This window comes from Amphiura filiformis, chromosome 11 (assembly GCF_039555335.1).
Source record: "Amphiura filiformis chromosome 11, Afil_fr2py, whole genome shotgun sequence".
Classification (NCBI taxonomy): domain Eukaryota; kingdom Metazoa; phylum Echinodermata; class Ophiuroidea; order Amphilepidida; family Amphiuridae; genus Amphiura; species Amphiura filiformis.
The window spans coordinates 51,383,666-51,455,754 of record NC_092638.1 but is presented as its reverse complement, the minus strand read 5'-3'; the positions used below and the strand labels follow the sequence as shown (position 1 = coordinate 51,455,754).

At 36.5% G+C, this 72,089-nt stretch overlaps 2 long non-coding RNA genes across 2 annotated transcripts; one reads left to right on the top strand and one right to left on the bottom strand.

The window, feature by feature from the left end:
• Nucleotides 1–21,553: 21,553 nt before the first annotated feature.
• Nucleotides 21,554–33,640, bottom strand: LOC140164971 (uncharacterized). Its single transcript, XR_011860614.1, has 3 exons — nucleotides 33,532–33,640; nucleotides 25,804–26,109; nucleotides 21,554–24,484 (listed from the first exon to the last, which is right to left on the bottom strand). It is a non-coding gene; the product is annotated as an uncharacterized lncRNA (long non-coding RNA).
• A 6,246-nt stretch (nucleotides 33,641–39,886) lies between these two features.
• Nucleotides 39,887–47,006, top strand: LOC140164970 (uncharacterized). The gene is made up of 3 exons (XR_011860613.1): nucleotides 39,887–39,989; nucleotides 43,831–44,110; nucleotides 45,264–47,006. It is a non-coding gene; the product is annotated as an uncharacterized lncRNA (long non-coding RNA).
• The last annotated feature ends 25,083 nt before the right edge of the window (nucleotides 47,007–72,089 follow it).

Below are 72,089 nucleotides of genomic sequence, written 5' to 3'. Positions count from 1 at the left end.
GCTAGAGCAAATGTAATGGTTGACAGAAAGAAGAAAGAACTAGACTTAGCTGTGGTCTAAGACCACGAACACAGCCGTGTTGTGACCTCTTAATGACCTTTGACCCCAAAATATATGAAAACCCCAAAGGCATTGGCTAATGTCAATGTATGCGTGCACGTGGCATTATTTTGCCATGTTATTTATGGCAGAAGGGGCATTTTGAAAGTTTTTCGTCTCAGACCGGAAGTGGCCCTTAATGACCTTTGACCCCAAATCTGTGTACACCCCATAAACACTGGGTAATAACATTGCATGTGTGTAAGTGGCATCACTGTCCTGAGTAATTTGTGGGAGAAGATGCATTTTGCAGGTATTTCGTTTTATACCGGAAATGACCCCTTAATGACCTTTGACCCCAAATAAAAAAATATCATATATACATTGGTTAAACACAATTCATGTGTGAACATACCATTACTCTCCTATGTTTTTCTTAGCTAATAATTTTTTTGAAGATATTTCAATTTATACCGGAAGTGGCCCTTAATGACCTTTGACCCCAAATCTGTGTACACCCCATAGACACTGGGTAATAACAATGCATGTGTGCAAGTGGCATCTCTGTCCCACATAATTTGTGGAAGAAGATGCATTTTAAAGGTATTTCTTTTTATACCGGAAGTGACCCTTAATGAGCTTTGACCCCAATTAAAAAAAATACCACATATACATTGGGTAACTGCAGATCATATGTGAACATACCGTTACTGCGCTATGTTTTACTTAGCTAATAAAAATTTGTGAAGGTTTTTCGTTTTATACCGGAAGTGACCCCTTAATGACCTTTGACCCCAAATCTGTGTACACCATATAGACACTGGTTAATAACAATGCATGTGTGCAAGTGGTGTCACTCTCGTACGTAATCTGTAGGAGAAGATGCATTTTTAGTTGAAATCACGTTTTTGACCCCTATGACCCCTGCGTGACCTTTGACCCCACAAGTTTCATGTGACGTGTAGGGGCACGGTCAATGATCATTGTGACCAAGTTAGGTCAAAATCGATGTAAGCATGTGAATGCTAGAGCAAATGTAATGGTTGACAGAAAGAAGAAACAAGAGCTATATAGAAATTGTCATGCGAGACATGACACACAAGCCGACCTGTTGATGGGTCATGTTTGAGCAATTTAGAAATTTGACCTTTGACCCCTAAACTTTGACCTTTGGGGTCATAAATATTTTTAACATGTTTAGAATGTCGTAAGAATAATTCCTGTTGAATTTGAGCTCGATTGGACCAATTTCGAAATTTGACCTTTGACCCCTATAACTTGACCCTTGGGTCACGGATGGGGTCAACTGCTCTTGCATTGTGCTTAGGATGTCATAAGAAAGATTCCTGGTGAATTTCAGCTGAATCGGAACTTATACATGGATTTTGATTTTTTTAAATTTTTTATTGACCTTTTGACCCCTTAATGACCTTTGACCTCAATGAAAAAAAACCCTTATGTACACCGACAAAATGCATTGTTGTAATTTTAATTAAAAATTTCTGACATATTTAGTTCTCGAGATAAAAATTCTTGAAGTTATTCAGCTAAAAACAGGAAGTGACCTCTTAATGACCTTTGACCCCCAAAATAAAAATACCATGCATACATCAGGGAACACTGATTCATGTATGATAGTTATATTATTCTGGTCTGTTTATCTTTTGAGATAAAAATTTTTTGAACATTTTTGATCATTTTGGTTTTTGACCGGAAGTAACCCCTTAATGACCTTTGACCCCAAAACTGTAGGCATCCTAAAGACCCCGTCTAGTAGCAATGCATGTGTGCTAATGGCGACACTCTGCTATGTAATTTGTAAAGACAGTGATTTTTTGAATATTATTTACAAGTTTTTCAGACTGTAACCGGAAATGACCCCTTAATGACCTTTGACCCCTTATCAATGAACACCCTATATACACCGACCATAGACGAGTCATGTGACCAAACCGTGTCATCATCGCATGTTGTTTGTAGGAGAAGATACATTTTGAAGAAAAATCACATTGTTGACCTCTTTATCTAGGTCAAAGGTCACACGTAGTTCAAAGTCATATGACATGTGCGGGCAATGCCAACGGTCCTTCTGACAACATTTAGTTAAAATACGTCAACCCGTGACTGAGTTATACGTACGAATGTGGTCGACAGAAGAAAGAAGAAGAAGAAGAAGAAGAACGCCAAGAAGACAATACAAGCCGACGTTCGTCGTCGGCTTGTAAGAAGAAAGAATTAGCTGTGGTCTAAGACCACGAACACAGCCGTGTGGTGACCCCTTAATCACCTTTGACCCCAAAATATATGAAAACCCCATAGACATTGGCTAATGTCAATGCACGTGGCATCACTTTGCTATGCTTTTTGTGGCAGAAGGGGCATTTTGAAGGCATATCGTTTTATACCGGAAGTGACCCCTTACTGACCATTGACCCCAAATGTGTGTACACCATATAGACACTGTGTTATAACAATGCATGTGTGCAAGTGGCGTCACTGTCCTACGTAATTTGTGGACGAAGATGCATTTTAAAGGTTTTTCGTTTTATACCGGAAGTGACCCCTTAATGAGATTTGACCCCAAATAAAAAAAAAATACCACATATACATTGGGTGACTGCAGATCATGTGTGAACATACCGTTACTGTCCCATGTTTTACTTAGCTAATAAAAATTTTTGAAGGTATTTCGTTTTATACCGGAAGTGACCCCTTAATGACCTTTGACCCCAAATCTGTGTACACCCCATAGACACTGGGTAATAACGATGCATGTGTGCAAGTGGCGTCTCTGTCCCACATAATTTGTGGAAGAAGATGCATTTTAAAGGTATTTCTTTTTATACCGGAAGTGATCCCTTAATGAGCATTGACCCCAAATAAAAAAAATACCACATATACATTGGGTGACTGCAGATCATATGTGAACATACCGTTACTGTCCCATGTTTTACTGAGCTAATAAAAATTTTTGAAGGTATTTCGTTTTATACCGGAAGTGACCCCTTAATGACCTTTGACCCCAAATCTGTGTACACCTTAAAGACACTGGGTAATTACAATGCATGTGTCCAAGTGGCGTTTCTGTCCTACGTAATTTGTAGGAGAAGATGCATTTTGAGCTGAAATCACGTTTTTGACCCCTGTGACCCCTGCGTGACCTTTGACCCAACAAGTTTCATGTGACATGTAGGGGCACGGTCAATGATTATTGTGACCAAGTTAGGTCAAAATCGATGTAAACATGTGAGTGCTAGAGCAAATGTAATGGTTGACAGAAGAAAGAAGAAAGACTAGACTTAGCTGTGGTCTAACCCACGAACACAGCCGTGTTGTGAACCTTTAATAGCTTTTAATGACCTTTGACCCCAAAATATATGAAAACCCCATATACATTGGCTAATGTCAATGTATGTGTGCACGTAGCATCACTTTGCCATGTTATTTGTGGCAGAAGGGGCATGTTGGTTACCAAATATGTGTTTGTGGGCAAGGAAAGGAAATAAGTAGGGTCACGGGCATAGATGTTCGTGTTTTGTCGAACACAACTCTGATGAAGCCACGTGGTTCAGCTATGCAAATGATGATATTCCTAAACAATTTGAAGCAGCAAGAGATTTGCGGATTCGTCCTCAGTGCCCAGGACCCGCACGACTGTACTTTGTCAAATCAAGAGAAGACAAAGTAGGAGACTAAGACTCGTTTCTGACTAGTGCAATTTTTGTTGTAGATAGAAAGGGGTCCAGAACAGTGTACTTTGTCTGCAGAGAAGACAAAGTTGCCCCATTCTAACTTACGCACAAATTGCCTAACCTGGGCATACGAGTCTTAACTAAGACTCAATTATAATTATTGGTTAGCATATAGTATATACAATAATTGCAAATAATTTATTATGATTCATGACAAATTATTTTAAGTAGGCTATACAGAGTGACATTAATACATTATTAAAAAATACACAGAATATTTTATTGATATTGCACAAAGTTAAGGTATATATATAATTGACAAAAAGTGAATAAAAGCGACTATTCAATATTATTTGATATAATGATGTCATGTATAATAGGCTGGACAATGTGAAAGCATAAATAGAATTACAACATAATTATCGAGGTTTATATGTCACAGAAATACGCAGGCTTATAATCTTTATTGTACGTTGCATTTTCTAAAAAGTAATACTAAGATAGAGGCATCTACGTGTACCAATTCTCTGAACTATGAAAATGCATTTTTACACTTTGAATATGAACATGTTGAAAAATAGTTCAATGGAATGACGATGTTCGTTATATTATATAAGTTATAGTATGATGAAAATCGGTAATTGATTGACATGATTAATGTATGTTATTTTTGATAAATGAGGTATTGAAACTGTTGAAGACGAGTATAAAATATGCAGGAAAAACACAATATTTAAATAATCCGATTCATGAAACATTCACAGATCATTGTACAATTAAACAATGTTATATAGATATTAATTAACATCTGCTATGTCACAATTATTGCGTATAACAAAATAAACACAGCCAAAAAAGTAAGTCTCCAGTAGTTCCATCCCCATTTAATCAGATTCTGATGAGTTTATGGCAAAACAATTTATATAATAATTTTATATACACTCTCCTTCGAAGATTGATACCAAATTTGATATCAAAAGTTTAATCATCGTGAGCATAGAAACATTTGTTTGGAAATTCGTGCAATTTTAAAAATGACATAGGGAATTGTATTACGTAGCAGAGCTAGCGTGAGTGCCAAGAATTACGTCGCCTGAATAGGCCGGCAGGTTAAAGGTTTACCCATGCATGTCAAAATGCAAATCAAATACCCCGCTCTTTCAATTGTGCGCAGGTAAGTGTACAATGATTCCTGTACGGGCATGCTTCAGGCCACATAATAAGCTGATACCATGCATTGAATTTTGCTAGATACAGACTTTAAGGTACATATTTCGAGGTGCATAACAGACACAAAATTTGTGTCATAACAAACACCAAATTGGTGTCGATGACCTGACATGCATGCATTCTTTTGTGATGGTCTTTCAATTTGTGCCGAGTGTCCTTGGCAGACTTGACTATGCTTCAGTGGTCATGAAAGGATTCAATAGATAACCTCTGCCCCACTAATCCCCAGCTATTGTCTGAAATTGCACCTCGGAAGATATATTATAACAACTCAGTCCCTCAAATGATAGTCATATAACGACCAAAAGATAAATGACTGACTATCATTGAGGACTGAGTTCCGCAGTCTAGAATTTTGCGTGGTCAATTCGTAATTTGTCATTTTTAAAATTGCACGAATTTCCAAACAACGGCTCCTTTGCTCATGATGATTAAACTTTTGATATCAAATTTGGTATCAATCTTCGCAGGAAAGTGTATAGAAAAATATTATATAAATTATTTTGCCATAAACTCATCCGAATCTGATTAAATGGGGATGGAACTACTGGAGACTTTCTTTTTTGGTTGTGTTTACTTGGATTAACACAAAGATGTTTCACTGAGCTCAATTATTTTTAAAAAAGATATAAATTTAGATTCTCATGCAAGACATTACTAAGTGCATGGTTTATATTAATTTTGACATAAGTTAACAGTTATCCTGCTCTTAAACTTGCTTTTGCCTATAATCAAACATTATTTTTACCTTTATTGTTTTGTTTCAGTACAAGGGAATCGTCTTTGTTTGTAAATCTAAATGGTTTAACTGAAAAGAATTGCTAATACGTTATGGCAATAAATGTTGGCTGATGGTAGCTGTAATATGTTGTCATTACAGATGCTTGGTATTGCTTGGGCTTGGGCTTGACATAAATGTGATCTAGCAGAGTTCCTTTAGCGGTGGTAGAATTGGAGATGACCTGATGGTATTGTCTGAAAGCGGGTAGAATGGTTGCTTTGAACAAGTTGCGATTGAAATCTCCGACGAGTACTTTGTAATCTGTATCTAGTACTTCCATTTGGGCTGTGATATTGTTCATTTCTGTGCTAAACGTGCTTGTACTTGTTGCCATAGGCTTGTATATTGTCGCAACCAGCAAGTTTGTTTTTCCACTTGTTCTTATGGCAAGTATATCACATTCATTACTGAAAAGTGGTACTACTGTATAACGGATGCCGTTCTGAATATACATAGCGACACCTCTACCATTTCCAGAGTTAACTACTTCCAATGTGTATCCTTCAATTGAAACAGAGTCGAGGTTACTGTCGTCGGTAAGCCATGTTTCAGACAAACAGATCACATGGGCCTTTCTTATTTCTGGGTTCTTTTTGAGATCATCTATGTGTCGATGTAAACTCTGTATGTTGTGATGAGCGATTACAGAATTTGTGTTGTGGTCGATTTCTGTCAAAGGGTTTGCTTTGGAAAGATCACATGTAGGCATTTTGGCGACGTTTGCTTCGATATCTTCATTACAAAAGATGCGGGATTCATCATAATCCATCAAATACATTCCTTCAAGATGAGTGACTCGACTGAGTGCCACGTAAGCCATCGATTTTCTTAGACCTTTCATAGAAATCACTGCCTGATCTGTCGTTTGGCCCTGCACTTTATGAACAGTAACAGCCCATGCAAGTTTCAATGGCATCTGTTCTCTTGTCGTAGTGAATGTTCTACCTTTGACCTGGAATGATTCTTTACGTGGCTTTATTGGTATACATCCTGCATAGTGTGGTGGAATAAACTGGGTAGTTCGTGTTTTTGCTCCAACTCGATCACTGTCAAATTTGACATATACAACAATTGGCATATTTTGAGAATTGCAGAACTCGATTCCTTTCACTATGCCAGGAACTCCGTTACATAGTCCATCTGAAACATCTACATTTGCTATGAGCATAACTCGAGCATCTACTGCTAATTTCAGGTAAGATGCTAAAGAAGTATCATCTGCACGTGTTGTTCTATGTGGCGTTTCATGCACTTGGATAATTCGTCCACCTCTTTGGTCAACGTCATTAGCTTTAATGGTGAACATTTCAGTGTTCAGTGACGCAAGTTTTCTTTCATTGTGGCTATCGACATCTTTGTTAAGGTAAAACAAATGCAATGCATCAGGAGGCGTTGTTAGATTATTTTCCTCAACTCTTCGTGATTCGAGCAATTCTTTGTCTGTCTTTTGCAGTGGTTGTTTCTTTTTCCGTTCACGTAGCCGATTAAGCATTTGAGCAAAGATAGCATCATCTTTTTGGCGCATGATTTCTTTGAGCTCAACTATTTGAAAGAGTGGGTTCCATATATCTTTCAAAATTTCGTCGTGCGGAAAGCATAATGGTGTAGGTGGGCTAATTGGTGGCAATTGATAGAAATCTCCCACTGCTAGGATTGACACATTGCCAAAGTCAGTATATGTTCCTTTAATCTGCTGCAACCGTCCGAATATATATGTCAGCTGAGTTGTACTAACCATTGAAATTTCGTCTATAATTACTAATTGCAAATGCCGATATTTGACTCGTAAAGTGTTTAGTGATTCTTCACCAAGTGGTTTGTATTCTTTTTGAGATTTAGGATTAATTTTTAATCCGGAGCAGATTGTTTGACCACAAATATTGAATGCAGCTGTTCCAAGGTGAGCAAGTGACAAGACTGTCATATCTTCGGCGGATTCTGTCATGCGTGCAAATACTTTTTTGCATAGTACTGAATGCATTTGATAACATGCGACTTTCCGGTTCCTGCACCTCCAGTAACAAACATTTGAAATGGGTCGACACTCTGATCTCTTACTTTATCGTCACACCATTTTGAAACATGATTAAATACCTGACGTTGCTTTTCGTTCAGTTGGCGCATCATGTGTTGTGCTTGTTCTTCGGTTATTACAGGATCGCATGTTTCAATCGCACATCTAGGTTGATCTGCCTGATGTATATTTTGTCGTGACTGCAGTTCAGGAACTTCAATTTCGGCAAATTCATCATCTGAATCTTGAACTAAATTGCGGTCTAATTGGTCATCCAGACGTTGTTGTTCACCTTGTGGATTGATTGCTGCCCATGCATCTTGAAGGTCTGCAACATGTTGAATCGCATCCCATGCTTCATCTAGTTGGTCAGTTGCTGGTTCAAACTCTTGCATATTTTCTTTAACTATATCTTTGACTTGTGCTCTTTTGCCATTGATATTCACATTACCCTTCATATGATAATCTTCATATTTGGTAAAGGCATTTGGCTTGATTTGTTCATTTCTGTGTGGCAAATATAAGCGTAGCATGTTCATATGATAACGCTCACTATCTTTCTTAACTGATACTCTTGGGTAACGAATAACAGCTGGCTTTCCTCTTGTACGTTCTTTCATCTTGATGGAGCAATTTTGCAGTTCGATTGGTTTATTTCGTTGGCAAGATTTTGCTTGTTTCTCATTACTTGCTTCATCACCTACATCTTGTTCATTCTCTGATTCAGTTTGCTCAACATCTGTTTCGTTATCTGCTTCATTGTTTGTTTCGTCATTACGTACATCTTGTTTATTCTCGTGTTCAGTTTGCTCAATATCTCCAGCATCTGTTTCGTTATCTTCTTCATTGTCTGTTTCGTCATCAATTAATTCATCTGGACTGGCATTGATATTATCTGATTTGCCTGATACTTGATAATGACTGGAGAAAAATTTAGCCATGCACATGTTATTATACTTTGAGGTTCTTGGTCTACCTATATACTTTTCAATTTGGGATGTTTTCCAAACTTGTTCAGATTTCCCTGCGTTTGCTTGTACCTCTTTCAATGGCAATGATATTTTGTGTCCGTCCAAATCAGTTTGAACAAAGATGACCTTTCTGGTACTATTTCGTAGAGGCATGCTACAGATTAGGTAGATGGCGCCCATGACACTGATTTCTCTATGTTGCAAATAAACACTTCCAAGTTTTCTCAATTGCGAAACAGCATCATCATTTCCCAATTCCCTTGCTTCTCTCTGTGCATTTCTTAACAAATCACCCATTTCTCTTTCAGATTTGGTAATGTAGGAAAGCATGTACATGGCGGCACCAAATGGATCTAACACGAACTGTATGTCCATATTTCCATTCCAGCATCGAATCAAGTGTGGGTTGTAATTGTTGATCCATTGATCTTGGATACGTCGTTTCAGGTTTATTGTGTTTTTCTTGTAACCAATGCTAAGTACTCTTCAAATTCAGATTGTGTAACTTGTGCGGTACGGAGTATTTGTTCAAAATCTGCGTCAGTGTTACCTTCGACAAGTTCCCAAATCTTCTTTAAAGTTTCCTTTGCCTTTGTCTCATCTTCTTTTCTATGTTCAAGAGCTTCTTGATATTCGAGATCTTCTTCATTTCCTTCTATCCCTTCAACTGGTCTGGAGATAAATGTTCTGTTGGATGGTGGTTTTGGAAAATTAAACCGACATACTTTTCCAGTTTTCCGACATGATTTCGAATGACTTTTACTGTGTAGTTGCACATTGGTCACTAGTTCATGTAATTCTTCATCAGTCTCAGGGGGCAGTTCACAAGATATATACTTGTCAACAAACTCTGTAATATCTTCATCAGAATCTTCATCAAACTTCGGTGCATCTTTAACCCATACCATCATGTGAATGTGTGGCCAACCTCTTTGTTGGAACTCTGTCCTGTAGTAATAGTCCTCAACTTTACCAATTGGGTTAGCTGATGAGCACATTACATCTTTAATTAAAGTGTGCACTCTTCTTTCAAACATTCTGGCTGCTGCTGCAGGATTAGACATGATGATAGTACAGTGATCTTCCCATGTCATGTTCTTATGTTGCTCTTCAGTCATTGGTGGTTTGCCTTGTGATATTAGGATACCATTGGTTATTTCGATCCAGCGTCTGTCTGCAGCACTAAATGACATGAAAAATGTTGGGATTCCTAATTGACGTATCATTGCAAACAGATCTCGCTTTGATCTTTCCCAATAAGCAGGTGTTCCTCTTATTTGTGTCAGGAATCTATATCCTTCGTCCCTTTTGATTAGGTTTTTACTTGTTCCTTGTCTCGCAACATAGATGCAGTTATCTTTCTACCTCCTGCTGTCTTAGTGTTACCTACTCTAATTGCGATAGAAATACCGGAGTGAATTTGGTGAACCTCTGTTGCATACAAAGCAAAAAATATGTATTCCGGATTCCTGACAAATCTGTTGTCCATTGAAAATAAGCGAGCATTAAAGTATCGTGAAGGAGATATCTTTTTCTCTCTCTTTTCTATGTAGGTATTTTTGCCATCAGGAAATTCAGTTGGAAAACTCTTTGATTCCATTTCCAAAACCTTTTCAGGTATATTTCCTTCGCCAGGAGCAAGACACATTATTGATTCATCATGTTTGTCTGCAACATATTGAGCAAAATCTACTGGATGTAGAAACGAAAAAAGTGGTGCTGAGGTATTTGTAACATAGTCAGTTTCCGCTTGTACATTATTTTCTGATGCATCTGGAGGGTTATATTGGGAAGGCTCATCTATCATAGGATCCAGATCAGAATTGTCTTTAGTAGCTTGGCTATCTTTATTTGCAATATCATCTTTGTGTTCATCTTCAACATTACTCATATTGTCACTGGCCAGATGACTGGAACATTCTGATTCATTTTGGTTGACATCGGTAGACCTAATGTTTGTTGTTTCACTCACAGATATATATGTATCGACTTCTATGGCTAGTGGTTGAATGACAAACGTTTTGTATCTTAGATGCAATTCCTCAGACAAGAGAAGCAGATAGTCGTGAAGGTTTTCAAAGTTTTCAAAATATAATGCAACTGCAGTTCCTTCTGATGTTGGAAAACCGAATTCATCTCGTGAATGAGAATCAAAAAATACATATTGTCCTGATGTAATGTCCTTATAAATCGCCATCATGTAAGGTTCAAATATCAAAATGTTAAAATTTGATACATGGAATGCGTCCTGTAATTCAACATCAAGTGGTCTTAACGCACTGTCTGGAGTAGCGTCTAATCTTCCACATCTTTGAATCAGATATCGAATCGGGAAAGATGAATTGCCAAAGGTACAAGTCGTCGGCAATTGTTCACTATCTAGATACTTGCTACGATCGAGTTGGCCATTTGCATTTAGTTCCTGAGATGTTGTCTTGTACAATTCATCGCCATATATCAGAATTTGGTCTAAATCATCGGATGTCAATTTGTGGGAAATATTCGGTATATAGCATAACATTACTAATGCATTACACGAACATTGTACAGCTCTTGATTCTTCGCTGAATTGGACATCTCCTTGATGAAAATTTGCCAAAATTCTGTTTGCATAGGTTAATCTAATGGCCAGATCATCATCATGGAAGTCATGATCACTGTTCTCAATAATAACGTGGTCATCGTAACATTCACTAGAGCTTCCGTCATAGTTGGTATTTTGTATGAATGGATCATCATCATTCTCCGAGGTTTCATGGAAAGGTTCATCAGAAGCATCAGTGTGGTGACTTGATTCCGACATTGTTTCTTCCAACGCATCGTTTTGTGCCTGTTGTTCTTCATTGCGAAGTAATTGATCGTCTAACATAGTGTCAAACTCGTCGAAATTTATATCAATACTTTCATACTCTGGATTGTTTTGTTTTAACCAGACAAGAGCTTGTTTTACTTTTGTTGGATTTACGTCCTGACACATGTGATGTCCTTTGTACTCTAATTTCTTTTTCAGTTTCACTCTAATTAGACTTTGTTCCGTTGGCAGTCTTGGTAAACATCGAGCAGTATTATCGACATTAGCTTTGACGCATACAACCTGTCCATTGATTCCTTTTTGAGCACCCTTTATAAGTGAAATCATCTTCATGAATAGTATGGCGGGCGAAATGAGATGTCTTTCCAGCATATTTAACTGAGACAGTTCAGGTGGCTGCTCATGTAAGCTAAGCTTATTTACTGTTGCTAATCTAGGAACAGAATTTGATAACATATTTCTATGACAGGCTTCACAAATCCATTTGTTTTGCTTATCATTATCTGTTGTAAGAGGTAATTCTGTAATTACAACACTTGCTGGTATACTCTTGAGTAGGATGCGTTCATTATATTTGTCTCGATATAATGCTCTAACCTGTTGCTTGAAAAGGACTCGCTGGCATATGTGACATATGTATATCAGTTGTTGGTCTTCTTTGCACGATCTTTTGAAATTTGCAATAACAGTATCGATATCTGATGACTTCTTTAATCTATTAGACTGAACACGTTGTCGCTTTATGTTGGCCTTTTCAGGGTCTTCATACTGAAGTCGTGCTTGTTGTCGCTTTATATTGGCCTTTTCAGGGTCTTCATACTGAAGTCGTGCTTGTTGTCGTTTTATGTTGGCCTTTTCAGGGTCTTTATACTGAAGTCGTGCTTGTTGTCGTTTTATGTTGGCCTTTTCAGGGTCTTCATACTGATGTCGAGACTGAAGTCGTGCTTGTTGTCGTTTTATGTCAGCTTTTTCAGGGTCTTCATACTGAAGTCGAGACTGAAGTTGTGCTTGTTGTCGTTTTATGTCAGCCTTTTCAGGGTCTTCATACTGAAGTCGTGCTTGTTGTCGTTTTATGTTGGCCTTTTCAGGGTCTTCATACTGAAGTCGAGATTGAGTCGTGCTTTTGTCGTTTTCTTTCGGCGTATTCAGGTGATGAGTACTGCTCCTTTGATCTTTTCCTTTTTTTTGCACGAATTTCATTTTGTACTTCTATTGGTTGATTTTGTAACCATTTTTGATGTTTCGTTAGTTTTTTTCTTGGTTTTGGCAAACTGGAACTATCGTGGCTACTTGTACATGGTTTCATATTTTGTTCAGTCCATGTCGAACATCCTGGTTCATTTTCCACGCCACCTTTAACAGTCTTGGTAGTCATGTCGGTGTCAGTCACAGAAATATCGATTTCTATGGATAATGGTTGAATGACAAACGTTTTGTATCTTAGATTCAATTTCTCAGCCAATAAAACCAGGAATTGGTGAAGGTTTTCAAAGTTTTCAAAATACAATGCCACAGCAGTTCCTTCTGACGTTGGAAAACCGAATTCATCTCGAGAATGAGAATCAAAAAATACATATTGTCCCGATGTAATGTCCTTATAAATCGCCATCATGTAAGGTTCAAATATCAAAATGTTAAAATTTGATACACGGAATGCGTCCTGTAATTCAACATCAAGCGGTCCTAACGCACTGTCTGGAGTAGCGTCTAATCTTCCACACCTTTGAATCAAATATCGAATCGGGAAAGATGAATTGGCAAAGGTACAAATCGTCGGCAATTGTTCACTATCTAGATACTTGTTGCGATCGAGGTGGCCATTCGCATTTAGTTCTCGAGATGTTATCTTGTACAATTCATCACCATATATCAAAATTTGGTCTAAATCATCGGATGTCAATTTGTGGGAAATAATCGGCATGTAGCATAACATTACTAATGCGTTACATGAACATTGTAAAGCTCTTGACTCTTCACTGAATTGGACATCTCCTTGATGAAAATTTGCCAAAACTCTGTTTGTATAGGTTAATCTAATGCCACCAGTAGGCTTCGTTACATCGGACTTTTTGTCAATTGAGCTTACAGATTTGCTGCATTTCATTTTACTTTCTGGATTATCATGATTATTATCATCCTGTAATTTCTTGTGAAATGCCGATTTGGCACGTGTTAATCTAATGCCACCAGTTGGCTTCGTTACATCCGGCTTTTTGTCAATTGAGCTCACAGATTTGCTGCATTTGATTTCACTTTTGGATTATCATGATTATTATCATCCTGTAATTTCTTGTGAAATGCCCATTTGGCACGTGTTAATCTAATGCCACCAGTAAGCTTCGTTACATCCGGCTTTTTGTCAATTGAGCTTACAGATTTGCTGCATTTGATTTTACTTTCTGGATTATCATGATTATTATCATCCTGTAATTTCTTGTGAAATGCCAACTTGGCACGTGCTTTATTAGAGCGCTTAGGCATTTTCAAAGAAGTAATGTAATTGAATAAAAAGTGATAAATGGCGTTTAGGCTAATTGGTATAAGTTTAATAAACACAAACAATGAAACTTTTAATACTATATAACGGCAAAAATATTGACGATATCTATTAAAATACGTGAAAAGTAGAAAATTATAACTACAAGAATACAACAATTGTAACAATAGGCTTAAATGTAACTTTTAAACAAATTTATGTATATAATAAATAGAACACTATAAAAACTAGGAATTGTTTATAACGCTTAACTGTTTAATATAGTAACTGATGTACAAAAGGAAATTCCGAAATATCGGACTTCTTTATGATGAAGCAATTTAAATTGTCCAACATATACTTTGAGCTAATGGTGTTTGAAGTAATTCGGCTCTACAAAAGAGATTCGTATGTGTCGTTAACCATACGTTTATGATTCTGTAAAATTCTTTTTTCTGCACGAAGAGTCAAGACTCAAGAAAAGGTCTAACCGTTAATTGTCACTTTTATCTTTCAACAGAACACTAGTTTTATGCAGAACGCTAGTTAACGTTTTGTATTAGATATTCAATTTTGTTGTCAAGTACGAATGTAGATTTTAGCATTACCCAGGGTCGGTTGTACGCTTATTAAACGTTGTTTTATATCATACGGAACCAATCTACAGACCCCATAGACAATAAATAGAACCGTGTTGTTCACATTATTGTTGTACTTGCATGTGTTTTAAAATAATTTCATAATTAGCTTAAGTTTTGGTTTATTCTCAAAGTCATATTTCAAATTCGGTTTTAACTTCCAATACAGGACGTAAATCCCACAATATGTTCATTGATTTTTTTTTTGAAGAAAAAGTTTAACATTGTTATTCAAGTTGAAGATACTGTGTCTGAACACCAGTGGATGAGGCTGATGTCGGCAAATACAAATTTACTGTACGTCCATAAATCGTCATTAAGGTGTTGAAAAATTCAAATATTTTGTTGTTGTTGCAGGAAATACCTTGATATCTCTTTCAAACCATATTTTTTCTTTTGAAATCCACGTTAACATGTTCAAAACATGAAATGTCTTTTTTTACATATGATGCAATTTTAAAGGCTTGTTTCTTTGTATTTAAGTTCCATGACGTTTGACTGATAATAACTTTATAACTATATCTCTGACCGGTATCATTTTAATCCACACTTAGTACTTTTATAAATTATGAAACTGTAACAATTTCAATTAACTAAATTTATGCCATGTGCCTCATTTACATGCGTTCGGTAAGCAATTCTTGAAACATGAACGTGATAATGTCTTTTACATTTCTGCAGATGTGAAATATTGTTGCATAGGTTTGTAGAGGCTCCGAATCAATGATATTAAATTGAATATAATCGAATTCGGGGTACTATGCCGATATTTTGAATCTAGGGTCAACGTTGTTCAGTGATACACATTAACATGTGCAGATAGTACGTTAATGAATCCTATTGTTAATATTCGTGTTGCTAATCAAGGGGTGCTTGAATTCCTCAATAACGCCATTTGATCTCTCCAAATAATTTGTTACAATACGAGCGTGTGCGTGGATTGTTTTCTATCATGCCGTATTGAATTGAAACAACGGATTCTTCCCCACAACTTAAATAAATTAGTGACGTTGTTTTCCTTGTATCACGGTGTACTCACACTAAGATAATCTCGCAAGAGTCAAGAGACGTTCTGGATGAGAATTTATTGTTTTTAATTGCTGGTACAACAAATTAGATCAAATACATGATAAGATACAATTAATATTTTAAAACACATTATGATGTACATCTGATAATAAACAATAAATTTGTACACAAAATATAACTACGCATTTTAGTTAATTAAATCGGGTATTACATGATTAATAATCCATATCCATTGGTGTTTGGTAAGCATGAAAGAATCACAAAATGCAATTAGAATTATAATAATGTATAAAATATTCCTAACGGAGTTGTTGGGTATGCTTATGCTTAGGCCCTAATCATCTTCGGTTATGATTTTACTATCCTAAAAAGCTAGTTTACGTTTAATTATCTATATTCATTAGGTTTCTGGTGAGATGCAAATGCTCAATATGTTAATAATAAATATTCACAACGGGGCTTTACTTGCGTATTTTAGCTATGTATGGATAGTCCTATGACTGACTGTACTATATATATTTTTCTTTCCTTGAATTTGTTTGGTTAGGCATACCTGATTACAATTCTTTGGTGATGCTTTGGTATATCATTGTGATTAAAATTTACATGTAGGCCTACTTATATTGTTTCATTTTCCATGTTCATTATTAGGTTTTGGTTAATGTCTCATGAATGTAATTACGAGATTGCTCAGGCATACCTATGCTTAATCAGCTTTAACTATTTTACTATCCTTGACTTAAGGTTATTAACTATTTTAAACTGTTGTGATTTGGTAGTTCACAGCATCTTACGAATGGTAGTGAGCTTTGGAAAAAACTGAATAGCTCAATTCATAGCGAACGTGTAGAAGAATTAAAATATCACAGAGATACTTTTATAGGTGCTGCGGTTCTTGTGTTACGTTGTAAAGAGGGCTGAAACAACACCACTTTTGTAAAACGTACATAACTTATTAACAACAATAAATTAAGCAAGTTTGCTAAGTATACGATTTGTAGAATGAACTTTTGCAAAACATCGAGGAGTTGTTTTTTCAATAATATATTGATCTAGATAATGGAAATCGATTTTTAGGTTGCTTCGACCAACAATACCTCGTCTACCCTTAACATGGCTATATCATACTGGAATTAAAATCTACTTCCATTGTTATACAATCAAAAAGCTAGTTTACGTTTAATTTTCCATACTAGTATTCATTATGTTTTTGGTAACTGTCCAATGTAAAAATTACGAAATTCAGATTATCAATATGTTAATAAATACATATTCATAATGAGGCTTTTTTGGCTATGCATGATTGGCTATGATTGACTGTGCTTTGTTATATATTTATCTTTCGTTAAATTTGTTTGGCTACCGGAGATGATGCTTTGTACCGTACTTACTTTGTAATGGAAACATAGGTAGTTCCATTCGCCATGTTCATTATCAATTCAATCAGTGTTATATCAATTCGATTCGTTCCAATTCGTGTCAATTCGTTTCAATAATTCGTCTCAATTAGTCTCATTTAGTCTCAATTCGTGTATATCTATGTTGGGTGCAAGGTCCAGTTCAGCTCTAGTCCGACGGACCCCAGAACTCCCTTGTCGAAGAGATTACCTACAATTCAAGAACAATAGGCAACTCTGTGGTTCGTCTGCAATCGTGACATATAACCGAGGACAAAAACAACACAATGGCCTGCAGATAACCATGTCACATATAACAAGAACAAACACAAACATAACATGAATGAAATTGTCGCTGATCTAGCATACCTGCATGACGATTTTTGGACAAAAATGAGTTTACATGCAAGTTGCATTTCATAATATATAAATGAAACGATTTACTCTGCAAAAAATTTGAGTCATAAAGGTAATTAGTTTAAGAGATACAGCTCTATAGTGTGATATACCATGGTTTTTACATTGCATGAAATTTTGTGCTCTGGCATACCGCATATTATGATATGCCACCGTGGAACTCAATTGCTTTATTGTATATACCGATACCGGAGTATATCAGTGGCATATCAGTGTAGAAAGGATAGTAAAATGTTGTTTGTTCTGAAATACTGGAATAGGGCCTATGACTTTTAATTAGAATTATTCCTTAATGATTATATTTATCAATGTTCTTATGTTCTGTAGCAATGATAATGACATTTGATTTTAGTACTTTCAGTAAGTCTTCATAAATTTGGAACATTTTCAAATGCATTTTTCTCAAAATGGTGTTTTATCATGATATGCAGGTATTCTACATAGAACAGCGACGAATTGTTACCGATATTCTCAATCAATTGAACATAGTAAGGATATGACCTTTGCTAATTTCCATGTAAAACAGCCCAAGACAAATTTCCCGTATTTTTTGAGAACAAGTAGAGTAGGAAGCAATGATTTTATAACACGTATTCTATATCTTCCGAATTGTGAAGGATTTTAGTTTGGTAATTTTCCTGAAAAGTGTGTGAGTCCACACCACTAAATAAAATACAGTATGTATGTAACCTAGCTGATGACGGCAGTGCAATCATGCCTGTTGAAAGTGGCAGCAGTTGCCCTGGTCAAATTGAGAAAAATTATATTCTATGAAAATGGGTTCTTTGGTGCAAATTTATTATCAAATCATAAATAAATAACAAGAACAATAGGTAACTCCCAGATAGCAAGAAAACGTTGGTAAGCCCACGCCAAGCCAATGTTGGGTCAACGTTGCAATGCCATGCCACGTTGCTAATGTTTTTAGCCGCTGCAGTGCACTCTCAGAAAAAAAAAGGTGCTACTTAGAACCTTTTTGTCCTGTATTAGAACCCTAAGCAGTAATAAGGTTCTAAAAAGAACCTTAAAAGATTCTATAAAGAACCTTAAAGATTTAAATAGGTCTGGGAACATTCTAATTCATTCATTCAGGGACTCATCACAAAGTTAAGAAAGGTAAAACGTAGTGTTAACCCTTTTTGGTACTAGAAATCATTTTCTTGGATAAAAAACCTTTTTCTGTTCTACTAAGAACCCTTTGAGGTTCTTTCTTTAAGATTCTTTAAAGGTTCTTCAAGCTTAAGGTTCTACAAAGAACCTTTTTCTTGGCTACACAACCTTTTTTGATTCTACAAAGAACCCAACTGAAACCCAATGGGGTTGTTTTTAGAACCTTATTACTGCTTAGGGTTCTACATAGAGGACAAAAAGGTTCTAAGTAGCACCTTTTTTCTGAGAGTGTGCAACATCATTCATCAGGGCGATATCATTATTTTAAGTAAAACAACAAGGCAAAGCTGACTTGTTTGACACCAAAAATAGTGATGTCGCGTGTTATATGAGACGATAGATGTACGACACCAGCTACAAATAATACCTTTATACTTATTCTTAAACACTTCTAAATAAATCATATTAATCATGATCACAATATCACAATCAGTTCCGTTGTTGCTATGCACCTCCGATTGGTTCAAGTGACACGTACGAGTATCGTGTTGACACGCACGTGCTAAAGTGTGTGATATCATGTCATACGACACAGGTAAGAACCAATAAGATTGCAAGAACATTCTTAAGTGTTTAAGAAAAGTTTATATCATCAGTTTGGGTGCAAGGTCCAGTTCCGGCTCTAGTCCAGCAAACACCAGAACTCCCTTGTCGAAGAGATTACCTACAATTCCAGATAGCAAGACAACGTTGGCCCAACGTTGACAATGGTCTGCATGGTCGTGCTCGGGAAGCCAACGCCAAGCCAATGTTGGACCAACATTGACATGCCAACCTTTTAAATTATGGTTCAAATGGGAATGTCAGGCCATCGTTGGGTCAACATTGTTATGTCAACTTTACAAAAATTGTCGGTCGGCATGCCAACGTTGTTGTGCCAACATTAAATGATGGTCAGTATGCCAACATCAAGCCAACATAGCCAGTCAACCTTAACATGACAGTCGGCATGTCAACGCTGTTGTGCTATTGCCAACCTTAAATGATGGTCGATATACCAACGTCGAGCCAACATTGCCAGCCAACCTTAAAATGACGTTCAGTACGCCAAGGTTGGGCCAACGTTGTTGTCCCAACCTTAAAATGATAATCGTAATGCTGACGTTGCACCAACATAACCAGCCAGTCGTAAAATGAACGTCGCACAAATCTTAATATGACGGTCGGGATGTGAACATTGGACCAACGTTGGTAAACTGTTCTCCAAGTCATGGTTATGATCAAGTTTATATATTCTATTTATTAGGCGTATTAAAGAGTGACATTAAATAAAGACTATAAAAGCCCCACTAGATAAATAATAAAGATGATGATAATATTGTTAATGCTCAGTATAATAAGAGGGGCAGTCAATATATTTCCACAACTATTATTTATCTCCGCTCAACTTTATGACTTTGATGACTGCTACTTATGATAAATACAAGTTGTTTTGTCTTTCTAAACACATAACTTTTATTATTAGAGTACTTTGAATTAGGTAATCTCAGTTGCATAAAGTCATTGATATATGTACACTGACAATTGAATACCTGAGTGGAAGAAAGGCCCAACTCCATCAACCCTGTTTTTAAGATAAATAAAAAACTTAATCATCTTCAGGGGACCTTTAATATATAGTACTACATTCATTCGAAATCTATTATGATGTTTCTATGGCAACGGTACAGGCCTTAATAAGAGCTGGAGTTGGGCCCTTCTTCCATTAACATACTGGAAGTGAAAGTTCCGTAAGCAGATGTGTTATAAATAGCTACAGAAATTAGGAAATTGTCCATTTATCATGTTTATTGCACAAGTAGAAGCATGTAATAATGTTAACAAGAAAGTTTATTGTAGTGAAAAGCTCATTTCATGGATGAACAAAATTCCTCTTTAACCCCATATTTATTTCTTCCATGAAAACCATGATTAAGTGTATTATGTGGAAGACTATTTAGAAAGTGGATTTTGACTCATCTTTCACACACAAGGAAGAACAGTCTGTTGGCAATAAAATGCTGGGTCTAACTCATTTTTGTAAAAAATTGGAGTTGGGCTCTTCGTCCACTCAGGTATTCAATTGAGAACATGTAATAAAAAGTAAGTACCAAAGCAGTTTGGAAGCCCTGTTTTTGGTATGAGGTAATCTGAGTATATTCGCTTGATAATTGAAGGAGTGGTGTAATATAGTCCTAACCCTCACCTATTTTTCAACCGACTTGTTACTGGATTCAAAACAGTTGCGTTTAAAACATATTTGTTAAGCTAGTGTTTAGTTCATTCTCAACAAAAATCATCCGATCACTGCGCTTATCAACACTATGTGTTATATAATCAGGAATATCAATAATTATCTAAGATATAGCATGTTCAATCAGGTTTAAACGAGTCACTTCTATTTTGATGGTTAACACTATATTGTACCAACATTTGAGTACAGTTTCTCAGATCATCTAGAATCACTGAAAGCTGAATCTAGATTTGGAATCACTAAGAACATGTTTTTTACATCCCAAACTTTTAGATTTGTCATTTTCTTATAAGAAATATCCCATTTATTTAGTGTTTCCAGGGTCTAGAAAGAAGGTACCAAAACAACAATATTAGTAGTACATGATATATTGTTCAACATGGTGCTAACCCTCAAATTACAAGTGACTGGTTTCAAATTAATAATTACAACTCGCATTATCTGTTGCAAAACCCATGTACTGTATGCTTATGTACATAATACATCTGATTTCACAACTATGTGGTCAGAAAATGGTTTCTCTTAAAACTAGTAACATGTGTTTTTGGAGGTTAGGACTAAATTACACCCACCCCTTTAATTGTGAAAGAAGAAATGTATCCATTAACAGATGAGTAATGGACTGTCTTTGAAATTCATTAAAAATGGGCCTTAACAACAAACAAATATGGTGTGAAAATCGTGAGAATTGACATCTAATAATAATATGAAATTGCAAATGACAAATGCAGTTGTCTCATGGATTGTTCATTTATAATAATAATAATTATAATAAATAAGCATTACAAAGTCATTAAAACCAGATCAATTACACAAAACATATACAATCATATCAATTATCATAACAGAGTGGTGAAACGCACACGACCGTATCCCAACAAAGGGCTGGGACGCGACCGCATACCCCAACCACCATACCGTGAGTGCTAGATGCACAGATACGGGTCCTGGGAGCCACAGCTATGCATCCCACACAACATGGGTACAAACAATAACAATACATAGATAAATGCAACAACAATTACAAAATGTGAGAAACAGATAAAACAAAATTTCATAAATATCACAGAGCAGAAACAATTCTGAGTTCACACAACCACTTCCCAACATGGCTGGTGGAGAGTAATTGTGTGAGCCCAACAATCATGAAATGAGAGGCTCACTATCACACTCCAAGAAGGCAACAACAGTGCACCTCGCATAGCCCCCCCCCAATAATAATTACAAAATAAAACATTTAGTAAATTTATACACCATATAGCAATGCAGACAATAAGGAAATATTTTTAATAAATCGCAGTAAAATATGATCATGTATGAGAAGCCCACCGACTGAGCACGATGGGACAGTCGGTGCACCTCACATACAAAGTAACACACATACATTCTTTAAAAATAAAAACATTGCACAAAGAGACACCTCTCTCAAGCATCACAATCAGCAGCATCAGAAGAAGCATGAGAGACCAAATGACATGATCCCAGGGAGCCAGTCAGTGGACCTCACATAACATCCCCGTACATGAGTAATAAAAAGCATAACAACATGAAAAAGTCCCAATGATACAACAACTCAGCAAGTAAAACAATATAAAACAGCACAGTTCAATAGGCAATGCATACAATGTATCAGGTAAACACAGAAACGCATTATTACAATGTAAACACGTATTTGTTTGTTGATTTGTAAGGCAATTCATTCCATACATGTAGCGTTAGTGCTGCAGGCAGTGAAAGACCAGCTTCCATACACTGTAATGCAGATGTCTTCACTGGAGTGAGTAAGTATTTGGCACCGGACCTGAATGAGCGAGTGTCCTTGTATTCCGCGATCAACTCATAAATATAGTCCAGTGCAAGCCCATTTAGTGATTTGTAAGTTATTATAAAGATCTTCAGTACTGGTAACCAATGAAGCTGTTGCAGAACTGGTGTTATATGTTCATCCTTTCTCAGACGGGGTACCATCCTAGATACAGTGTTTAACACTTGCTGTAGTTTAGCGATTTCATAATCCGGTAGTCCGTAAAGAATGCTATTGCAGCTGTATAAGAGTGAACTCACAAAGGCATGGATTAGTTTCTCAGTGGATGCATGATCGAGGTACTTCTGAACTTGACCAATTTTGCGTAGAACAAAGTTAGCTGCTTTGCAGATGTTATTCACATGAGCTGACATACTTAGGTGTATATCAATGGTCACACCAAGGTTGCACGCTGAAGGAACTGCATCAACAGATTCAGAGAGAACATGAAGACGTGGAATGGTATGGAATGGTATTTCTTTTACGTAAGAACTTGGAAGTAACATGTAGGAATTCCGTCTTGCTGCTGTTCAGTTTCAACTTGTTTGCATACATCCAGTTTTTCACATCATGGATGCAGTGTTCGAAAATGGAGATGGCAATTGAAGTCTCCGACTGATTGAAAGTCATGTCCAGTTCAACAGTTGTGCATCATTAATGGTGCGGTGTACATGGTAAAACACAACAGGCCAAACAGTCATTCATTTACTTGATTTTAAGTGCCTTTTTTACATATGAACGTCTCCCAATGACGCTGTTGATTGAAAATCAGAATCACTTCATTTCATCCATGAGTGGAGCTTGATCTTAAGGTTGTGAATAGAGGCCGGATTATGACAATCATGGTTAACACATTACTCTTTTCAACTGTGTGATCATGTACAAATAACTAATTGTATTTGTGACCGATGGCTTACATGTAGGTATGTACTTTCATGGTTTATGTACCTGATTCTAAATGTACCATAAGTAAAGTGAAAGCCTGACTTTAATGTATTGATGTCACCACTTAAAGCCAGACATTTATCTTCTGATGATTTTAGTCTTATTTAAATTCGGAATTCATTCAGTTTCTTGTAAACTTCATTGCCCAGCAAATTGTGCTGATAATCTATATTGAAAGTACTATTGGAGTAAGCAGCAGCAACTGCTTTGTTTGAAATGTAGTTACTACTGGTTTTGAATGCATCACATGATGAATGAGCTAGCAGACACTTAATAAACTAAGTTCTTAATTTGTTTTGTTGATGTAATTCATTCATAGTTTGAGGATGCAGGCATGTGCTGCAACGGCCTGCTATACTATACATGTAGCATCTCTATCTAGATATTCTGTGCTATTTTACATGATCCATTGCCTGGCAAAGGCGGTGTAATCTCTATACATGCTATTGAATGAATAAATCTAAAATCAAAACAGTTCAATTTCATAAAGAGATGACATTCTTGAGAATCCTGTTGCTTCTTTAATAATGTGATCAAAAATATCAATCTTTGTAGATACTGCTTACTGAGAGAATACATCTAAATTCCAAACAGTTCAGTTTCACATAAAGATGAACACAACACAGCAGCTGTGATCCTTTAGAATCCTGTTGCCTCTTTGATAATGAGATCAACAATATTGGCAAATACTATTACCAGTTCCATGCACAGAACATAATCTGCTTCATATGGAATGTTTGATGCTAGAATGTATTTTTCTGAACGTCAGAATGGTTCCCGAGTATCATAATATAATAGAGACTAGTGTCCTGGTTTGTCTGGTCGACTTGTGCAGTCTGTATAAAAAACAAAAGATAATAATACTTACATTATGAACAAAACACAAACATCATATTCAGAAGTGGGAAGTCGGGGTCAGAATTTCGGCGAGAATCGATTCTCGGAAATTGCATGGATTAAATAAGTAAATTCTCACAAACTTTTGTAGTTTACACAGAAGTTGATTTACAAGAATCAAATGATCCCTGCAAATTTATTCTGCAAGAATCAAGATTGATTCTCGCACTGTGAAACAAAATTCTGACCCTGGATGTGAAAGATTACAAAGGTTTAAAGTGACTTGTGCAATGTGAAAGTTTTGTTTTCCTTCTTAAGTAGTAATGTGTTGGGTCTACCTTCATTCTCAACAAATTCATTGCAACGATTCTGCATTCTGTTGACCAGGTTTCGTAAGCATTGCTGGTCCAGGTGACTCCATGCACGTTGCAGTATTCTCAGCAACCATTTCAGTGTTGTGTTGTCATTGACTTTCTTGTTTCCAGCTTGCTTCAGATGGTCTTAGAGATTTCCAATGGGGTTACAGTCTGGGGCTGGTCTTAGAGATGTCCAATGGGGTTACAGTCTGGGGCTTGGCAGTGCACTCCAGTCGTTCAATTCCTTCATGGACTCACCTGGACCAGCAGTGGATTCGAAACCTGGTCAATCACATTCAATTGACAATAATCACTCAGATTAATCATGATCAAAAATTTTGTTGGATAATTTTAAACCATTATGATAGCAATTTCATCAAATTTGTTTTTAACATTTCTTGTCATTAAAGTTGTTTAATAGAAATGCATAGATGTGTGTAGGCCTACTTGATATCCCTACATGTATGTTAAAATGCAGCTTCTTTTTGGCCTCAAATTTCATAAATGGCTGTATTTTCTGATGAAGGACAAAATATTGGACAAAAATGTAATGTGTAACTAATCAGGCTACATTTCACACTTTAAATCAACTTAAGGGGCCTAACAGTTTTGTAGTTATGCCCAAATATGCTTGTGCATATTGCTAAACCAGATATCCATTATGGGCGCCCAGTTTTTTTCTTTCGTCCACCAGTTGTGCCTGCAGTGTGACATTTACATGGCAGACACTCACCTTACTTGAGAACTCCAGCTTCGAAATTGCACACAATAATTGAGACTAGAGTCCAAAGCTATCGTTTTTCAGCAGATCAGCATTGAGATTGTTTGTAACGCATTCAACATGTTAAATATCCTGTTCATGTTTAAAATTGGATTTTAATGATTTTGTTATCTTGGGCCTTAGCCTCGAATGTGAAGCTATCTGTAAGCAAATTTGAAGCTAGGCTTATCAAGCAACTCACCATTAGCCTGATGATGTGCGACTTCATATCCACATCTCTCTACATGCTTCGTTCTTTTCACAGGTTCTCATAAATCGATGGCAGTTATGACAAAACCGTGGTGGGTGAATGTTGTTATGTGTAATGTCAACATTGCAGTATTGCAACAGTTTTGTATTCCAAGTGATGTTTGGAAACTTATCCACACCCTTACTGTCAAAACTTGTTCCAGGCAACTTTGATCCAGGCCTACGAAAATCTCTGCCACATATCCTACACACCTTTTACAATTTTGCTGATGCTGAAGGAGCCCAGACGTATTTTAGCCTGTAAATGAAGGAAAATAAAATAAAATTACAAATTAAACCCGATTGTTCCAAACACTCACATAAATAATCTGCTTATGCGTCCCGTTTCTTAACACGCAAACAAGCACACATAATCACATTCACCACGTATACATGTATTCACATACTAAGTTTTTTAAGAGCCAATCTTCCTTATTATGTACGGATCTGTGATACAAAAAAAAAATAGAATTTTCTCTAAAAAATGATTTTACAAAAAAAAAAATAGAATTTTCTCTAAAAAATGATTTTGGTAAATATTAACAAAAACTCACATACATTATACAGTATGAGCGTGCACAGCGCCCTCGTTCAGCTTAAAAAATTCTTGAAATTTCAGCCTCTCTGAGCCGTACTTACAAAGGATAAACTTTGGAGGTGCATAACGCATAACATTGTGAGTCATCCCAACCTGCATTTTGCATTTCTTTGAAGTACCAACTGATTACATCACAAAAACCAAGGGAAAAAATTGGATCTTTGATTAGTGCAAAAAACCCAGCAAATCCAATGTTTTGATAAAAAGCGCCCTCAAGCAAACTTCTAAGCATCATAACCACGGAGGTCTTTAATTTCAAACTTGTTCAGACTTGGGATAAGTTTAATTTTCCAGCAAAAAGTTTTTGGGATTTTGATGGCGCACATAGATACTGTTAACTGAGGTCAAAGGTCAAAATTTCATATTTTCGCAACTTTTTACTTGCCTAAAGGAAGTTCTCGAACCACAGTATTGCCTGTTTTCGCGGCGCCTGCTTTCACGATTACTTTCAGTAGAAATGAACCTGCAACAACCCATGAAGACCCTGAAATGACATTCCAAAAATTTGGCTCTAAATGTTGACTGAATCCACACACTTTCATGCCCATACAATAGTTTTTAGTAATTTGACCTCACCTGACCCCTGGATGACCTTGGGTGACCCCAAAATGACCTTCCAAAGATTTGGCTCTAAATGTTGAATGACAGTCATTTCTTTACATTTTTTCTTTGTCATATTGCGTCCGTCTATTGGGCGCCCCACTTTTATACGCCTTGCTATGCGTCTGTTGAATGTACCCACTTAGTTTCATGCCCATGACAGTTTTTAGTAATTTGACCTCAAATGACCCCTGGGTGACCTTGGATAACCCAAAAATGACCTTTCAATAATTTGACTATTTAAATGTTGACTGTATACCCACCAAGTTTCATGCCCATACAACAGTTATTAGTAATTTGACCTCAGATGACCCCTGGGTGACCCAGGAATCACACAGGATGACCTGAATATCTAATCAGGTAGAAGGCATGTACATTCCAAATTTTTGTGCGCTCCTCATGCATGATTGTTAAGTATTCATTCAATTATATGTACTCTCAAGCTTCAAATCAACAAAATGTGTGCACACTTACAATTTTGGTGTAACACTGTATGACTCAATGAGTAATAACTTCAAACGGTAATTTTAGCTAATGAGTTAATGACCATAGGTGTAGATCCTGGGGGTGGGGGGATAATTAAAACCTAATATTTTGAAATTTGGGGGTGGGGCATACAATCATCCCCCAATGTTGACGCCTGTAGGCCTATATGGGTTTGTGACCAAATTAACCCCATATTTGGGCAATTTGGTCATTTTAACTTAAAAAGTGCCAATTTTTTTTTTTTTTGTACTTCACACTAATTCATTCCAGTTTTGTACCATAGGCCTATACATGTATCGCCAATCTAGCTTTAATATGGCAAAATTTTTCATGCGCTTTGCGCATTTGTACCATGAACTTATTTTGGAAATTGCAACCAAAAGGTGCAATTACAAATGTAGACTTCCAAGAAATTTTCTCCAACTCTATCCCCCCATGTCAAAAAGAAATCTACGCCACTGTTAATGACATATATTTTTGGTTTCTTTTTTAGGACATGTAGAGGGATAAAAAAAATTAGACCATACATTATGTAAAAAGAGGGGGGAAAAAAGGGCGGAATGAAAAATGTTATACTGCAACAACCCCTTGTCCTATTGAGCTAGATGAGGTCTCATTTTAAAGCTGAAGGATGGGGTAAAAATTTTGGAAAATGTCAATGAAACAGAAGTTTAAACAAAAAAAATGGCAGCAGTTTACATAAATTTGAAATTGCAGGGGTGGAGGAGCAGGTGGGTCAGGAGCAGGTGGGTCAGGAGGAGGTTGAGTGTACTGAGTGAATGGGAATATTGTTTTTTGTCATACCCAGACATGTTTTACAAATATATTTTAAACAATATATAAGGAGCTGTTTTAAGTATTTAATTGTGAGTAACACATCAGAGTATTGTTCTGAAACATTTAAACATTTTCAGTATCAGTACTTGTAAAGTGGTATGTTCATTTGCATGGAATGCACTTGTAATTCCTTATGTATTCTATTGTTTTCTAATATCGAATTTGAAGAAACAGCATTTTGCCATAGCACGCTTATTAGTCACCCTACTATGCTAAAAGTATACATTTTCTGGGGTGAAATTTGCTGACAAATTCAAAATTTGCATTCAAAATTGAGTAGGTTGAAGTGTTAGCAACTTGTCCTTAAAAATTCAAAAAATAATTAATTTCATGTACTTTTTACACACCCTGTATCTCGCCTTTTATTGAAAGAGTCATTTATTGACTCCAAGATGTTCACAATCATGTTTGGAACATATTCTGTTACAAAATATTCCAAACACTCTATTTCAATGATGTGCAATGTAAATTGCTCTGATAATAGTCGAAAAGGAGAAAAATGCATTTAAAGTTTCAAATTTACATTGAATCCTGTACATTAATTAGGCGGAAACTGTCTGTTTTCGCAAAAACGGAACATATTTTTTCTTCAAAAGTCATGTTGATTAATAAAAAGGGTCATAACCTCCAAAATATCCAAAAATCATTTTTTGGTAAGTTTTTGGCCTGTAATGCAAAATGGACCACCTTCTGACATGCGACCACATACACAATGTACGTATGACATGTGTGCAAACTCATGTGATATCCCAAATACAGTCATTCCGACATTCGTTTACTGGGCTATTTCATTATAAATGACAACATTGAGTCCCAAAAGGGGTCAAAATTCAAACTCATTTATTTCATGCAAATTCATTATCATTTCAAAGTTCAGATGGTGTGTCAATAATTCTCAAAATATTAGAGCGTCAAACCCTCAGGAACCATTAAAAAATTAAATTGAATTTTTGCTGTGTAAAACATAGCTGCCGTCTGGAGGGGACATTTTTTAAACAATTTAATACACAACTTTGAAAGAGTATATGTAACCAACATTGGGTTCATACTTATTCATATTTAGTCTGTAATAATTGTTGTATGTTCCTTTACACTTCAGTGTCTTAAATATGCCAGTTTCAATATAAAACAATTAGTAAATTGATACTAATCCAGATAAATGGTGCAAAATTACTACATATTTTAAGGATAAACTTTATCTTCACATGAAAAATTCATGAAATAGTCATTTTGTCCTGCCCAATAGCTACACTGATGCATAAGTGAGTATTCTGCGTCAATCTGTTGTACTAGTCATGGAAAAAATAAAATAAAAGACCCCTCCTGTGTCATTTGTTCTGGATAGGACACATTTTTTAACACATAATAAAGCATACTTTAACTTTAGAAATAGCTGCATCAATATTATTGCATCAATATTATTGCATAAAAGATCCCCAGCATTTAAAATCCACTACAAACAGGGTTAATATTCTGGTTAAATTAGGAATATTGCAATTTTTAGCTAACCAAGTTCAATGCAGAATAATATCATATGTGTTCTCAACAACTGGACAATAATTTGAACACTAAAGTGGTTTGTAAGCATAATTTGCAATAAAATGCAAAAATTTCTTGTGGGTTTGGCTCTTTGAAATTTTTTATTTTTAGTTTGTTTACCAATTCATGGAAATGACATAATTGTGCTGGAGAGGACATTTGTTAAATTGCAAACAGAATCGTGGATACAGGCTTGCAATAATGCAACAAATACCAAATCATGTGCCACCTTGGTAGAAGGAAGACCACTCTTCCTCTACAAATTTCACATTCTATGATATAATCCTTCTTATTTCAACAATTAGTAATTAACTTCAGTTCTGGAGAGGACAAATTTTAACGCGGAACTGTGGTATCAAGAACAAGTGGTCTACTGTATGTAAAATAAATGAATTCCTCAATCAGTGCCCTGTCCCATCAATTGGTAATATAACACAGATTATACAGGTAGGGTAAGGGTTTATATTTCCTCTTTAATGTTAACAAAAATGGAGGCATGAATTGGAGAGGACACTCATTTTTTTTATTTAACGCAAAATGCCAATTTTGCAAGAATCTCTGAATTTTAACATTTTTGCACCAATTTTCACCATTCAACTTGCATGATGTTCCACACATATCATATTTTCATTGCAACAAGCACATTGCCATAGAATGTACCTAATTTTTCAAAGAATTAATTCAGAATACATGGGCAAAATGAAATGGGACTCCAAAATTGGGTTAAAATGTACCTTTTGGCAATTTTTTTATACAAAAAATAGACAGAATTCTGTAAAAATGCTCATGTAGCTTGTAGTTTGTGGCATACTTAGAATTAAGTTAATAACACTGCATTATCACCCTAATTATATCAACCAGATATGATAAAAGCCATTTTTGTGAACGTGTCATTTATAATGAAATAGCCCTACTATCCTGTATCCAGCTGCATGTCCAGCTAGTACAGGATCTATACAGTGATTTTTTTTATTTTGGGTGGATCACCGTACTCACTGTATAGGCATTTAATTTTTACATTGAAAATACATGTCACCCATGCACCACGCAATTGAATAGCAGAGCGATACTGCACAGGTTCGCTGCACTGCTGGTTACCAGCTGAGTTGCTCTCGTCTATGTCGTCTCATCAATCGGGCCGGAGCCTAAAAAACGTGGCGCACATATCATGACATCGAGAATTGACGCAAATTTTTACGGTAAAAGCAGTCATACCTAGAAAGGATCAAATTCAAATTGAGAAAATATTCTAGGTATGACTTGTTGTACTAATCATGTCCAGCTATCAAAATTACTTCACTTCAATATAAAAGGTTCTAGATGCATTGCATGCATTAATAACACAGTTAAAGCCATATTACATGTATAACATTTTCATACAAAATAGATCAGCATTTCTTTGCCATAAAATGTTAATTGGAATTTACTACCACTGTACCAGTGCATATGTCATAGTAGGTATGCTAGGTGAATTCAAATTTGCCATCAAACGGTATCATTTTATATAATTAAAGCCCTTGAGTAAACAAAGCCAAAATCGAAAACCTTTTTTTCATAGCACTTTCCGTAGCAAATTTAAGTTACATCTTGTCAAAGATTGACTTTCATCAAAAAGATTCAGCTAGCAAAATTCCCCAAAACGGCATTTTGGGGGTGTTTCTAGATCTTAGTCTCATTATGATACCGGTAGCAGCTTTTTTAATGGAACTGCTATCAAAATCCTCTAAAATTCCATGTGCAATTGTCTGATCACCATAAAAAATCATATATTTGGGTCAAGTGAAGTATAGAAAACATATTTATGTAGGTTTCCTTCTTCGGCCAGTTGTTTTAAATTTCAATGTAAATATGCATTGACATTGTCTGCGAATTTGGCTGACTAGCAAATGTGTTAACTAAGGTTTGCCTGGGATACCTACATGTATATGTCGCCAATTGATACGCACCACTCCTTCGGTCATGTTATGGTACGACCCTTTGTTGTGTAGATCACCGTCCGGCGTCCCGCACGCCGTGTACATACTGTGTGTTATGAACATTGTGTACATGTATGGTATGCGCTCGACTAATAATTCCATCGTAATAATAAAACGACGGTTCCATCGTTTTATTCAAAATCTCGGATTTGACAAAACTACAGCACCTAGAGTCTTGATTTAAGCAGGGTATATTGGTTTAATAAAGTACAATATAATCGTGTAAAAAAACGAATTTTAAAAAATCAGTGAGGGCGTCCTCCTCAGCAAATGTTATAATATCATGGCTTTAATCGCACTTTGGTCCAAACATGCCAATAACACAATCCCCGGGACCAGTGATCGAATTTAGGAAAAATAAATGGTTGTCCCACGGACAACCAGAATACAATTTCTGGTTGTCCGTCTAAGTTTTTGGTTGTCCGTAGGCCTACAAATATGACTTTTTGCTAGATTTATGTTGTCCAGCGGACAACCGAATGAGTATTTTTGGTTGTCCGGCGACTTTTTTAGTTGTCCCGGGCAACCGGAAAACCAAAATTTCGAACCCTGCCCGGGACACAATCGCAATCTGGACAGATAGTATCAGTTTGTGAATTGAGGACATCGAATAAGTTCCTTGTACTAAGGGGCCGTCCATAATTTTCGCCATTTTTACTTACGTTACAAAAGCGTACGTAAGAGGGAGGCAGGGGTAAAAATCCTGGGCATGTGTACGTAAGAAAAAATGGCGATTTATTAGAGCAAAAATTATGGCATTTTCCAATATTTTATTCATAATTTATAACTAATTGACCTAAAATTGTTCAATTCGTTTTAACAATTTCTTTAACATATGCAAAAAATGATTTTCGCTTTACATGTAATGTTGAGTCTAATATGCAGAAGCAGTGGTCCTATTTTACATTATGCTCAATTTATTTCATACCAAAATACCAAATACCATACACCAAACATGTCAAAGGGATGTCCCCCTGATTCCCTCTATATATGATTTGAACCCAGTAGTTCTATTAAAATGGAAAAGAGAGTATAGGATGTTCAGCAGATTTTGGAGTGCATTAGTCATTTAGTTAGATTCAGGTTGCATTTTTTAAAGCTATGTTTTAATTTATTGATGGCTTTCGTTTTCATGAATATAAGGTTTAAAAAAGGAATTCTTTTTAGCATTTCTCAACTTATCTGTAAAAATATTAATCATGTTAATCCAGAACTAACTGTCCTCCTGGATCACCGTAACGCGTAATATAACCCTAACCTAAACTCTAACCACAACCCCAAGCCAACCTCTCAATTTTGCTATTAGTAGTCATGGAAATCCTTCGCCATTTTATTTGTACGTAACTCGAGGGAGGGAGGGGGTAAAAAGTTACGTACGCTTTGTACGTAAGTGAAAATGGCGAAAATTATGGACGGCCCCTAAATCTGGTCCCAAAACAAACCTTGGCCATTATGGCCATATATGCACAATTGCACATGCATATACCCCGGTATGTGAATTGTCATGATTGATTGTTGCGTGATCATGGTGATTCGATTCACAATCACATGCTAACTTTTTTACGCGTCTAAACCTCTACAATTAGCAATCGGTTCTCAATATTATACATGATATGACCTTAGAATATTATTAGTCAACACTCACCGCCAGGCTTGGGTCCTTTAACATGTTTAATACCTTCCAAAAGTGCCCATTTCTGTGGACATGTCGATCGCGATACCGATACTGAGTGTAGGCTGCCATTGTAACAGTATCATGTGCTAGAAGGAGTCAAGGAGAGCCCGTTTTCAAGAGGAGCACCCCTGTCGCAGGTGAAATGGCGTTAGGCCTACATGTCACTCATCTATCATCATTTTATACCAGAAGTGACTCCTAAATTACCTTTGACGCTAAATAAACAAATACCACATAAGACATTGGGTATAACAATTCATGTGTGAACATACCATATCACTCTCCTATGTTTTTCTTACCTAAGAAAATTGTTTGAAGGAATTTCGTTTTATACCGGAAATGACCCTTAATGAACTTTGATCCCAAATTAAAAAATACCATATAGACATTGAGTAAACACAATTAATGTGTGAACATACCATCACTCTCCTATGTTTTTATTAGGTAATAAATTTTTTGAAGATATTTCGATTTATAACGGAAGTGACACCTTAATGGCCTTTGACCCCAAATCTGTGTACACCCCATAGACATTGGGTAATAACAATGCATGTGTGTAAGTGGCATCACTGTCCTAAGTAATTTGTGGGAGAAGATGTATTTTAAAGGTATTTCGTTTTATACCGGAAATGACCCCTTAATGACCTTTGACCCCAAATAAAAAAATACCATATATACATTGGGTAAACATAATTCATGTGTGAACATACCAGCACTCTCCTATGTTTTTCTTAGCTAATAAAATTTTTTGAAGATATTTCGATTTATACCGGAAGTGACCCCTTAATGACCTTTGACCCAAAACATGTGTACACCACATTGACACTGGGTAATAACAATGCATATGTGCAAGTGGTGTCACTGTCCTACGTAATTTGTGGGAGAAGATGCATTTTAAAGGTATTTCGTTTTATACCGGAAGTGACCCTTAATGACCTTTTGACCCCAAATAAAAAAAAAATACCACATATACATTGGGTAACTGCAACTCATATGTGAACATACCGTTACTGTCCTATGTTTTCCTTAGCTAATAAAAAAATTTGAAGGTATTCCGTTTTATGCCGGAACGGCCCCCTTAATGTCCTTTGACCCCAAATCTGTGCACACCTTACAGACACTGGGTAATTACAATGCATGTGTGTAAGTGGCGTCACTGTCCTACGTAATTTGTAGGAGAATATGCATTTTGAGTTAAATTCACGTTTTTGACCCCTATGACCCCTGCGTGACCTTTGACCCCACGAGTTTCATGTGACATGTAGGGGCATGGTCAATGATCATTGTGACCAAGTTAAGTCAAAATCGATGTAAGCATGTGAGTGCTAGAGCAAATGTAATGGTTGACAGAAAGAAAAAGAAAGAAGAAGAAGAACCTGTAAGAAAAAAGACACAGCCGTGACTAACGTCACGGCTGTGTAGTGACTAACGTCACGGCTGTGTAAAGAAAGAAGAACCTGTAAGAAAAAAGACACAGCCGTGACTAACGTCACGGCTGTGTAAAGAAAGAACCTGTAAGAAAAAAGACACAGCCGTGACTAACGTCACGGCTGTGTAAAGAAAGAAAGAAAGAAAGAACCTGTAAGAAAAAAAGACACAGCTGTGACTAACGTCACGGCTGTGTAAATATTTCCTTTATTTGGCTATATCTCAAAATCAATATTTCCGAGTTCCGACTGATTTTGTTTGATCGCATCACATTTAAGACCTCACTTGATGAAATTGGTTGTGAATTAAAGAAACATTGATCTAAAACCCAGGGAAGTAACGATATCAAAAGTACTTACACAGCCGTGACGTTTTCTTTCTTCTGTCAACCTTTTCATTTGCTCTAGCACTCACATGCTTACATCGATTTTGACCTAACTTGGTCACAATGATCATTGACCGTGCCCCTACATGTCACATGAAACTTGTGGGGTCAAAGGTCACGCAGGGGTCACAGGGGTCAAAAACGTGATTTCAACTCAAAATGCATCTTCTCCTACAAATTACGTAGGACAGTGACGCCACTTGCACACATGCATTGTAATTATCCAATGTCTATGTTGTGTACACAGATTTGGGGTCAAAGGTCATTAAGGGTCACTTCCGGTATAAAACGAAAACCTTCACAAAATTTTATTAGCTAAGTAAAACATAGCACAGTAACGGTATGTTCACATATGATCTGCAGTCACCCAATGTATATGTGGTATTTTTTAATTTGGGGTCAAAGCTCATTAAGGGGTCACTTCCGGTATAAAACAAAATACCTTTAAAATGCATCTTCTTCCACAGATTCTGTAGGACAGTGACGCCACTTGCACACATGCATTGTCATTACCCAGTGTCTATGGGGTGTACACAGATTTGGGGTCAAAGGTCATTAAGGGTCACTTCCGGTATAAAACGAAAAACCTTCAAAAATTTTATTTGCTAAGAAAAACATAGGACAGTAACGATATGTTCACACATGAATTGTGGTTACCCAGTTTATATGTGGTATTATTTTATTTGGGGTCAAAGGTCATTAAGGGGTCACTTCCGGTATAAAACGAAATACCTTTAAAATGCTTCTTCTTCCACAAATTACGTAGGACAGTGACGCCACTTGCACACATGCATTGTTATAACACAGTGTCTATATGGTGTACACACATTTGGGGTCAATGGTCAGTAAGGGGTCACTTCCGGTATAAAACGATATACCTTCAAAATGCCCCTTCTGCCACAAAAAGCATAGCAAAGTGATGCCACGTGGACACGTGCATTGACATTAGCCAATGTCTATGGGGTTTTCATATATTTTTGGGGTCAAAGGTGATTAAGGGGTCACCACACGGCTGTGTTCGTGGTCTTAGACCACAGCTAAGTCTAGTTCTTTCTTTCTTTCTTCTTTACACAGCCGTGACGTTTAGTCACGGCTGTGTCTTTTTTCTTACAGGTTCTTCTTTCTTTCTGTCAACCATTACATTTGCTCTAGCACTCACATGCCTACATCGATTTTCACCTAACTTGGTCATAATAATCATTGACCGTGCCCCTACATGTCACATGAAACTCGTGGGGTCAAAGTTCACGCAGGGGTCATAGGGGTCAAAAACGTGAATTTAACTCAAAATGCACATTCTCCTACAAATTTACGTAGGACAGTGATGCCACTGCATTGTAATTACCCAGTGTCTATAGGGTGTACACAGATTTGGGGTCAAAGGTCATTAAGGGGTCACTTCTGCTATAAAACGAAATACCTTCAATTTTTTTTTATTAGCTAAGGAAAACATAGGACAGTAACGGTATGTTCACATATGAGTTGCAATTACCCAGTGTATATGTGGTTTTTTTTATTTGGGGTCAAAGGTCATTAAGGGGTCACTTCCGGTATAAAATGAAATACATTTAAAATGCATCTTCTCCCACAAATTACGTAGGACAATGACGCCACTTGCACACATGCATTGTAATTACCCAGTGTCTATAGGGTGTACACAGATTTGGGGTCAAAGGTCATTAAGGGGTCACTTCTGCTATAAAAAGAAATACCTTCAAATTTTTTTATTAGCTAAGGAAAACATAGGACAGTAACGGTATGTTCACATATGAGTTGCAATTACCCAGTGTATATGTGGTATTTTTTTTTTTGGGTTCAAAGGTCATTGAGGGGTCACTTCCGGTATAACACGAAATACATTTAAAATGCATCTTCTCCCACAAATTACGTAGGACAATGACGCCACATGCACACATGCATTGTTATTACACAGTGTCAATGTGGTGTACACAGATTTTGGGTCAAAGGTCATTAAGGGGTCATTTCCGGTATAAATCAAAATTCCTTCAAACAATTTTATTAGGTAAGAAAAACATAGGAGTGATGGTATGTTCACACGACACACATGAATTGTTATACCCAACGTATTATGTGGTATTTTTTTATTTAGGGTCAAAGGTAATTTAGGAGTCACTTCCGGTATAAAATGATGATGACATGTAACGCCATTTCACCTGCGACAGGGGTGCTCCTCTTGAAAACGGGCTCTCCTAGTCTCCTTCAAGCACATGATACTGTTACAATGGCAGCCTACACTCAGTATCGGTATCGCGATCGACGTGTCCACAGAAATGGACACTTTTGGAAGGTATTAAACATTGTTAAAGGACCCAAGCCTGGCGGTGAGTGTTGACTAAAACACATTAGTAATATTCTAAGGTCACATACATGTATAATATTGAGAACCGATTGCTAATTGTAGAGGTTTATAGACGCGTAAAAAAGTTAGCATGTGAATCGAATCACCATCATGTCGTAGTTCCAGTAACTGTAACTCGGCATACCGAGTCCATTATAGATGTCATTATGATAAAGACTGAAGTCTTGCTGGCAGGACTACATGATCACGCAACAATTCACATACATGTGCATATATATGGCCATGATGGCCAAGGTTTGTTTTTGGACCAGATTTAGTACAATGAACTTAAGGGGGTACTACACCCCTGTCCAATTTTGTGCATATTTTTGCATTTTTCTCAAAAATCATAGCGCATTGGTGACAAGTAAGATATGTATATTATACTATAGGGCAAGGACTACAACTACTACACTGGAAAATTTTACATTGTAGTTGCAGTCCTTGCCCCTATACATATATATCTTACTTGTCACCAGGCAATGTGCTATATTTATTGAGAAAAATGCAAAAATAGGCACAAAGTTGGCCCGGGGTGTAGTACCCCTTATACGATGTCCTCAATTCACAAACTGATACTATCTGTCCAGATTGCGATTGTGTTATTTGCATGTTTGGACCAAATTGCGATTAAAGCCATATTATAACATTTGCTGAGGAGGACGCCCTCACTGATTTTTTAAAATTCATTTTTTTACACAATTATATTGTACTACGATGGAATTATTATTCGAATGCATACACAATGTTCATAACACACAGTACGTAAACGGCGTGCGGGACAGTGATCTACACAAGAAAGGGTCGTACTATAACATGACCGAAGGAGTGGTACGTATTGGCGACATTATATGCGGTGGTAGTAAATTCCAATTTTCTTGGCTTTGCTGTACATGTAGTTGTTCGGCTCAAAAATAAAAGGGGATATATCTGACAGTAAAAATTAACTAACATTTTATGGCAAAGAAATTCTAATCTATTTTGTATGAAAATGTTATAATATGGCTTTTATTCATGCATGCAATGCATGGAACATTTTTATATTGAAGTGAAGTAATTTTGATAGCTGGACATGATTGGTACTTGAAACAAGTCATACCTAGAATATTTTCTCAATTTGAATTTTATCCTTTCTAGGTATGACTGCTTTTACCGTAAAATTTGCGTCAATTCTCGATGTCATGATATGTGCACCACGTTTTTTTAGGTTCCGCGATTTTTGATTACATAGACGAAAGCAACTCAGCTGGTAACCAGCAGTGCAGTGAACCTGTGCAGTATCGCTCTGCTATTCAATTGCGTGGTGCATGGGTGACATGTATTTTCAATGTAAAATGCCTATATACGGTGATCCACCCAAAATAAAAAAAATCACTGTATAGATCCCTGTACTAGCTGGACATGCAGCTAGATACGGGATAGTAAACGAATGTCGGAATGACTATATTTGGGATATCATGTGAGTTTGCACACATGTGATGTACGTATCGTTATGAATTCGGCAGATGGCTGAATCCGGATTCGGCTTTTGGTTTCATTTTATGCATTTTAATTTCATTTTATGCATTTTATGCATCCATTACTTTTGAATTTGAGAACAAGGGATCAGTACTTTGCCTATAGAGGGCAGCATATCGACTTTTTAACGGTTATTGTCGTTGACCGTACTGCTATGCACCGTTAGCTAACCCTGTATACCGCCCTCTTTTGAATACTTACTATGCTGTTATCATCTGATCTCCGTTAAAAAATTGATATGCTGCCCTCTATTATGTACAGCATTGATCCCTTGTTCTCAAATTCAAAAGTAATTCATGCGTAAAATGAATTTACCAAAAGACGAATCCGGATTCGGTGGTGTACACAGATTTTGGGTCAAAGGTCATTAAGGGGTCATTTCCGGTATAAATCAAAATTCCTTCAAACAATTTTATTAGGTAAGAAAAACATAGGAGTGATGGTATGTTCACACGACACACATGAATTGTTATACCCAACGTATTATGTGGTATTTTTTTATTTAGGGTCAAAGGTAATTTAGGAGTCACTTCCGGTATAAAATGATGATGACATGTAACGCCATTTCACCTGCGACAGGGGTGCTCCTCTTGAAAACGGGCTCTCCTAGTCTCCTTCAAGCACATGATACTGTTACAATGGCAGCCTACACTCAGTATCGGTATCGCGATCGACGTGTCCACAGAAATGGACACTTTTGGAAGGTATTAAACATTGTTAAAGGACCCAAGCCTGGCGGTGAGTGTTGACTAAAACACATTAGTAATATTCTAAGGTCACATACATGTATAATATTGAGAACCGATTGCTAATTGTAGAGGTTTATAGACGCGTAAAAAAGTTAGCATGTGAATCGAATCACCATCATGTCGTAGTTCCAGTAACTGTAACTCGGCATACCGAGTCCATTATAGATGTCATTATGATAAAGACTGAAGTCTTGCTGGCAGGACTACATGATCACGCAACAATTCACATACATGTGCATATATATGGCCATGATGGCCAAGGTTTGTTTTTGGACCAGATTTAGTACAATGAACTTATAGTACTACACCCTGTCCAATTTCATATTTTTTTGCATTTTTCTCAAAAATCATAGCGCATTGGTGACAAGTAAGATATGTATATTATACTATAGGGGCAAGGACTACAACTACTACACTGGAAAATTTTACATTGTAGTTGCAGTCCTTGCCCCTATACATATATATCTTACTTGTCACCAGGCAATGTGCTATATTTATTGAGAAAAATGCAAAAATAGGCACAAAAGTTGGCCCGGGGTGTAGTACCCCTTTATACGATGTCCTCAATTCACAAACTGATACTATCTGTCCAGATTGCGATTGTGTTATTTGCATGTGTGGACCAAATTGCGATTAAAGCCATATTATAACATTTGCTGAGGAGGACGCCCTCACTGATTTTTTAAAATTCATTTTTTTACACAATTATATTGTACTACGATGGAATTATTATTCGAATGCATACACAATGTTCATAACACACAGTACGTAAACGGCGTGCGGGACAGTGATCTACACAAGAAAGGGTCGTACTATAACATGACCGAAGGAGTGGTACGTATTGGCGACATTATATGCGGTGGTAGTAAATTCCAATTTTCTTGGCTTTGCTGTACATGTAGTTCGGCTCAAAAATAAAAGGGGATATATCTGACAGTAAAAATTAACTAACATTTTATGGCAAAGAAATTCTAATCTATTTTGTATGAAAATGTTATAATATGGCTTTTATTCATGCATGCAATGCATGGAACATTTTTATATTGAAGTGAAGTAATTTTGATAGCTGGACATGATTGGTACTTGAAACAAGTCATACCTAGAATATTTTCTCAATTTGAATTTTATCCTTTCTAGGTATGACTGCTTTTACCGTAAAATTTGCGTCAATTCTCGATGTCATGATATGTGCACCACGTTTTTAGGTTCCGCGATTTTTGATTACATAGACGAAAGCAACTCAGCTGGTAACCAGCAGTGCAGTGAACCTGTGCAGTATCGCTCTGCTATTCAATTGCGTGGTGCATGGGTGACATGTATTTTCAATGTAAAATGCCTATATACGGTGATCCACCCAAAATAAAAAAAAAAATCACTGTATAGATCCCTGTACTAGCTGGACATGCAGCTAGATACGGGATAGTAAACGAATGTCGGAATGACTATATTTGGGATATCATGTGAGTTTGCACACATGTGATGTACGTATCTTATGAATTCGGCAGATGGCTGAATCCGGATTCGGCTTTTGGTTTCATTTTATGCATTTTAATTTCATTTTATGCATTTTATGCATCCATTACTTTTGAATTTGAGAACAAGGGATCAGTGCTTAGCCTATAGAGGGCAGCATATCGACTTTTTAACGGTTATTGTCGTTGACCGTACTGCTATGCACCGTTAGCTAACCCTGTATACCGCCCTTTTTTGAATACTTACTATGCTGTTATCATCTGATCTCCGTTAAAAAATTGATATGCTGCCCTCTATTATGTACAGCATTGATCCCTTGTTCTCAAATTCAAAAGTAATTCATGCGTAAAATGAATTTACCAAAAGACGAATCCGGATTCGGCTGTCTGCCGAATTCATAACGGTATGTACAGGCGAGTAAAATTGCAGCCGGTCGAGTAAAGTTTCAAATTCACCAGCCCGACTGGCGAGTATTAAGGTGGGACAGGTGTAATTAGATCATCATTAATTCATCTTTTCATCTTAAATTAGTTTTTGTTATTTTTAGACGTGTACATTAATGTATGTAGTTTTATAAAATTGCAGCCGGTCAAGTAAAGTTTCAAATTCACCAGCCCGACTGGCGAGTATTAAGGTGGGACAGGTGTAATTAGATAGGCCAAAATCATTATTTCATCAAAAATTAGTTTTTGTCATTTTTAGACACATTAATGTATGTAGTTTTATAACATAAAAAAAAATATCCGGAAAAATTATGAAAATTGTATTTATAAAAAGCAGGCTATATACAACAAGAATCTTACTATTTTCTTTGTTTACGAACCTGTTGCATGACATTTTTCACACATTTCATTTTTTCACCCAAAGTCGACATTTGAAAAATGCAGCTCCTAAAGTATACCCCCTATACAATGTAGACCTGAAAGTAGAGTCCGAAGTTTACCATTTTCTAAAATCCATTTTCCGTGTTGTAATCGGTGTTGTAAATTTTGTAAATCTGTGTTTTATGAAAAAAGCTTAAAATGTATAAACAATGATTATAAATGATATTGATGTCAAAATAAAGTGTTCAATATCGCGATCAAATATACTCTAATTGGAATATTCTCACGATAATAGGCTGACTGTTAGGATGGATAGGGGGTTTATGCCTCGGTAATATACCTTTATTTCGGTATTATTAAACAGTATTTTTATCATAAAAATTGACACACACAACTCAAGATTGTTTTAAACATGTATTTCTCTTATTTTTTAACAATTTTTGTCACGTCATACAAAACTGTCATTTTCCGTGTTGTACCTCTGATTCCGTGATTTTTTTCCGTTTTCCGTAAAACGGAAAACTTTGACTCTACCTGAAAGTTGGCAGTACACCATTATCTAGTGCAAGAACCTACATGTACTTTGAAATATTTCTTGGATATTGATAAAATCAGATGACCAAATATGCCAAAATTGGTACACACAAGATGTCATTTTCCCTCAATAGGACATTGTATTATAATAGTGGAGCTACATTTTTTTGAAAAACGGCTAATATTCGCTAATTAAATATGCAAATTAGCTAATTAATATGCATACAATTTGAATTGAACCTGTTTTTCTACATTTAATTCTATACCTGTTACAATGAATCATGTAAAGAGTTTCTATGATCTTTCCACACAAAAAAGTGTCAATTGCACCTGTCCCACCTTAACATTTCATGGCCGGCCTAACCCTTACCCAGGCTAAGAGTACAATTATTTGACCTCATCAAATGTTGATTGTTCGAATAAAATAAACTGCATTTTCGCTGTGATATTTTATCATATTCCATTTCTAGTCGCTATGTTATTTTCTTCTTTTCATTTAAATGTCAGTTTTGGTCAGAAACAGGTGCAAAAACATGCGCAAACTCGACCAATTTTCACATAATTTTGGTTCTTCCGCATTTCTTAAATTAACGTTTTGTTGTCATGCTAAACCACCAAACACTTGGTGCCACAATAATACAAAAAAGATATCATTTGCTTTTATTTATCGTCACAATAATATTAGTAAAGGAAACATAAAATAAAAAAAAAAAAATTAACTTAATATAAAAACTGAATATTTTCAGGTTGTGATAAATAATTAAATAAACATTTAACCGCACGTCGTCACTCATCAATCTGAATTTCCCTCATCAAACCATGCATCGTTCATGCCGTATACGGAAAGCATACACAAAGTGCACGATTTCCTGACGTTGCATACTTGCATTTACAAATTACTTCAATTCGTAGCAGGTTGGTCACAATTGTGGGCTTTTATTATTTTTGGAACAATCGGGATTAATTTGTAATTTTATTTTATTTTCCCTTCATTCACAGGCTAACATTATATGTCAGGGCTCCTTCAGCATCAGCAACATTGTAAAAGGTGTGTAGGATGTGTGGCAGAGATTTTCGTAGGCCTGGATCAAAGTTGCCTGGAACAAGTTTTGACAGTAAGGGTTTGGATAAGTTACAAAACTGTTGCAATACTGCAATGTTGTAACAACATTCACCCACCACGGTTTTGTCATAACTGCCATCGATTTATGAGAACCTGTGAAAAGAACGAAGCATGTAAAGAGACGTGGATATCAAGTCGCACATCATCAAGCTAATGGTGAGTTGCTTGATAAGCCTAGCTTCAAATTTGCTTACAGATAGCTTCACATTCGAGGCTAAATTTAAATTTAAACATGAACAGGATATTTAACATGTGTAATGCGTTACAAAAAATATTAACGCTGATCTACCGGAAAACGATAGCTTTGGACTTTAGTCTGAATTATTGTGTGCAATATCAAAGCTGGAGTTCTCAAGTAAGGTGAGTGTCTGCCATGTAAATGTCACACTGCAGGCACAACTGGTGGACGAAAGAAAAAATCTAAAACTGGGCACCCATAATGGATATCTGGTTTAGCAATATGCACAAGCATGTATGATGTAGTAAATGGATCCAAAAAACTAAGTCCCCTGACATGGGCATAACTAAAAAACTGTTAGGCCCTTAAGTTGATTTAAAGTGTGAAATGTAGCCTGATTAGTTATACACATTACATGTGCGGTACTTTTTTGTCCAACATTTTGTCCTTCATCAGAAAATACAGCCATATCCAACAAAATTTTTGATCATGGCTGAGTGATTATTGTCAATTGAATGTGATTGACCAGGTTTCGAATGCACTGCTGGTCCAGGTGAGTCCATGAAGGAATTGAACGACTGGAGTGCACTGCCAAGCCCCAGACTGTAACCCCATTGGACATCTCTAAGACCATCTGAAGCAAGCTGGAAACAAGAAAGTCAATGACAACACAACACTGCAAGGGTTGCTGAGAATACTGCAACGTGCATGGAGTCACCTGGACCAGCAATGCATTCGAAACCTGGTCAACAGAATGCAGAATTGTTGCAATCAATTTGTTGAGAATGAAGGTGGACCAACACATTACTAAAAAGGAAAATAAAACTTTCACATTGCACAAGTCACTTTGAACCTTTGTAATTTTTCACATCCAGGGTCAGAATTTTGTTTCACAGTGCAGTGCGAGAATCAATGTTGATTCTGGCAGAATAAATTTGCAGGAATCATTTGATTCTTGCAAATCAACTAGAACTGTGTAAACTACAAAAGTTTGTGAGAATGTACTTATTTGATCCATGCAATTTCCGAGAATCGATTCTCGCCGAAATTCCGACCCGACTTCCCACTTCTGAATATGATGTTTGTGTTTTGTTCATAACGTAGTATTCTTATCTTTTGTTTTTTATACAGACTACCCAAGTCGACCAGACAAACCAGGACACTAGTCTCTATTATATTATGATACTCAGGAACCATTCTGACGTTCAGAAAAATACATTCTAGCATCAAACATTCCATATGAAGCAGATTATGTTATGTGCATGGAACTGGTAATAGTATTTGCCAATATTGTTGATCTCATTATCAAAGAGGCAACAGGATTCTAAAGGATCACAGCTGCTGTGTTGTGTTCACCTTTATGTGAAACTGAACTGTTTGGAATTTAGATTTATTCTCTCAGTAAGCAGTATCCACAGAGATTGATATTTTTGATCACATTATTAAAGAAGCAACAGGATTCTCAAGAATGTCATCTCTTTATGAAACTGAACTGTTTTGATTTTAGATTTATTCATTCAATAGTATGTACAGAGATTTCACCACCTTTGCCAGGCAATGGATCATGTAAAATAGCACAGAATATCTAGATAGAGATGCTATAGTATAGCAAGCCGTTGCAGCACATGCCTGCTCCCTCAAACTATGCCTATGAAGCATAGCTAACATGAATGAATTACATCAACAAAACAAATTAAGAACTTAGTGTAACCGTCTGCTAGCTCATTCATCATGTGATACATTCAAAACCAGTAGTAGCTACATTCAAACAAAGCAGTTGCTGCTGCTTACTCCAATAGTACTTTCAATATAGATTATTAGCACAATTTGCTGAATGAATTCCGAATTTAAATATGACTAAAATCATCAGAAGAAAAACATCAATACATTAGAGTCAAGCTTTCACTTTGCTTATGGACATTTAGAAGCAGGAAAAGGAACCATGAGAGTACCCATTCTTTCAGCGGGAATGTTAAGCCATCGGTCACAAATACAGATAGTCACTTATAGATGTATCACACAGTTGAAAAGAGTAATGTGTTAACCATGATTGTCATAATCTGGCCTATATTCACAACATTAAGATCAGGCTGCACTCATGGATGAAATGAAGTGATTCTGATTTTCAATCATCATCATTTGGAGACGTCCATATGTAAAAAGGCACTTAAAATCAAGTAAATGAATGACTGCTTGGCCTGTTGTGTTTTACCATGTACACCGCTCCGTTAGAAGACATAATAATGTCCTGCGATGGTATAGAGCTGATGGACTATGGTAATGATGCACAGCTGTACATGATTTTCAATCAGTCAGAGACTTCAATTGCCATCTCCATTCTGGAACACTGCATCTATAATGTGGACAAATTCTAATAGTCACTACAGAAGTCATACTGCACCCATTTTTGCCAATTACAATACTTTAATCATCATTGATATGATATGTATATCTTTGAATTTGGTGTTTTTATGTATAAATACTCCGTGAATGAGCTACCTTCCTCATTTCAATATTACTTTAAGAAACGGTCTGATATCCAGTCCACAACTATTTGACAAGACACTGGACAACAACTATAATCTAACTAAAAATAAGAAAACATTTTCGGATCATTCCGTTCGTACTAGCGGTCCCAATCTTTGGAATACACTAGAAAATGAATTTAAGCAATCTACATCAGTTAAACATTTCCGTAATCAATTTAAGCAAAAGCTAATTTCAATTTACGTTTGATATTTTTCTCTTTTGAGCACTTAAAACAAATTTAACCTATGGTTTATAAATTTCTTTGAGCCCCGTCCTTGTCTTGTTCCGTAGCTGTACTATTTGGCTTTGTTTTTGTTTTTTAAATATTTTTTGTTTGATTTTGTTTCTACCCTATAGGGAAGGCATTTTACAGGCCTATTTGGCCTTCCAGCCTTCTCCTCCATAACATGTCTTGTTAATTGTTGTAATTAAGTTATTTTTCTAATTTTGATGTATTTTGATAATAATAATGTCTGATTTTGATGTATGTAATTATGTATTTATTTGATATGGAAATAAATGATGAATGAATGAATGAATGAATGAATGAAAAACTGGATGTATGCAAACAAGTTGAAACTGAACAGTAGCAAGACGGAATTCCTACATATTAATTCCAAGTTCTTACGTAAAAGTATACCATTCCATACCATGCCATGTGTTCATGTTCTCTCTGAATCTGTTGATGCAGTTCCTTCAGCATGCAACCTTGGTGTGACCATTGATATACACCTAAGTATGTCTGCTCATGTGAATAACATCTGCAAAGCAGCTAACTTTGTTCTACGCAAAATTGGTCAAGTTCGGAAGTACCTCGATCATGCATCCACTGAGAAACTCTTTTGTGCCTTTGTGAGTTCACTCTTATACAGCTGCAATAGCATTCTTTACAGACTACCGGATTATGAAATCGCTAAACTACAGCAAGTGTTAAACACTGTATCTAGGATGGTACCCCATCTGAGAAAGGATGATACAATTCAACACCAGTTCTGCAACAGCTTCATTGGTTACCAGTACTGAAGTCTAATAATAACTTACAAATCACTAAACGGGCTTTGTGAGGTGATCGCGGAATACAAGGCCACTCGCTCATTCAGGTCCGGTGCCAATACTTACTCACTCCAGTGAAGACATCTGCATTACAGTGTATGGAAACTGGTCTTTCCCTATGGAATCAATTGCCTTTACAAATCAACAAACAAATACTTGTTTACATTGTAATTATGTGTTTCTGTGTTTTTACCTGATACATTGTATGCATTGCCTAGATTGAACTGTGCTGTTTTATATTGTTTTACTTGCTGACTTGTTGTATCATTGGGACTTTTTCATGATGTTATGCTTTTTATTACTCATGTACTGGGATGTTATGTGATGTCCACTGACTGGCTCCCTGAGATCATGTCATTGGGTCTCTCATGCTTTTGCTGATGCTGCCGATTGTGGTGCTTGAGAGAGGTGTCTCTTTGTGCAGTGTTTTTATTTTTAAAGAATGTATGTGTGTTACTTTGTATGTGAGGTGCACCGACTGTCCCATCGTGCTCAGTCGGTGGGCTTCTCATACATGATCATATTTTACTGCAATTTATTAACAATATTTATATTTATATTGCTATATGGTGTATAAATTTACTAAATTTTTTATTTTGTAATTATTATTTGTTTCTCGCATTTTGTAATTGTTGCATTTATCTATTGATTGTTATTATTTGTACCCATATTGTGTGGGATGCATAGCTGTGGCTCCCAGGAGCCGTATCTGTGCATCTAGCACTCACGGTATGGTGGTTGGGGTATGCGGTTGCGTCCCAGCCCTTTGTTGGGATACGGTCGTGTGCGTTTCACCACTCTGTTATGATAATTGATCTGATTGTGTATGTTTTGTGTAATTGATATGGTTTTAATGACTTTGTAATGCTTGTTTATATTATTATTAATGAACAAGCCATGAGACAACTGCATTTGTCATTTGCAATTTCATATTATTATTAGATGTCAATTCTCACGATTTTCACACCATATTTGTTTGTCGTTAAGGTCTATTTTTAATGAATTTCAAAGACAGTCTATTACTCATCTGTTAATGGATACATTTCTTCTTTCACAATTAAAGGGGTGGGTGTAATTTAGTCCTAACCCTCCAAAAACACATGTTACTAGTTTTAAGAGAAACCATTTTTTGACCACATAGTTGTGAAATCAGATGTATTAAGTACATAAGCATAAAGTACATGGGTTTTGCAACAGATAATGCGAGTTGTTGTAATTATTAATTAGAAACCAGTCACTTGTATTTTGAGGGTTAGCACTATGTTGAACAATAGATCATGTACTACTAATATTGTTGTTTTAGTATCTTCCTTCTACACCCTGGAAACACTAAATAAATGGGATATTTCTTATAAGAAAATGACAAATCTAAAAATTTGGGATGTAAAAAACATGTTCTCAGTAATTCCAAACCTAGATTCAGCTTTCAGTGTTTTTAGATGATCTGAGAAACTGCACTCAAATGTTGGTACAATATAGTGTTAAGAAGTGACTTGTTTAAACCTAATTGTACATGCTATATCTTAGATAATCATTCCTGATTTCATAACACATAGTGTTGATAAGCGCAGTGATCGGATGATTTTTGTTGAGAATGAACTAAACACTAGCTTAACAAATATGTTTTAAACGCAACTGTTTTGAATCCAGTAACAAGTCGGTTGAAAGATAGTGAGGGTTAGGACTATATTACACCCACTCCTTCAATTATCAAGTGAATATACTCGGATTACCTCATACCAAAAACAGGGCTTCCAAACTGCTTCGGTACTTACTTTTTATTACATGTTGTCAATTGTCAGTGTGCATATAGCAATGACTTTATGCAAATGAGATTACCTAATTCAAAGTACTCTAATAATAACGGTTATGTGTTTAGAAAGACAAAACAACTTGCATTTATCATAAGTAGCAGTCATCAAAGTCATGCTTGAGCGGAGATAAATAATAGTTGTGGAAATATATTGACTGCCCTCGTATTATACTGAGCATTAACATTATTATCATCATCTTTATTATTTATCTAGTGGGGCTTTTATAGTCTTTATTTAATGTCACTCTTTAATACGCCTAGTAAATAGAAATATAAACTTGACCATAACCATGACTTGGAGAACAGTTTACCAACGTTGGTCCAATGTTCACATCCCGACCGTCATATTAAGGTTTGTGCAACATTCATTTTACGACTGGCTGGTTATGTTGGACCAACGTCGGCATTATAATTATCATTTTAAGGTTGGGTCAACAACGATGGCCCAACCTTGGCGTACTGAACGTCATTTTAAGGTTGCCTGGCAATGTTGGCTCGATGTTGGTATATCGACCATCATTTAAGGTTGGCAATATAGCACAACAGCGTTGGCATGCCGACTGTCATGTTAAGGTTGACTGGCTACGTTGGCTTGATGTTGGCATACTGACCATCATTTAATGTTTGGCACAACAACGTTGGCATGCCGACCGTCATTTTTTGTAAGGTTGGCATAACAACGTTGACCCAACGATGGCCTGACATTCCCATTTGAACCATAATTTAAAAGGTTGGCATGTCAATGTTGGTCCAACATTGGCTTGGCGTTGGCTTACCGACCACGACCATGCAGACCATTGTCAACGTTGGGCCAACGTTGTCTTGCTATCTGGGGAGTTACCTATTAGTCTTGAATTGTAGGTAATCTCTTCGACAAGGGAGTTCTGGTGTTTGCTGGACTAGAGCCGGAACTGGACCTTGCACCCAAACTGATGATATAAACTTTTCTTAAACACTTAAGAATGTTCTTGCAATCTTATTTGTTCTTACCTGTGTGATATGACATGATATCACACACTTTAGCACGTGTGTGTCTACGCGATACTCGTACGTGTCACTTGAACCAATCGGAGGTGCATAGCAACAACGCAGAGGATGATTTAAGGAAGCCCCATCATGCACTGCAAAAGTGTTATCGCTAGAGTTTCAACTGCCACTTTACTTTTCAAATCCCATTGAACTCGACTCTGTGCAAAACATGTTGTTTTTAAAATGTGAAATCGACTAGCATCTTCACAGCGTTTTTTATGTAAATATAACTGTACAAATTCAAATTAAACCATGCACGTGCAGTACGTCTATATGCAGTGGGCGAGTAGTGGTGTCATGTTCGCTCACACAGCTATGCTAACCGCAAGTAACATAGTGGAATGTTGGGAAGTGCTTAAATCATCCTCTGGCAACAACGGAACTGATTGTGATTATGATTAATATGATTTATTTAGAAGTGTTTAAGAATGAGTATAAAGGTATTATTTGTAGCTGGTGTCGTACATCTATCGTCTCATATAACACGCGACATCACTATTTTTGGCGTCAAACAAGTCAGCTTTGCCTTGTTGTTTTAATGAAAATAATGATGTCGCCCGTGTTAATAATGAGACGATAGATGCACTCCAGCGGCTAAAAACATTAGCAACATGGCATGGCATTGCAACGTTGGCCCAACATTGGCTTGGCGTGGGCTTACCGACTGAGACTATACCGACCATTGTCAACGTTTTGCCAACATTTTCTTGCTATCTGGGGTGTTACCTATTGTTCTTGTTATTTATTTATGATTTGATAATAAATTTGCACCAAAGCACCCATTTTCATAGAATATAATTTTTCTCAATTTGACCAGGGCAACTGCTGCCACTTTCAACAGGCTTGATTGCACTGCCGTCATCAGCTTGGTTACATACATGTATTTTATTTAGTGGTGTGGACTCACATACTTTTCAGGAAGATTACCAAACTAAAATCCTTCACAATTTGGAAGATATAGAATACGTGTTATAAGGATAAAATCATTGCTTCCTACTTGTTCTCAAAAAATACGGAAAATTTGTCTTCGGCTGTTTTACATGGAAATTAGCGAAGGTCATATCCTTACTATGTTCAATTGAGTGAGAATATCGGTAACAATTTGTCGCTGTTCTATGTAGAATACCTGCATATCATGAAAAAACACCATTTTGAGAAAAATGCATTTCAAAATTTTCCAAATTTATGAAGACTTACTGGAAAGTACTAAAATCAAATGTCACTATCATTGTTACAGAACATAAGAACATTGATAAATATTGCAAGCATTAATGAATAATTCTAATTAAAAGTCATATTCCAGTATGTCAGAACAAACAAAATTTTACTATCCTTTCTACACTGATATCCCACTGATACTCCGGTATACAATAAGCAATTGGCACGGTGGCATATCATAATATGCGGTATGCCAGAGCACAAAATGAAATTTTCATGCAATGTAAAAACCATGGTATATCACACTAATTAGAGCTGTATCTCTTAAACTAATTACCTTTATGACTCAAATTTTTTGCAGAGTAAATCGTTTCATTTATAGATTGTGAAATGCAACTTACATGTAAACTCATTTTTGTCAAAAAATCGTCATGCCGGTATGCTAGATCAGCGACAATTTCATTCATGTTATGTTTGTGTTTGTTCTTGTTATATGTGACATGGTTAACTGCAGGCCATTGTGTTGTTTTTGTCCTCGTTATATGTCACGATTGCAGACGAACCACAGAGTTACCTATTGTTCTTGAATTGTAGGTAATCTCTTCGACAAGGGAGTTCTGGGGTCCGTCGGACTAGAGCTGGAACTGGACCTTGCACCCAACATAGATATACACGAATTGAGACTAATTGAGACGAATTGAGACGAATTGACACTAATTGAGACAAATTGACACTAATTGAAACGAATTGACACGAATTGACACGAATTGGAACGAATCGAATTGATATAACACTGATTGCTAAAATACGCAAGCAAAGCCCCGTTATGAATATTTATTATTAACATATTGAGCATTTGCATCTCCTAATTCATTTAATTCTTACATGGGATAGTTATCAGAAACCTAATGAATATAGATAATTAAACGTAAACTAGCTTTTTAGGATAGTAATAATAATAAGAAATATCCCATCATAACCGAAGATGATTAAGCATAAGCATACCCAAGCATTGTCAAAATACCCAATAACTCCGTTAAGAATATTTTATACATAATTATAATTCTAATTGCATCTTGTGATTCTTTCATGCTTACCAAACACCAATGGATATGGATTATTAATCATGTAATACCCGATTTAATTAACTAAAATGCGTAGTTATATTTTGTGTACAAATGTATTGTTTATTATCAGATGTACATCATAATGTGTTTTGAAATATTAATTGTATCTCATCATGTATTTTATCTAATTTGTTGTACCAGCAATTTAAAACAATAAATTATCATCCAAAACGTCTCTTGACTCTTGCGAGATTATCTTAGTGTGAGTACACCGTGATACACGGAAAACAACGTCACTAATTTATTTAAGTTGCGGGGGAAGAATCCGTTGTTTCAAGTCAATACGGCATGATAGAAAACAATCCACGCACACACTCGTATTGTAACAAATTAATCGAGGCTTTTAAAGATATCAAATGGCGTTATTGAGGAATTCAAGCACCCCTTGATTAGCAACACGAATATAAACATATAGATTCAAAATATCGGCCCAGTTGTTATATAGTAACCCGAATTCGATTATATTCAATTATCATTGATTCGGAGCCTCTACAAACCTATGCAATAGTATTTCACATCTGCAGAAATGTAAAAGACATTATCACGTTCATGTTTCAAGAATTGCTTACCGAACGCATGTAAATGAGGCACATGGCATAAATTTAGTTAATTGAGATTTTTACAGTTTCATAATTTATAAAGTACTAAGTGTGGATTAAAATGATACCGGTCGGATATAAAGTTATTATCAGTCAAACGTCATGGAACTTAAATACAAAGAAACAAGCCTTTAAAGTTGCATCATATGTAGAAAAAAGACATTTCCTGTTTTGAACATGTTAAAGTGGATTTCGGAAGAAAAAAAATATGGTTTGAAAGAGATATCAAGGTATTTTCTACAACAACAAAATATTTGTGAATTTTTCGACACCTTAATGACGATTTATGGACATACAGTAAATTCGTATTTTTGCCGACATCAGCCTCATCCACTGGTGTTCAGACACAGAATCTTCGACTTGAATAACAATGTTAAACTTTTTCTTCAAAAAAATTTTTTTTTTTAAATCAATGAATATATTGTAGGATTACGTCCTGTATTGGAAGTTAAAACCGAATTTGAAATATGACTTTGAGAATAAACCAAAACTTAAGCCTAATTATGAAATTATTTTAAAACACATGCAAGTACAACAATAATGTGAACAACACGGTTCTATTTATTGTCTATGGGGTCTGTAGATTGGTTCCGTATGATATAAAACAACGTTTAATAAGCGTACAACCGACCCTGGGTAATGCTAAAATCTACATTCGTACTTGACAACAAAATTGAATATCTAATACAAAACGTTAACTAGCGTTCTGTCTAAAACTAGTGTTCTGTTGAAAGATAAAGTGACAATTATTAACGGTTAGACCTTTTCTTGAGTCTTGACTCTTCGTGCAGTCCCGTTAAAGTAATAATTTTACAGAATCGTAAACGTATGGTTAACGACACAAATACGAATCTCTTTTGTAGAGCCGAATTACTTCAAAAACCAGTAGCTCAAAGTATATGTTGGACAATTGAAATTGCTTCATCATAAAGTAGTCCGATATTTTGGAATTTCCTTTTGTACATCAGTTACTATAAGCGTTCGTTATAAACAATTCCTAGTTTTTATAGTGTTCTATTTATTATATACATAAATTTGTTTAAAAGTTACATTTATTGTTACAATTGTTGTATTCTTGTAGTTATAATTTTCTACTTTTCACGTATTTTAATAGATATCGTCAATATTTTTGCCGTTATATAGTATTAAAAGTTTCATTGTTTGTGTTTATTAAACTTTTACCAATTAGCCTAAACGCTATTTATCACTTTTTATTCAATTACATTACTTCTTTGAAAATGCCTAAGCGCTCTAATAAAGCACGTGCCAAACTGGCATTTCACAAGAAATTACAGGATGATAATAATCATGATAATCCAGAAAGTAAAATCAAATGCATCAAATCTGTGAGCTCAATTAACAAAAAGCCGGATGTAACGAAGCCTACTGATGGCATTAGATTAACACGTGCCAAACTGGCATTTCACAAGAAATTACAGGATGATAATAATCATGATAATCCAGAAAGTAAAATCAAATGCATCAAATCTGTGAGCTCAATTAACAAAAAGCCGGATGTAACGAAGCCTACTGATGGCATTAGATTAACACGTGCCAAATCGGCATTTCACAAGAAATTGCAGGATGATAATAATCATGATAATCCAGAAAGTAAAATCAAATGCAGCAAATCTGTGAGCTCAATTGACAAAAAGCCGGATGTAACGAAGCCTACTGGTGGCATTAGATTAACACGTGCCAAATCGGCATTTCACAAGAAATTACAGGATGATAATAATCATGATAATCCAGAAAGTAAAATGAAATGCAGCAAATCTGTAAGCTCAAATGACAAAAAGTCCGATGTAACGAAGCCTACTGGTGGCATTAGATTAACCTATACAAACAAAGTTTTGGCAAATTTTCATCAAGGAGATATCCAATTCAGTGAAGAGTCAAGAGCTGTACAATGTTCGTGTAACGCATTAGTAATGCTATGCTACATGCCGATTATTTCCCACAAATTGACATCCGATGATTTGGACCAAATTTTGATATATGGTGATGAATTGTACAAGATAACATCTCGGGAACTAAATGCAAATGGCCACCTCGATCGTAACAAGTATCTAGATAGTGAACAATTGCCGACGATTTGTACCTTTGGCAATTCATCTTTCCCGATTCGATATCTGATTCAAAGATGTGGAAGATTAGACGCTACTCCAGACAGTGCGTTAGGACCACTTGATGTTGAATTACAGGACGCATTCCGTGTATCAAATTTTAACATTTTGATATTTGAACCTTACATGATGGCGATTTATAAGGACATTACATCAGGACAATATGTATTTTTTTTTTTTCATTCTCGAGATGAATTCGGTTTTCCAACATCAGAAGGAACTGCTGTAGCATTGTATTTTGAAAACTTTGAAAACCTTCACCAATTCCTGGTTTTATTGGCTGAGAAATTGAATCTAAGATACAAAACGTTTGTCATTAAACCATTATCCATAGAAATCGATATTTCTGTGACTGAAACCGACATAATTAGGACTACCAAGACTGTTAACGATGGCGTGGAAAATGAACCAGGATGTTCGACATGGACTAATCAAAATATCAAACCATGTACAAGTAGCCACGATAGTTCCAGTTTGCCAAAACCAAGAAAAAACTAACGAAACATCAAAATGGTTACAAAATCAACCAATAGAAGTACAAAATGAAATTCGTGACAAAAAAGGAAAAGATCAAAGGAGCAGTACTCATCACCTGAATACGCCGAAAGAAAAGACAAAAAGCACGACTTCAGTCTCGACTTCAGTATGAAGACCCTGAAAAGGCTGACATAAAACGACAACAAGCACGACTTCACTCTCGACTTCAGTATGAAGACCCTGAAAAGGCCAATATAAAGCGACAACAAGCACGACTTCAGTACGAAGACCCTGAAAAGGCCAACATAAAGCGACAACGTGTTCAGTCTAATAGATTAAAGAAGTCATCAGATATCGATACTGTTATTGCAAATTTCAAAAGATCGTGCAAAGACGATCAACAACTGATATACATATGTCAAATATGCCAGCGAGTCCTTTTCAAGCAACAGGTTAGAACATTATATCGAGACAAATATAATGAACGCATCCTACTCAAGAGTATACCAGCAAGTGTTGCAATTGCAGAATTACCTCTTACAACAGATAATGATAAGCAAAACAAATGGATTTGTGAAGCCTGTCATAGAAATATGTTATCAAATTCTGTTCCTAGGTTAGCAACAGTAAATAAACTTAGCTTACATGAGCAGCCACCTGAATTGTCTCAGTTAAATATGCTAGAAAAACATCTCATTTCGCCTGCCATACTATTCATGAAGATGATTTCACTTATAAAGGGTGCTCAAAAAGGAATCAATGGACAGGTTGTATGCGTCAAAGCTAATGTCGATAATACTGCTCGATGTTTACCAAGACTGCCAACGGAACAAAGTCTAATCAGAGTGAAACTAAAAAAGAAATTAGAGTACAAAGGACATCACATGTGTCAGGACGTAAATCCAACAAAAGTAAGGCAAGCTCTTGTCTGGTTAAAACAAAACAATCCAGAGTATGAAAGTATAGATATAAATTTCGACGAGTTTGACACTATGTTAGACGATCAGTTACTTCGCAATGAAGAACATCAGGCACAAAACGATGCGTTGGAAGAAACAATGTCGGAATCAAGTCGCCACACTAATGCTTCTGATGAACCTTTCCATGAAACATCGCAGAATGATGATGATCCATTCATACAAAATACCGACTATGACGGAAGTTCTAGTGAATGTTACGATGACCACGTTATTAATGAGAACAGTGATCATCATGACTTCCATGATGATGATCTGGCCATTAGGTTAACCTATGTAAACAGAATATTGGCAAATTTTCATCAAGGAGATGTCCAATTCAGCGAAGAATCAAGAGCTGTACAATGTTCGTGTAATGCATTAGTAATGTTATGCTATATACCGAGTATTTCCCACAAATTGACATCCGATGATTTAGACCAAATTCTGATATATGGCGATGAATTGTACAAGACAACATCTCAGGAACTAAATGCAAATGGCCAACTCGATCGTAGCAAGTATCTAGATAGTGAACAATTGCCGACGACTTGTACCTTTGGCAATTCATCTTTCCCGATTCGATATCTGATTCAAAGATGTGGAAGATTAGACGCTACTCCAGACAGTGCGTTAAGACCACTTGATGTTGAATTACAGGACGCATTCCATGTATCAAATTTTAACATTTTGATATTTGAACCTTACATGATGGCGATTTATAAGGACATTACATCAGGACAATATGTATTTTTTGATTCTCATTCACGAGATGAATTCGGTTTTCCAACATCAGAAGGAACTGCAGTTGCATTGTATTTTGAAAACTTTGAAAACCTTCACGACTATCTGCTTCTCTTGTCTGAGGAATTACATCTAAGATACAAAACGTTTGTCATTCAACCACTAGCCATAGAAGTCGATACATATATATCTGTGAGTGAAACAACAAACATTAGGTCTACCGATGTCAACCAAAATGAATCAGAATGTTCCAGTTATCTGGCCAGTGACAATATGAGTAATGTTGAAGATCAACACAAAGATGATCTTGCAAATAAAGATAGCCAAGCTACTAAAGACAATTCTGATATAGATCCTATGATGATAAATGAGCCTTCCGAATATAACCCTCCAGATGCATCAGAAAATAATGCGGAAACTGACTATGTTACTAATACCTCAGCACCACTTTTTTCGTTTCTACATCCAGTAGATTTTGCTCAATATGTTGCAGACAAACATGATGAATCAATAATGTGTCTTGCTCCTGGCGAAGGAAATATACCTGAAAAGGTTTTGGAAATGGAATCAAAGAGTTTTCCAACTGAATTTCCTGATGGCAAAAATACCTACATGGAAAAGAGAGAGAAAAAGATATCACCTTCACGATACTTTAATGCTCGCTTATTTTCAATGGACAACAGATTTGTCAGGAATCCGGAATACATATTTTTTGCTTTGTATGCAACAGAGGTTCATCAAATTCACTCCGGTATTTCTATCGCAATTAGAGTAGGTAATACTAAGACAGCAGGAGGTAGAAAGATAACTGCATCTATGTTGCGAGACAAGGAACAAGTAAAAAAAACCTAATCAAAAGGGACGAAGGATATAGATTCCTGACACAAATAAGAGGAACACCTGCTTATTGGGAAAGATCAAAGCGAGATCTGTTTGCAATGATACGTCAATTAGGAATCCCAACATTTTTCATGTCATTAAGTGCTGCAGACAGACGCTGGATCGAAATAACCAATGGTATCCTAATATCACAAGGCAAACCACCAATGACTGAAGAGCAACATAAGAACATGACATGGGAAGATCACTGTACTATCATCATGTCTAATCCTGCAGCAGCAGCCAGAATGTTTGAACGAAGAGTGCACACTTTAATTAAAGATGTAATGTGCTCATCAGCTAACCCAATTGGTAAAGTTGAGGACTATTACTACAGGACAGAGTTCCAACAAAGAGGTTGGCCACACATTCACATGATGGTATGGGTTAAAGATGCACCGAAGTTTGATGAAGATTCTGATGAAGATATTACAGAGTTTGTTGACAAGTATATATCTTGTGAACTGCCCCTGAGACTGATGAAGAATTACATGAACTAGTGACCAATGTGCAACTACACAGTAAAAGTCATTCGAAATCATGTCGGAAAACTGGAAAAGTATGTCGGTTTAATTTTCCAAAACCACCATCCAATAGAACATTTATCTCCAGACCAGTTGAAGGGATAGAAGGAAATGAAGAAGATCTCGAATATCAAGAAGCTCTTGAACATAGAAAAGAAGATGAGACAAAGGCAAAGGAAACTTTAAAGAAGATTTGGGAACTTGTCGAAGGTAACACTGACGCAGATTTTGAACAAATACTCCGTACCGCACAAGTTACACTATCTGAATTTGAAGAGTACTTAGCATTGGTTACAAGAAAAAACACAATAAACCTGAAACGACGTATCCAAGATCAATGGATCAACAATTACAACCCACACTTGATTCGATGCTGGAATGGAAATATGGACATACAGTTCGTGTTAGATCCATTTGCTGCCGCCATGTACATGCTTTCCTACATTACCAAATCTGAAAGAGAAATGGGTGATTTGTTAAGAAATGCACAGAGAGAAGCAAGGGAATTGGGAAATGATGATGCTGTTTCGCAATTGAGAAAACTTGGAAGTGTTTATTTGCAACATAGAGAAATCAGTGTCATGGGCGCCATCTACCTAATCTGTAGCATGCCTCTACGAAATAGTACCAGAAAAGTCATCTTTGTTCAAACTGATTTGGACGGACACAAAATATCATTGCCATTGAAAGAGGTACAAGCAAACGCGGGGAAATCTGAACAAGTTTGGCAAACATCCCAAATTGACAAGTATATAGGTAGACCAAGAACCTCAAAGTATAATAACATGTGCATGGCTAAATTTTTCTCCAGTCATTATCAAGTATCAGGCAAATCAGATAATATCAATGCCAGTCCAGATGAATTAATTGATGACGAAACAGACAATGAAGAAGATAACGAAACAGATGCTAGAGATATTGAGCAAACTGAACCCGAGAATGAACAAGATGTACGTAATGACGAAACAAACAATGAAACAGATGTTGAGCAAACTGAATCAGAGAATGAACAAGATGTAGGTGATGAAGCAAGTAATGAGAAACAAGCAAAATCTTGCCAACGAAATAAACCAATCGAACTGCAAAATTGCTCCATCAAGATGAAAGAACGTACAAGAGGAAAGCCAGCTGTTATTCGTTACCCAAGAGTTTCAGTTAAGAAAGATAGTGAGCGTTATCATATGAACATGCTACGCTTATATTTGCCACACAGAAATGAACAAATCAAGCCAAATGCCTTTACCAAATATGAAGATTATCATATGAAGGGTAATGTGAATATCAATGGCAAAAGAGCACGAGTCAAAGATATAGTTAAAGAAAATATGCAAGAGTTTGAACCAGCAACTGATCAACTAGATGAAGCATGGGATGCGATTCAACATGTTGCAGACCTTCAAGATGCATGGGCAGCAATCAATCCACAAGGTGAACAACAACGTCTGGATGACAAATTAGACCGCAATTTAGTTCAAGATTCAGATGATGAATTTGCCGAAATTGAAGTTCCTGAACTGCAGTCACGACAAAATATACATCAGGGAGATCAACCTAGATGTGCGATTGAAACATGCAATCCTGAAATAACCGAAGAACAAGCACAACACATGATGCGCCAACTGAACGAAAAGCAACGTCAGGTATTTAATCATGTTTCAAAATGGTGTGACGATAAAGCAAGAGATCAGAGTGTCGACCCATTTCAAATGTTTGTTACTGGAGGTGCAGGAACCGGAAAGTCGCATGTTATCAAATGCATTCAGTACTATGCAAAAAAGTATTTGCACGCATGACAGAATCCGCCGAAGATATGACAGTCTTGTCACTTGCTCACCTTGGAACAGCTGCATTCAATATTTGTGGTCAAACAATCTGCTCCGGATTAAAAATTAATCCTAAATCTCAAAAAGAGTACAAACCACTTGGTGAAGAATCACTGAACACTTTACGAGTCAAATATCGGCATTTGCAATTAGTAATTATAGACGAAATTTCAATGGTTAGTACAACTCAGCTGACATATATATTCGGACGGTTGCAGCAGATTAAAGGAACATATACTGACTTTGGCAATGTGTCAATCCTAGCAGTGGAGATTTCTATCAATTGCCACCAATTAGCCCACCTACACCATTATGCTTTCCACACGACGAAATTTTGAAAGATATATGGAACCCACTCTTTCAAATAGTTGAGCTCAAAGAAATTATGCGCCAAAAAGATGATGCTATCTTTGCTCAAATGCTTAATCGGCTACGTGAACGGAAAAAGAAGCAACCACTGCAAAAGACAGACAAAGAATTGCTCGAATCACGAAGAGTTGAGGAAAATAATCTAACAGCGCCTCCTGATGCATTGCATTTGTTTTACCTTAACAAAGATGTCGATAGCCACAATGAAAGAAAACTTGCGTCACTGAACACTGAAATGTTCACCATTAAAGCTAATGACGTTGACCAAAGAGGTGGACGAATTATCCAAGTGCATGAAACGCCACATAGAACAACACGTGCAGATGATACTTCTTTAGCATCTTACCTGAAATTAGCAGAAGATGCTCGAGTTATGCTCATAGCAAATGTAGATGTTTCAGATGGACTATGTAACGGAGTTCCTGGCATAGTGAAAGGAATCGAGTTCTGCAATTCTCAAAATATGCCAATTGTTGTATATGTCAAATTTGACAGTGATCGAGTTGGAGCAAAAACACGAACTACCCAGTTTATTCCACCACACTATGCAGGATGTGTACCAATAAAGCCACGTAAAGAATCGTTCCAGGTTCGAGGTAGAACATTCACTACGACAAGAGAACAGATGCCATTGAAACTTGCATGGGCTGTTACTGTTCATAAAGTACAGGGCCAAACGACAGATCAGGCAGTGATTTCTATGAAAGGTCTAAGAAAATCGATGGCTTACGTGGCACTCAGTCGAGTCACTCATCTTGAAGGAATGTATTTGATGGATTATGATGAATCCCGCATCTTTTGTAATGAAGATATCGAAGCAAACGTCGCCAAAATGCCTACATGTGATCTTTCCAAAGCAAACCCTTTGACAGAAATCGACCACAACACAAATTTTGTAATCGCTCATCACAACATACAGAGTTTACATCGACACATAGATGATCTCAAAAAGAACCCAGAAATAAGAAAGGCCCATGTGATCTGTTTGTCTGAAACATGGCTTACCGACGACAGTAACCTCGACTCTGTTTCAATTGAAGGATACACATTGGAAGTAGTTAACTCTGGAAATGGTAGAGGTGTCGCTATGTATATTCAGAACGGCATCCGTTATACAGTAGTACCACTTTTCAGTAATGAATGTGATATACTTGCCATAAGAACAAGTGGAAAAACAAACTTGCTGGTTGCGACAATATACAAGCCTATGGCAACAAGTACAAGCACCTTTAGCACAGAAATGAACAATATCACAGCCCAAATGGAAGTACTAGATACAGATTACAAAGTACTCGTCGGAGATTTCAATCGCAACTTGTTCAAAGAAACCATTTTACCCGCTTTCAGACAATACCATCAGGTCATCTCCAATTCTACCACCGCTAAAGGAACTCTGCTAGATCACATTTATGTCAAGCCCAAGCCCAAGCAATACCAAGCATCTGTAATGACAACATATTACAGCTACCATCAGCCAACATTTATTGCCATAACGTATTAGCAATTCTTTTCAGTTAAACCATTTAGATTTACAAACAAAGATGATTCCTTGTACTGAAACAAAACAATAAAGGTGAAATGTTTGATTATATGCAAAAGCAAGGTTAAGAGCAGGATAACTGTTAACTTATGTCAAAATTAATATAAACCATGCACTTAGTAATGGCTTGCATGAGAATCTAAATTTTATATATCTTTTTAAAAAGAATTGAGCTCAGTGAAACATCTTTATGTTAATCCAAGTATTTTGTTATACGCAATAATTGTGACATAGCAGATGTTAATTAATATCTATATAACATTGTTTAATTGTACAATGATCTATGAATGTTTCATGAATCGGATTATTTAAATATTGTGTTTTTCCTGCATATTTTATACTCGTCTTTAACAGTTTCAATACCTCATTTATCAAAAATAACATACATGAATCATGTCAATCAATTACCGAATTTCATCATACTATAACTTATATAATATAACGAACATCGTCATTCCATTGAACTACTTTTCAACATGTTCATATTCAAAGTGTAAAAAAATGCATTTTCATAATTTGTTTATGGTTCAGAGAATTGGTACACATATATGCCTCTATCTTAGTATAACTTTTAGAAAATGCAACGGGGCCTACAATAAAAATTATAAGCCTGCGTATTTCTGTGACATAACCTCGATAATTATGTTGTAATTCTATTTATGCTTTCACATTGTCCGGCATATTATACATGACATCATTATATCAGATAATATTGTAGTCGCTTTTTATTCACTTTTTTGTGAATTATATATATACCTTCACTTTGTGCAATATCAATAAAATATTCTGTTTATATTTTAATAATGTATTAATGTCACTCTGTATAGCCTACTTAAAATAATTTGTCATGAATCATAATAAATTATTTGCAATTATTGTATATACTATATGCTAACCAATAATTATAATTGAGTCTTAGTTAAGACTCGTATGCCCAGGTAGGGCAATTTGTGCGTAAGTTAGAAATGGGGCAACTTTGTCTTCTCTGCAGACAAAGTACACTGTTCTGGACCCTTTCTATCTACAACAAAAATTGCACTAGTCAGAAACGAGTCTTAGTCTCCTACTTTGTCTTCTCTTGATTTGACAAAGTACAGTCTTGCGGGTCCTGGGCACTGAGGACGAATCCGCAAATCTCTTGCTGCTTCAAATTGTTTAGGAATATCATCATTTGCATAGCTGAACCACGTGGCTTCAGCAGAGTTGTGTTCGACAAAACAAGAACATCTATGCCCGTGACCCTACTTATCTCCTTTCCCTGCCCACAAACACAAATTTGGTAACCACCATGCCCCTTCTGCCACAAATAACATGTCAAAGTAATGCCACGTACACACATACATTGACATTAGCCAATGTATATGGGGTTTTCATATATTTTGGGGTCAAAGGTTATTAAAAGCTATTAAAGGTTCACAACACGGTTGTGTTCGTGGTCTTAGACCACAGCTAAGTCTAGTTCTTTCTTCTTTCTTCTGTCAACCATTACATTTGCTCTAGCACTCACATGCTTACATCGATTTTGACCTAACTTGGTCACAATGATCATTGACCGTGCCCCTACATGTCACATGAAACTTGTGGGGTCAAAGGTCATGCAGAGGTCACAGGGGTCAAAAACGTGATTTCAACTAAAAATGCATCTTCTGCCACAACTTACGGTGGACAGTGACCCCACTTGCACACATGCATTGTTATTACCCAGTGTCTATGTGGTGTACACAGATTTGGGGTCAACGGTCATTAAGGGGTCACTTCCGGTATAAAACGAAAAACCTTCAAAAATTTTATTAGCTAAGTAAAACATAGCACAGTAACGGTATGTTCACATATGATCTGCAGTCACCCAATGTATATGTGGTATTTTTTTTTATTTGGGGTCAAAGCTCATTAAGGGGTCACTTCCGGTATAAACAGAAATACCTTTAAAATGCATCTTCTTCCCCAAATTATGTGGGACAGAGACGCCACTTGCACACATGCATTGTTATTACCCAGTGTCTATGGGGTGTACACAGATTTGGGGTCAAAGGTCATTAAGGGGTCACTTCCGGTATAAAACGAAATACCTTCAAAAAATTTTATTATCTAAGTAAAACAAGGGACAGTAACGGTATGTTCACACATGATCTGCAGTCACCCAATGTATATGTGGTATTTTTTTTATTTGGGGTCAAATCTCATTAAGAGGTCACTTCCGGTATAAAACGAAATACCTTTAAAATGCATCTTCTTCCACAGATTCTGTAGGACAGTGACGCCACTTGCACACATGCATTGTTATTACCCAGTGTCTATGGGGTGTACACAGATTTGGGGTCAAAGGTCATTAAGGGGTCACTTCCGGTATAAAACGAAAACCTTCAAATTTTTTTTTTATTTGCTAAGAAAACATAGGACAGTATCGGTATGATCACACATGAATTGTGGTTACCCAATTCATATGTGGTATTTTTTTTATTTGGGGTCAAATGTCATTAAGGGGTCACTTCCGGTCTGAGACGAAAACCTTCAAAATGCCCCTTCTGCCACAAATAACATGGCAAAGTGATGCCACGTGCACACATACATTGACATTAGCCAATGTCTATGGGGTTTTCATATATTTTGGGGTCAAAGGTCATTAAGGGGTAACAACACGGCTGTGTTCGTGGTCTTAGACCACAGCTAAGTCTAGTTTTATATTGTTATCAACATGATCAATGGAAAGCACGGCGCAAGTTTTATTGTGTATGGAAGCACGGCGCTAGTTCTCTTGTTCGCGAACAAATCAGTAGGGTATGTATGGACGAAACTGCAACTATTGAAAATTGGCATCTTCCCTGGGTTTAGGATCATGGTGGCTTTATTTCTTGGCCAATTGTAACAAATGAGGTCTTAAATCCGTACTAAAAGATGCAGCTATTGGCTTCTGGTTCTAATTATGACATAATATCTGCCTTTGTTTAGGATAAACGGGGGTAAAAATAGCCGGTACCTTAATTGTTTTGCAGACTTTATTTGGAATTCATATTGCATCCAATGAAAACGGTGGAACATTATTGTAATATACATCCCTACTTGAATATTGACTCACGTACCAAGATTCCCCTCTGTAATGGCTATATTCATCACTGATTGGCCATTTATATCTTTACAGTTAATATTCAAGTCTATCTCGTTCCGTCTGTCTAATAGTTCTTTGACATTTCTCACTTCGCCTTTCTTCACTGCTGCTAGCAACTGATCCTCAAAACCCACGGGTGTCGATGGTCTAGACATCTTAAAGTCTTAATTCTGTATACAAAAAAAAAAAAAAAAAAAAAACATCGTGAAAAAATGGTGACGAAACTTGTTGGGACTATTCTGTAAAAGCGTTTAGCAGAAGTACTTATCAACCTCCGGGATCAGCCTTTCGTGCTTGTTAGTTACCTCCATGCACACTCTCTACTTCGACGAAATCAATCGACTTGACTCCAACGAATCCAAAACAATGTTGCAAAATTAATTTACATTTGCAGCAACGAAATCTGGCCATGCCTGCACTTTGCCGATAACATGAGTAAAGCTATCACCATTGTTTCATTCATCAACTAAATAATTCCTGCAATAGAACTTTCACCAACGCTGAAGTCTATATCTGTTCCAAAATCAGTTCCAGACCCCATTTCCTGACGCAAATTTGTATGTTGTTACAAGGAATTCAAAGTAATTTTATCATCCACATAGAGGAATACGACATTTATCGTGAGCAAATATGAATTCTGTTGCCTGCAAAAGCCGACGTTCAGGTAAACATTCTAAAAGTAGCGTGACTAGATATTCGTGTTAATTTCATGATAAGCTTAAAACGCGTTGAAAACGCCAAATTGCAGTAACAAAATATATAATATTAATAATTCACCAAAGCAAATGGTAACGTAGGTATGTGGAAATGAACTGCAATAACAATAACAAACTATGTGGCCAAAGATGTCGCTTTTTTTGAAATATCACCAAAAATTTCAAATTTTGGAAAAACGCCCCAAATTTTAAACAAACACGAACCTTCCAAAATAAATACATATTCGCATATTCGCAGTGACTACCTGCCGCTGTGATTTGGCGTAACTTGTTGCTTCCCCTCTCCAGATACCCGTACTTCAAGTTCGCCCACCACTTGCACGTTCCGGACACGCATGACCAAACCACACTTGGATGAGTTCATTTGTTATACTTCCATATTCATATTGGCATGTCAATTTATATCATGCGTATAATAATTAAAAGTGAGCAGATATGAGGTGATAAATGACCCATATTTATTAGATCCAAATGTTCTACATCAGTGCAGGGCGTTGTCCGTAGCTTGATTGATCTATGTGAAAGCGTTGACCGCATCACTTTGTCAAACACACTATTATATAGAAGGTTCTTGGAGACTTGAAAATGTGTGGCCTTCCAAAGCATGAGGCCCTATGCATGTCACAGGGAAATTGACAAAATAGAACAAATTTACACCAAGTTGCCTAAACATTTTGCAAAGTTGCGCAAAGTTGCCCAAAGGTGCCTAATTTTGCAAAGTTGTGCAAAATTGTACAAAGTTGCGTAAACTTTGATAAAGTTGCATAAAATTGCGCAAAGTTATTCGAGGCTAAGGTTAATTTTCACCGTGTTTTCATGCTGTTATATTAAGGTTAGTCATTACTATGGAAATCTAACCCAAAGCCTAATCCTTAACCCTAACGCTAAACCCAATCGCTTACCTCAACCCTAACTAACTTAACCCTAATCTAATCCCTAACGCTAATCCCTAACCTTAATCCCTAACCCTAACTGCTGACTGAAAATAGTATACAAATATATGCGAGGTTCTGGTTAAAGCTATGAGCCTGAGGCGAGATCAGTAGTACTAATTGATTTCAACGGTGAGTTCAATAATACTAATTGATCTCAAAGAAGTTTTAACCAGAAACTCGAATAAAATTTTGTATTATACTGTTTCCAGTCAGGGTATATTTTTGTTTATTGTTCATTGACTGGAAATGAATGAGAAAACGGTCCCTCTAAAAAAAAAAAATGAAAGAGAAAATCGGGAAAGCAAATAAAAGGGCAGTGGCAGAGTGCCTGTCAAAAATGAAATAGAAAAATGCCCCACAGACAAAACAAAAATATTTGCGCGCTACGCCTGCACATTGTCCCAATAAAACCCTTTTGGGAAGCTCGAAGAAACTGTATATATGTATATCACCGATAATACTTGTTCAAAATGATTTAACCGGGAACTTTTTTCGTCTTTGCCCCAAAATTTGCCCCCCCCCACCAAGAAAACTGGCTACACCTCTGCGTTTGCTTAAACCAAAATCAATTGTAAACCTATTTTGTTAGCTATGAATAAGTATATAAAATAACGTTTGTATAACCCATAGGTTTATGCCCTATATTATAGCACTTGCTATTAAAAATACGCGGTAATGGGTTTAAGGGTAGATTATAGGTATATTTGGTCGAAGCCGCAAAAAATCGATTGACATTATCTACATATTGAAAAATAACACTTTGATGTTTTGCAAAAAGTTTATTCTACAAATTATATACTTTGAAACCTTGCTTGATTTATTGCTGCGAATCAGTTATACGTTTTACAAAGTGTTGTTGTGTTAGCCCTCTTTACAACATAACTCAAGAACCACAGGACCTACTATTAGGGTGCATCATGCCCCCTTTTGTCAACCAGATTTTATGTAGCTAGTCTTAAAATGTGCCAAATGATGAAATAATAAGATTCCCAAAATTTGAATTCATTCTGAGTTTGTCTTATGGGTCCTCCGTGGCCCGAAAGTTTGAATGAATAACCCTTATGTACATAACGCAATAGGCATATGGCAGCTATGCATTTTCTCAAGTTTAATGGTACATATAATGGCTGCCATGTACTTAAAAGTTATGACTAGGATTATATGTATTTGGAATTTGTTTTCAACTAAACTTGTAGTTAAAGTTCAAATGAATATGGCATATACATCACAAAAATGAATAGCTGCCATGTGCTTTGACATACTTACATGTATTTAGCATAGAGTGCTGCCATTTACAATTAATAGCTGAATTTGAACTATATATCAAAGCACACTAAGCTAAAAACTTTAACCACAGTTAATTTGGGATGAAAGTCACACTTTCTCTTAGTACTCCTTCAATGTTTGTCTTCATTAAGTTTATGTTTACGCAGATTTGGCCTGTTCGTCCTGTCCTGTTCAACAGCCTGTAGAACATTTTAATAATGGCACTCAGATTTTGCAGTGCTGAAGAAATCCAAGCTCAATTTCACTGCACACTCGGTTGCATCTTTGACGACATTGATGGCACTGATGTTGATTTTAGAAGTCTGATAGTAGCACACATAGCCCAGTTCTCCACTCTCTTCAAGAAATTGATGGTCGATCTGTAGAATCCTCATCATGAACCATGAGTTGGGTCCTACCAGGTCTGCGAGTGAAGTTGGCTGTGTGATGTTGTTCTGGGAAGGTTGGTTTAAAACCCCATGCATGCCAAACCAGTTAATTGGAGTTATAACCTCTTCTGCTGGTTTTAACTCTAAAAAGTTTAACCGCAATTGCGTGCTTCTCTGGCGTTTTAGTGCCTTGATTGCACTCTGTGATATACCGGTACTGAAGAATTCACAGAATCGTATGCTAATAGGCGCTTGTAGAGGTCAAGATCGTTCCGGGTGCATCAGCAGTTTGACTACAGGTTATCCACCAGGAACTATAGATGATAGTTGCAAATATATATAACAAAGTCACGCATCTTGGGTAGCTGATGCTTTGTTGTGACTATGGCAGCTGGGCGATGCTATTTTCCAACATGGTGATCTTCATCGAGTACAGTAATTTTGCCATCCACCTTGTACATTGCACCAGGTTGCTTAAATGTCAGCATCTTCTGATCACCCAAGAATACCTTACATATAGGCCTATAGCTCAATGAATTCAAAGTAATCATCTCTTTTCGTTTCTGCCTTTCGACTTTCAGATCTCAAAAAGTATCAATTCGCATACCGTCTAATAATTCTGCATCTGAATCTTTGCTGGGGGAAACCCAGCTTTCTAAGAATAGTGCCTAGGGATACAATGGAAGTCATTGACTCCATATTATTAGGCCTAAGACCAATCATCAAATACATTGTTAGCCAAAGTTGATTTTAAATGACTTTTCCCCCACTAGAAATACACATATTTCAATGTAGTAAGTGTCAAATACAAGAAATGTATATGGCAGCTATTTGTTCACATGATTAATTATGGGTTTGGAACAGCTGCTTCATGTTAAAATGTAATGGTTTTGGATTGCCTGTATCATTTACACAGTTAAATAACACCCCAAGTACTTGGTTACTTAGAGCAGGTAATTTTATGATTGAAAATCCATGTTATGTGAACAGCTGCCATATGCCTATTGCATTATATTCATATGGGTTATTCATGCAAACTTTCGGGCCACGGAGGACCCATAAGACGAACTCCGAATGAATTCAAATTTTGGGAATCTTATTGTTCATCATTTGGCACATTTTAAGACTGACTACATAAAATCTGGTTGTCAAAAGGGGGGCATGATGCACCATACCTACTATACCTATCTAAGGGTCGTCCAGACAAAGGAAGAGAAAGAAGATTAACTCACCTTGACCAATAGTTACCAAAGCTTGGTGAATGGAATGACTTCCTTACAAAGGAATACAACAAACTGTTGCTAACGCAACTTCTAGCTGATTTCATTATCTGATGAATCTACTCTAGGAAGAGATGTTTTTTGTCACAAAGGGTCATCATGTGTGTTTTGCCTTCCGTCAGAACTAGAGTCAGTAATACGAGAAATCCCAGAGCTGTTTTCCTTTCAAAGAGAAGCTGACCCTCGCCTGGCTACTTCCACGTAGTGTATTCTACTGCAACACATAATACTTGTGTGGAAGCTGATGACACAGATGTATTTATTCTGTTGCTATTTGTAGCAGAAAATGCTACTAAGAACCTGTATTTCAGACAAGGGACCAGGCTGCCAAGAGCAGGCATAACGTACCATGATATTAAGTCTCTTGCAAATCACCTTAGAGATATTTGCAAGAGCCTACCTGTTTTTCATGTAGTAACAGGCAGCGACTTCACGCAACCTTTCTATGGCCGGTCTAAAATGAGAGTCTTTACCAAGATACAACAGAATCCAGAAAGCCTAGAACTTATATCTAGCCTTGAAGGAACTGCAGCCAATGTTAATGAAGTTAAAGTCTTCATACTGCACATAGTTTACAACAGGCCAAGGAGGAAAAAGACGGTAGGGGATAGTCGCTATGCAATGAGAATGTGTGGAAAGGGAGAGAAGCGGAAGGTAACCCCGTCACAGAGGCTTCCCCCTGACGGTAAATCAATGAAATGCCACATCCAACGTGCTAACTTTGTAGTAAACTGTATGGTTAATTGCCTGGTTGGTATGTTCAAACAACAGAATCCTCTATACTACGGCTGGGAACTTGATGATGATGATGTTCTTAAGCCCGTTTGATACCGTGGTTCGGCACTTCCAAATGAAGATGAAGTGACGTGAGATAGATGGTGGAAGAGGAGGAAGGGGATGAACCTCCAGAAGCAGTCATGCCGACTCCAGAAATCCCAACAGAACTAAGGGGATATGATCTGATCAGCGACTCTGAAGATTCAGAGGACGAAGAAGTCCCGTTGAGTGCAAATAGGTACTAAAATCATTTTAAAAATGTTCATATACGGGGAAATATTCTAATTTGGATAAATATTGCATTTTAGGCGCCATTTTGGATTTTTGAGCATAAGGCAGCTATTTTTGATTTTAAAAACTATCAGAATAGATTTGTCATGCTCGAAAACATATAAATAGACACCAAATATACCATATTTGGCCAGAGAATACTTAAAAACAAATTTTGACCCCCCAAATGGGAGCACCGCCGGAAAAGGGCACTTTGGGCACATTTTTTTCAAAAAAGGCCCACCGGGATCGTGTTCCTCGGAAAATTTTGGTCTTGAATCGACTTCAAACATAAAGTGAACACCATTTCCCAATTGCGCGTGGCTGAGAGGCTAACTATAAAGGATTTCTGTGATATTTGAATTCTTCTACACACTCGCTATGAAATCATCAATGCAATTTTGCCAAAGCTCACTACCATTCGCAAGATCCTGTGAAATTGCAACAGTTTAAAATAGTTGCTAACCTTAAT